General features: G+C 52.3%; 2 protein-coding genes across 6 annotated transcripts in view; both read right to left on the bottom strand.

Moving 5' to 3' along the window:
• Sema4a (semaphorin 4A) overlaps positions 1-18,167 on the bottom strand; it is a 25,978-nt gene extending 7,811 nt beyond the window's left edge. The window contains exons 1-10 of one of the 5 annotated variants that reach the window (XM_045138351.1): positions 18,116-18,167; positions 9,915-10,082; positions 7,204-7,361; positions 5,347-5,409; positions 5,019-5,117; positions 4,735-4,840; positions 3,709-3,825; positions 2,952-3,076; positions 2,653-2,825; positions 822-972 (exon numbers count right to left, since the gene is read on the bottom strand). In XM_045138351.1, coding sequence (XP_044994286.1) covers positions 822-972; positions 2,653-2,825; positions 2,952-3,076; positions 3,709-3,825; positions 4,735-4,840; positions 5,019-5,117; positions 5,347-5,409; positions 7,204-7,361; positions 9,915-10,053 — 1,131 coding nt within the window. In that variant the 5' untranslated portion in view covers positions 10,054-10,082; positions 18,116-18,167. Of the gene's footprint in view, positions 1-821; positions 973-2,652; positions 2,826-2,951; positions 3,077-3,708; positions 3,826-4,734; positions 4,841-5,018; positions 5,118-5,346; positions 5,410-7,203; positions 7,362-9,914; positions 10,083-11,135; positions 11,195-11,620; positions 11,683-13,821; positions 13,943-13,986; positions 14,047-18,115 lie in introns of those variants that run through there. The other 4 variants (XM_004667272.2, XM_045138352.1, XM_045138354.1 and 1 more) reach the window with 4 other exon arrangements.
• A 14,507-nt stretch (positions 18,168-32,674) lies between these two features.
• On the bottom strand, positions 32,675-59,090 carry Lmna (lamin A/C). The gene is made up of 12 exons (XM_045138138.1): positions 58,471-59,090; positions 41,503-41,659; positions 39,589-39,714; positions 39,126-39,296; positions 38,881-39,006; positions 36,914-37,134; positions 36,583-36,808; positions 35,545-35,652; positions 35,314-35,433; positions 34,875-34,964; positions 33,905-34,174; positions 32,675-33,657 (listed from the first exon to the last, which is right to left on the bottom strand). The coding sequence occupies exons 1-12, from the start codon at positions 58,824-58,826 to the stop codon at positions 33,631-33,633; spliced, it is 1,998 nt and encodes a 665-aa protein (XP_044994073.1). The 5' UTR covers positions 58,827-59,090; the 3' UTR covers positions 32,675-33,630.
• Between the last annotated feature and the right edge of the window lie 9,976 nt (positions 59,091-69,066).

Raw genomic sequence — 69,066 nt, 5'->3', positions numbered from 1 at the left:
CACCATCATGCCCATGCCTGGCCTATTTGATGCTTTAAATATGTACATATATAAGTCTGATTTTTAAAGAGTTACATAAGAAATGCCAGTGGAAAGCTAGGTGTGGTGGTGAACACCTGTTATCTCAGCACCTGGGAGATGGAGGCAAGAGAATCAGGAGTTAGAGCAAACTCAGGGAGTACAGAGACAGTCTCAAAGCAACAGCATGTGCTGAAGGTGTACAAAACTGTGGCTGGAATACACCCCATGTTCCCTTATTCTTCAGTGATATGTCCAGATATTTGGTGTGTACTTACCTTTACACAGGAGGGAGCTTGGTAACTGCTCTGGTTATAGGATATAATTGGGCACCTGTGGAATCTGGGCAGCTGGGCAGATGTGTGAGCATTTACAGTGATTTTTTTTTTCACTGTAGCTCAGGTGGACTTGGAATTCACTATGTAGTCTCAGAATGGCCTCAAACTCATAGCGCTCCTCCTACCTCTGCCTCCGGAGTGCTGGGATTAATGGCGTGAGCCACCACACCTGGCTATGATGGGTATTTTTTCTTTTAATTTTATTTATTTATTTGAGAGACAGAGACAGAGAGAGAAAGGGGGAGAGAATGGGCATGCCAGGGCCTCCAGCCACTGCAAATGAATTTCGGACGCATGTGCCACTTTGTGTAGCCGGTTTATGTGGGTCCTGGGGAATGGAACCTGGGTCCTTTGGCTTTGCAGGCAAACGCCTTAACCACCAAGCCATCCCTCCAGCCCTCTGACGGTACTTTTACATGCACATCATGAGAGGCTTTGGTTGGCGTGGCGCGGGGCAGTACTCACACTGCCTGGCCGAGGGCTGGTCTCAGGGCCCCTGTACGTGGTCCAGCGTGAACTTTCTTTGTTCATCTCCTTGAACTTCCCCTTAAAGACGCGTTCGATGTTGGCGAGGGAGAAAACACAAACTGCAGAGCTCCTGGTCCCGCCGACCTGCCTGAAAACAGCCAGAGGGGATGCTGTCTGTGGTTTCCTCTGCTTTTCCAGCTTGCTGTCCCTCCAGCCCTGCCCACCCTCTGTGCAACCCCAGGAGGCCAGGAGAGCGGAGGCCTAGCTGTGCTGATAAGGACCAAGAGAATCCCCTGGAATCCCCGATTCTGGCTCAGAACTGGCTGGAGGCCCATCTGAGGATGCGAGATGTGATTACTCTTAATGAGGATTAATTGCAGCACAGGCCCTCGGGTGGCTCCTGTCTGTCCTGCCTAGGCTGGCCTGTGCTCACAGGCGGGGCAGTATAACCAGCCTTCCAGGCGGGCTCCACAAAGAGACTTCTTTGGTTCTCTTAGATTCTTGGTCCTCAGAGAACCAACCACAGCCTACTTACTGCTGTTCCTTCTGCCCCGGTCTGTGGAGCCAGAAGGTCTCTTGTTTGTTTATTTAAGGTAGGCTCTCGCTCTAGCCCAGACTGACCTGAAATTCACTATGGAGTCTTAGGGTGGCCTCAAACTCACGGTGACCCTCCTACCTGTGCCTTCTGAGTGCTGGGATTAAAGGCATGTGCCATCACACCCGGCCTCTCCCAGTCTTTAACCCACCACGTTCTCAGTTTGCGATTCCCTGGAGAGCAGACCCAGAATGGACCAGTTTCTTTTGGTAACTGACTCATAGTTATTGGGTGCTACACCTGTAGAACCTTCCAGAAGTCAGCTAGCCTTTCTCGTCCTCTGAGCAGGGCTTCCAGGTTCCTCTAATGGCAGTGATGCCCCTTCTGTGCCCTAGCCATTGGGAAGCTGGGAGCTAAATCTGTGCTTGGCATCTAGAGACTGTACATCTTGTGACAAGAGTTTGTAATGTCCTGATTCTATCCCTAGTTTTTGGTAATCTCCCTTATTTCCATTTCCTTATCTGATCTATTCATTTTGCACATTTGTTTTGGCAGCTGACTTTGAATTCCTGCCACCACTTCCCAAGTGCTGGGATTACAGGCAAATGCCACAATACTAGCTTATTATTGTTATTATTATGTTACTGGTTTTTCCAGGTAAGGTTTGGCTACAGTGATCTTCCTACCTCTGCCTTTAGTATTATTATTTTGTTGCTTTTGAGGTAGGGTCTCATTCTAGTCTAGGCTGACCTGAAACTCTGTAGTCCCAGGCTGACCTCAAACTCACAGCAATCCTCCTACCTCTGCTTCCTGAGTGCTGAGATTAAAGGCATGCATCATCGTGCCCTGCTTATTATTATCATTATTATTTGGTTTTTCAAGGTAGGGTCTCACTCTAGTTCAGGCTGACCTAAAATTCACTATGTAGCCTCAGGCTGGCCTCCACCTCTTGTCGATTCTCCTATCTCTGCCCCCCAAGTGCTGAGATTAAAGGCGTGGGCCACCATGCCCGGCTCCACTTTTTATTAATTAATTTTTCAATGTCTGCCTTTTGTAAACATCTTCCTATCTTTTTTTTTTTTGGAACCGAGCAGACTATAAGCTCGTCAGAACAGCTCTGAGCTTGACTTTCCCCATATGCATGGAAGACAGAGTGCGATTCCAGGGAGGCGGAGGCACTCAGTCAGATGCCTTCCGATGTGAAGTCGGGCTCCATCTGCTCCTGCGCGCCTCGGGGAGCCGGTTAGGACGGGGCTTGGACGCCCAGCCCTCGGGTGCCCGCCCGCTGCTCACCACTGCGAGGTGAAGGCCGCGTAGATGCGGGCACCGGAAGGACCCTCCGAGGGCAGCAGGACGGCGTGGCGGATCACGTTGAACGGCAGCTGCCCGGGCTGGGCACACAGCAGCTGCGCTTTCAGGAAGGTGGTCCATTTCTTCTGCAGCAACTTCTCGCCGCCCACGTCGTTCTAGAAGCGCGGCGGGCATCACGGGGCGGGGCCTTGCCCGCGCGGCCACGCCCACCGGCCCACCTCTCCCCGCTCCCATTGGCTGCCCGGCGGCCAAGCCCCGCCCCGGGCCGACTGCGGAGCTACCTGGCAGACGCGAGCCACCCGCGAGGTGTGCAGCTTCTCGAAGAAGTCGAACTCGCTGGCTGTCTCCTCGAAGAAGAAGTAGACGAACTGCGTCGATGGGATGGCTGCCACGAAGGAGGCGTCCGCTGCGGCGGGGCACATGGGCTTAAGGGACTGAGCACCTCACCAGATGACCCTCGGTGGCGACCCTTGGGTGGGCCTGGATGCCAGGGTGCAGGTGGCCTCGCATCCCCTAGACTGCAGTGATGGGCGTGGCGTGGCGTGCGTGCGTGTGGCTTTCATTTAGGTGAAGTGGATTGCTTCTTCCCTGCTGGGCACATAGCGTGCCCCCACCCAAATGAAAGCTGAAGCCCGGCATAGGAGGATCGCCGTGAGTTCAAGGCCACCCTGAGACTACATAGTGAATTCCAGGTCAGCCTGGGCTACAGCGAGACCCTACCTCAAAAAAAAAAAAAAAAAAGAGAGAGAGAGAGAGAGAGAGAGAGAGAGCTGGAGGGATTGATTTAGTGGTTCAGGCACTGGTTTGCAAAGCCAAAGGACCCAGATTCGACTCCCCAGGCCCCATGTAAGCCAGCTGCACAAGGTGGCACGTTTCTGGAGTTCATTTGCAGGGGGCTGAAGGCCCTGGTATGCTCATTCTCTCTTTCTCTCTCTCTCAAATAAATCAAATATTATTAAAATTAAAAAAAAAGAAATCTGAGTACATTAAAGCAATTTACAAAGTCAGGGCTCTGGAAGGATGGAAAGGGAGCCTTACGGTGCAGCCAGCGCAGGAAGGTGTCGGTCTTGAGGACAGGCTGGGATCCCAACGTGCGCATCAGGATGGGCTCGCTGCCCAGGAAGTTGTTCATGGTACCCGAGTATAACATCCCGTCTAGGGCGGGGAGGAGGAGCGCAGGCGCTCATCAGGTGGAGGCTGCCATCCTCAGCTCTGTCTTCTGTCTCCAGCTCTTGACATGCTCTGCAGCCTCTAAAGCCCAGCTCCTGCAAAGCCTCCCCCCCCCACACCGGCCCCCTTCTCTCCACAGGAAATGGCTTGTGTGGTCTTCCGTGTTGGGCACTTTGCCAACCTCTCTGGCTCCTCCCTTATACAGCCATCCCAAAAGGTGCCTCTCTTATGCTTGCACACCTGAGGTTCCTTCTTTTCTCAGAACAGCTTGCCTACCTTTTTAAAAAATATATTTTATTTAATTATTTTCAAGAGAGAGAATGAGCGCACCAGGGCCTCCAGCCACTGCAAATGCACTCCAGAGGCATGCACCACCTTGTGTTTCTGGCTTTACATGGGTCCTGGGGAATTGAACCAGGGTGCCTTGGCTTTGCACGCAAGCGCCTTAATGGCTAATCCATCTCTCCAGCTCCCTACCTATCTTTTAAGTCCTGCTCAAAAGTTAAATGCCATCTCCAGGAAAGCGGGTAGGAAGCCTGTGGCGGTGTAAGTCCAGGCCATGATTTCTTCATTGTAGCCCCTTCTAGTACCCAACCTGGTACCCGGCACACCGAGGGGAGGTGTTCACGGGTCCACACATGGTTGAACACATGACTGAACCCCAGGTCTCACCTCTGCCTTGTGTGTTCCCTAGCCCCTCCCCCAGAAACATACCTCCTTTGGGACAGGAGGGGCTGGTGGCTGGGAAGCCTGAGTCTCCTCTGATCCTGTCCTCCCTCCAAGACTCCTGGTTTCCCTCAGTCCCATCTCTTAGGAAACTCCATCACATGTCATATTTCACAGAGTGACTGGAAAAGGCAGATATCGGGGTGGTCCAGGGAGCCTGATACTCACCTACCAAGACAGCTGTGTTCTTGTGAGCAGGGTCAAAGGGGCTTTGGCCTTTGCCCTCCAGGACTCTGTCCTCCAAGATGGGCACCAGGTTGGAATCTTGGAGTTCCTGGAGGGAGGTAGGGGGCTCCCTGAACACAAGGGTCTCACATCTGAGAAATGAGGGTTATGAAGGAGGAAGGGGTGTGGGGGTAGGATGCTCATGAGCGCCCCGAGGGACCCGGTGGGTGTGAGAAGGGGGTGGGGGCCAGGAAACCAGCTCGCTGGGTATGTATAGGACGACTCACAATGAAGGTACAAGCTGGGCTGAAAGCATAGGTTCCGCAGCTGTAGAGGTGGGTGGCGTTGAAGGAGACCAGGACGCGGATGAAATTGAGGCACTGAGTCTAGGGAAGACGGAGCATTCAGACCAGGCCATGGGGCCCCAGATTTCTGGGGCCCCCAAAAAGCTGTCCCCTTGCTTCCTAATGGAGAGAAGGGCTGGACAACCCTGGGACAGTAACTGAGCAGCATAATAGACCACAATGCAGGCTGTCCTTACGGGGAATGGCTGGCTGTGGTCAGTAATGGCCTGGGTACACCGGAGTCTCCAGGCCCCCACCTCTGCTTACTTACCTCATTGCTTTTCTTCTTAAAGGCACAGTCATTCTTCTTTCTCTCACTGGCTGGCCAGGGTATCTGGAAGTAGTTTTGTTTCTATTTTTATTTTTGTAGTATCCTGGTTGTAGTTAATGTCTGTTTTGGGGGGGGCGTGTGTGTGTGTGTGTGTGTGTGTGTATGTGTGTGTGATATGTGCATGCATGTGTATATGTGTGGGCACATGCTGTGGCCTCGAACTCTCAGTGATCCTCTGCCTCCCAAGTGCTGGGATTAAAGGCATGTGCCACTATGCCCTGTTCAAAGTAAATTTTTTTTGGGGGGGGTTCAAGGTAGGGTTTCATTCTAGCCCAGGCTGATCTGGAATTCACTATGTAGTCTCAGGGTGGCCTTGAACTCACCATAATCCTACCTCTGCCTCCTGAGTGCTAGGATTAAAGGCGTGCGCCACCACACCCAGTGTGTTTTTGTTTTTTTGAGGTAGAGTCTCACTCTAGCCCAGGCTGACCTGGAACTCTCTATGTAGTCTCAGGGTGGCCTCGAACTCACGGCGATCCTCCTACCTCTGCCCCCCGAGTGGTGTTAAGGGCGTGCGCCCCCACGTCCAGCCTACGTCACTAACCACCACACCCACTAGCGGCTTCAAACTAGAGCTGGAGAGAGGGAGGCTCACAGAAGAGCCCGACTCCCACTTCCCTTCTCCCCCTCCAGATTCCCCACTGCAGAACCCATCCTCCATCCCTCAGCGTGCTCGTGAGCTACCCACCCCCAGACCAGTTTTCCTCTGTCCCCTTCCCTTCCTGCCTCATGCCCCTCATTTCTCAGATGTGAGACTTTTGAAGTTCTGGGACCCCACTACATCCCCTCTAGGAAGGTGAATTCTAGGTCAGCCTGGGCTAGAGTGAGACGCTACCTCCAAAACAAAAAGGGAAAAGAAAATTACCTTGGAACTGCTAGGCCACATCAGAGCATAGCTACATGTTAGAATGTGACCTAAACACCCAGACAGAGCTGACTTCCTACCTAGGCTCTACCACCGACTGCACACTCTTGGTTTCCCAGGCTGCTGGTAGGCGCATCGGGCCTGGCAGCTATGGCCTACAGAAGCCATGGTCGTCAACCACACATTTCCTGGAGGGGCTGCTAACAGTCCGCTCCCGTATCCCACGTGAGAGAATCAGCAGTTTAGGAGGGAGCGCCGGTGAACAAACCCGGGGTCTTGGGCATGCTAAGCAAGTGCTCTACCGCTACATCCCAAGGCCAATTTTCTGGTTGACTTTTGCTTGTTTGTTTTTGTTTTGTTTTGTTTCTTGAGGTAGGGTCTCTCTCTAGTCCACTAGTCTCAGGCTGGCTTTGAACTCATGGCAGTCTTCCTACCTTCCTACCTTCCTTCCTACCTTAGCCTCACAGCGCTGGGATTAAAGGCGTTTACCACTACTCCTGACTAATAATCTGGATTTTAACCAGCATTTCATATGTGCAGGTGGCCGAGAGAGACCACACACTGAAGATGAATCATGGAACAGGCCAGTCATTGCTAGCACCCTGCAGGCCTTCCTTTCTTTGCACTTCTCAGTCCCTCCGGAAGCTCCCCTTATCAGGGTGTCGAGGTCACGAATAGCAGACGTTTCTACCAGTGCGTGGATATGAAACTACGGATACCCTTTGGGTCAGCGTTTACGTCCCGTGTCAGTGGTTTCCTTATCAGCCATTTAGCAACCGGTATTGTTCAAGCTGCATGCGTGCTTGCTGTCTGTGAACATGAGACCCCAGTAGTACTTCTTGCACATCACTGCGCAGCAGAGCCGCAGGTGGGCTGCTCCTAGGTTGGCAGCCCGGGTCCCAGCGGACGCCCCCTGTCCCCGACCTCCTCACCGTACTCCTCAGCCTTGGCACGCCTGGGTCTTGGATATTCAAGGCCAGGATGGTCTCTCGAGCCCCCACGTACAGCGTGTTGCCATCATCACTCAGGAGCAGAGTGTCAAAGTCCTGGAGGCCTTTCTGGTAGAAGCTGAGGGCCCTGCAGCTGTCCCCTGTTGGAGGCGGCGACAGGGAGGAGGTGAGGAGGCGCCCAGGCAGCAACTGGTTCACGAGGCTGGGGAGGGCAGGGCTGGCACAGCTCCCCAGTCGTGCCTCTTCCCTCCACGCAAATGGCAGCATTGAGCGCTCAGAGAAGAAACGTGCCAGAGACGGGGTGGGGGGGGGGGTGACAGCCTGCGCCTGGGGGAAGGGGCCCAGCACAGCGGAGTGGACACCCCCAGGCTGCCCGCCTCTGCCCCCCCGCAGTGAAGTAGGCCTGAGAGGGACCAGCAGGCCCGTAGACAGACAGGAGGGCGCTCACGGCCACAGGCAGGAGAGGTAGCTGCTGTCTGCTTCTGGGCCATTGTCAGTGTATCTCCGGGTTCTAAGGGTCCTTCCTGCCACCTCCACGACCACCCCCACTTCCTTTCCCTGGTCAGCGACAGGGAAACTTCCACCACTGGACACACCATGGACAGGAAGGAGTCTTTCTGTCCTTCTTTTCTGAGGTCTATCTGGGGGGCAGGCCTGATTGTCAATTGTACAGGCTAAGTCAGTTGATGACTAGGGCCTGTCCACTGCCCGGTGCCCTACTGACCCACCAACAGGGAGGTCGGAGCCCTTCAAATGCTCTCTCATGTTTCTTTTTTTTTTTTTAATTAAAAGGGTTTTTTGTTTATTTTATTTATTTATTTGAGAGCGACAGACACAGAGAGAAAGAGGCAGAGAGAGAGAAAGAAAAAAATGGGCACAACAGGGCCTCCAGCCAGTGCAAACGAACTTCAGACGCATGCACCCCCTTGTGCATCTGGCTTACATAGGGTCCTGGGGAATCGAGCCTTGAACCGGGGTCCTTAGGCTTCACAGGCAAGTGCTTAACTGCTAAGCCATCTCTCCAGCCCCTCATGAGTGCATTTTTCACTTGGGCCTTAGTCAGGGGACCCAGAGGCTCAGGAGTCTCAGGACCAAGAGGAGGACTTGGGAGGTACAATGTGGAAGGCTCTGCAAGCTCCCCGTCCCGAACTGTATGCAACTCACCCTGCAACACATTCATTCTGCCTCTCCTTGGGACCCAGTCTTGCCAGAGTTTGTGCCCCACATCCCACACAGAGGCCTCTCCTTCAGTGAGCAATGACATTTTCTTTATTCAGTCGCCTCAGAAAGGTGCTGAAACCACAGCTGTGCTCATGGGCAGCCGCCCTTCTCTCAAGGGACCCCTGTCCTCCCTAGGCCCTCCCCCAGAGCTAAGGGGCAGAAGTGCCCTCCCTCCCAGCCTCACTAAGCTAGCCAAGCTGTGCTTCAGGCTCCAGGCCACCCCCAAGTAGATCGCCCTGGGGACTCCTTCTCCAGTGTGGCTGGTTTGGAGTCACCACATCTACAGATGATCTAGCATAGACTTTGGCTTTGGGGCACCTGTGTTGTGAAAACAGTTGGAGGTTTAAAGTATCCAGTTTGGTGAACATGACATTTAAGAAAAAGGTTGAGGGCTGGTGAGATAGTTTAGTAGTTAAGGTGCTTGCCTGCAAAGCCAAAGGAGACAGGCTCAACTCTCCAGGACCCATGTAAACCAGATGCACCAGGGATGCATGTATCTGGAGTTCCTTTGCAGTGGCTGGAGGCTCTGACATGCCCATTCTCTATCTGCCTCTTTCTCTATCTCTCAAATAAATACGTAAAAATAAAAATAAAATTTTTTAATAAAAAGAAAAAGGTCGAAGGGCTGGAGGGATGGCTTACCATTTAAGGCGCTTGCCTGCAAAGCCAAAGGACCCAGGTTTGATTCCCCAGGACACACATAAGCCAGATGCACAAGGTGGCACATGCTTCTGGAGTTTGTTTGCAATGGCTGAAGGCCCTGGCACACCCATTCTCTCCCACTCTCTCTCTCTCTCTCTCAAATAAATAAGTAAAAGAAAAAAAGAAAGTCAGGCGTGGTGGCACACATCTTTAATCCCAGCACTTGGGAGGCAGAGGTAGGAGGATCACTGAGTTCAAGGCCATCCTGAGACTACATAGTGATTTCCAGGCCAGCCTGGGCTAGAGAGTGACTGAGACCGTACCTCAAAAAGCAAAAAAAAAAAAAAAGAAAAAAAAGAAAGAAAAAAGAAAAGAAAGAAAGAGAAAGAGGTCGAGGAGCAGTGACCTTTCTTGCCTTCCCTCAATTAGTGCAAGTCGTTCACCTCCTGTTCTCTCCTCTCTCTCTCCCTCCTCTGTCTTCTCTTTCTCTCCTCTCACTCTTCCCCTCTCTCTCCTGTCTCTCTCTCTTTCTGTCTCCCTCCTCTCTCTCCTGTCTCTCTCTTGCTTCCTCCTCTCTCTCTCTCCTCTCTTTCTCCCCCTCCTCTCTCTCCTATTTCTCTTTCTCTCCTCTCACTCTCCCTCCTCCCTCTCCTCTCTTTCTCTCTCTCCCTCCTCTCTCTCTCTCTCCTTTCCAAGGCCTTCTACTGCGCACTGGCGTCCCTATCATTCCATGTCTCTCTCCCCTCCCTTGGGAGCCTTTCTCTTCCGCAAACTCCTCATCCCTGCCATGCCATCCCCATACTTCCTGGCCCACCGACGCTTACGCTTACCTGAATGGTACTTGACCCTGGGCACAGGCCCCTGCCCATCAGCCCCGACGGCTGGCGGCAGTGACAGCAGCAGGAATAGATGGGAGCAAAGCAGGCCCAGGGGGCTCCAGGGGTCCAGGCCCAGGGCTGAGAGGGCCATGCTCGGCCGAGGGCTGTCACCAGACGTCTCTGGGGAAACAGGCACCGGGTGCTTTCTGGGTGAGCAGTCCTTACCACATCCCCCCTGAGGGCCAATCAGACAGCCCCAGGCAGCAGAAGTTCCCCATCTGGAAGGGCCCTGGGTCTCACTTCCATCCCACTCACAGCCTCACGGCGGTGGCCTCCCTTTGCCTCTTCAGTGGGGTGCCAGCGTGCCGGGGCCCACGCCCCTCGCCCCTTTCTGCCGCTCCCCTCACCCTCCAGGAGGCCTGCGCACGCTTGCCTCTTAGCCCCCCTGCTCCCATGGCCTGGAGCCCTGAGCTTGCCTGACCCTAGATAGGGGGTTTCTGGGGAGCAGTTCCTGTTAGCAAACTGTAGGTCCTCAGGCCATCCTGTCACTCAGCTCTGCTGATGTTCCGTGTCACTACACAGCCCAGGCAGGAAGTGGGAGCGGAGCCAGAAATCCCCCTTTCCCACGTTCTCCGGGACCGACACTCGCTCTCTTGCGTGGGCCTACCTGGCCCTTTTGTTCCAGGAGGTCGATGCCAGTCCATCCACCAGCTTAGCCATCTGTGTTTTCCGGGAGTGGCTTGGCAGGGGTGGCTGGCAGGCTCCCAGACTCTGCAACCCCCACCCTAGTACGCATGCCCCACACCCCCTCACCCCCCATCTCCATGCCCCTGCTGTCTGTCTCCCTGGAGCTCTGCATCATCCTCCCCTACGTCCACCAACCACAAGTCGCCCACCTCACCTCATACACCCTTGAACCAGCCACCATGGGAAGCCCTGTGTCCAGACCCCGGGGCAGAGTGCCATCCGAGGCAAAGAAGTGGGGTGAGGGTGGTCCCAGGCACCAGAGGCAGAGGACAGAAGGCTCAGCCTGGCTGGAATGGGAGTGCGGCCCTCCAGGTGCCCATCCTGCCAAAGCCAGTTCCAGCTCCAGGCCAGGGAAACCAGAATTTCTACCTCGAGTTATGACAGATCCTGGCTGAGGCGGAAACTGGTGGATCAGGAGGGAAAAATATGAGGCTTCCTCACAGGAGACACACCTCCCTCCCTCCCTCCCTCCCTCTCTCTGCTTACCTAGGTCTATCCAAAAAGTTTAAGAGGTCCTCCGGACCCCTCCAGCGAGGCCCCTGTCTTCCTCACACACCACTGCCAGTCTCACCAGCCTAGCTGTGGTTTCTCCTCTTGCTCAAGATTGTCCAGATTTAGGACCTGACACTGTTTTTCATATTCCTCTTTTCACTGACACCCCCCCCCCCACAAGCAGGATTTCACCACTCCTCCCTAATGAGAAGTCTTGCGCTGGTCTAACCTCAAACCTCCCAATTTCAGCAGTGGGACAACAATCCTTAAAAGATAAAAGAAGCCAGGCGTGGTGGCGCACGCCTTTAATCCCAGCACTGGGGAGGCAGAGGAAGGAGGATCGCAGAGAGTTCAAGTCCACCCTGAGACTACATGGTGAATTCCAGGTCAGCCTGGGCTAGAGTGAAACCCTATCTCGAAAAACCAAAATAAATAAATAATAATAATAAAACAGTTGTGTGTCAGTGTCAGGTTCTTACCTATGACTTGGCTGAGGTAGTCCCTCCTTGTGGACTAATCTCTCTCATGCTTAGGATGATAGGTGAAGCCCAGAAAATTCCCCATCTGCGCTCATGCTCCGTGGAGCACACTTGAGACGGAGTACCAGCCTCGACGGTGGCTGTTTATTCCTCTCCAAAGGCTCCAGGGGAGGGGCCTCATAATGCGGGGTTAATGAGGTATCAAGGGCTCCAAGACCTATAAATTGGGTAGACGCCTGCCCACACTCATCTAGGTCCACAGATGACCCAGGGCTGGTCTAACTTCAATCAGTAACCTCTGCTAAACGCACGTTCTTACTGCCAGAAAGTCCTTCTTAACCTCCATCCCTCCCGAAATATTCCTCGCCAGAGCCCACTCAGCTTTCCCATTGTTCCCTCTGCCATCACCTCCCGGTGCCCCGGGGCTGGGCTCAGACAGAGCCCTCTCCTGATAACTGTTTCTTTCAAGACTTGCTGAGACTCCCCCTAAACCCTGAGGCTGGTTGCCAACTTCCTGCCAGGTTCTCAGGACTGAGGGGGACTCCTGGTCTGCTGACACCAACCTTCTGAGTGCCCTTGGCGCCCAGCTCAGACTCAGGAAGCCGCCACCAAGGCTTCTGTGCTTATGTGGGTCAATGGGAGGAGAGGAAAGTGAGAGGGGTGGTTCTAGCACCATCTTCCCAGTCGGGTGCTCTATTCCTGCCCTTTGCCTCGCCCCAGGCCTCCGCCTGAGACCCAGTGCTCTCTCCCAGGCCCTCTGGCCCGGGCTATAGGCTCAGTCCTCCCAACAGCTTCAGCAGGCCGGCTGTACCGCAGTCCCATTGCACAGATGGGGAAAGTGGGAGCAGAGAGGCTCCACCACCCGGGGCCCACCCAACTCAGACCTGCCTCCTGCGGAAGCGAACTCCCGGCCTGCGTGGCCTGCGCGGAGCTGGCGCCCCCTGCTGCCACCTTCCACTCGGGGGACAGAGTAAGCAAGTGGAGGGGTGAAGATTGACAGCTCCCTCTTCTCTGGCAGAGACAGAAAAAAACAAAATCTCTCTGGGGTGATCCCTGACTCTGGGAAGAGGGGATCAGAAACCAGCCTAAAGACAGGGTATTGGATGCCTGAAGCCAACCTCAGCCCAGATGCTTCTCTGCCCCTGGGTGCCCCCCCTCTGCCTCCTCCAGCTCCAGGGACAGCCTGGGGCGGCGTGCCCCTTCCTCCTGAGCCTCTGGAACACGGTGGCAGTCCTAGGTTCAGCAGGCAGAGGGCAAAGCAGGAGCCAGATTCTCCCCTGTGACCACACTGCCCTCCGGGCCCCCACACTCCCAGAAGCCCACACTCGCGACAACCTGAAAGTTGCCAACCTGAAAGTCTTAATCATCTGTAAACCAGGGGCCCCGCATTTCCGGCTACCACAGGGCCACACAAACTGTGTTGCAGGTTCTGCCCCAGCACTCCCTCCCCACTCCCCCACCATGCCCAAATGTGGGGACTAAGGCTAGGCACAGGAAACACCTGGCCCACGGTTGGCATCAGGCAGCGTGGCAGGTACAGGGGCCGTGGGGTGAGATGTTTAGGGACCAGGGGCCATGGTCACTGCTCCGCCCCCCCCCCCCACGTTCTCCCATAAGCCCCGGAGCCCATCCTAGGGTCCTGGTGGACCACCAGCCCTGAACCTCAACGTCCCCTGGCCGGGGCCCAGCTCTCCGGGGCAGCGGCCCCTGCTGCGGGCTTGCTCACCCCCAGTATGGATGGCACCAGGAGGCAGAGGTGGGAGGACCCTGCTCCCGGGGATTCCCGTCCCTGCCCCTGCCTGGCCCTTCCCACCAAGCCCGCTGTCTCTGTCTCCTCGGAGCCCGTGTCGCGAGGATGCCTCACTGAAGGAGCCCGAGCAGAAGCCACCTCTGGCCACCAGTGACCCCGAGGGTCCCGTTTCTCTGGCCGCTTCCTACCCCCCGCCCAGAAGAGCCGAGTTGTGGGGAACATCGACTTCCTGCTTCCTTCCCTAACCCATGCCTGTCCCCTTCATCTAATTAGAAGCCAGTCAAATCAACTTCAGCAGACGGAGCGCACTCATCCAATCGTACAGGGGCTGAGAGGCGCTGAGGATGTCCCCCGCCTCTGTGACCCCCCAGGATCCCTCCACTTCCTACCATCCCTTCTGCCTCCAGTCTCGTGCCCCCCCCACCCGGCCTCATCCCTCCTAACCCCTTACCCGCTGCCTCCCGGGTCTCCTCTCCCAGGCTGGTGAGTGCTGGAAGCGCTGAGTGTCACACACAATGGTCTGACCCCTCTGTCTGCCCTCTTCGGGGCAGAGCAGTCGCCAGACAATGGCCCGCCCCTCTGCTCTGCACCGGCTGCCAGCCCTCCCGCTCCCTACCTGGCGCTCTGAGATTCCGTGGGTGCCTCTACGTTTCCCTCCCCCTGGAATGCGGGCGGCTTTCTGGTCTTCTAGTGCCTGGTTCCCGCCACCCCACCCCCACCCCCAACCCCATCCCACCTCACTGGTCCTTAGTCACCATGGCGACCGCATCTCTAAGTGGGAGGGACCAGAATCTCCCCATATTCTTCCTCCTCCTCTTCAGTCCCACTGTGTCCCACCTTCCGTGGCTCCTGGATCCACATGTATGGAGAAGAGATTCCAGATGTGGGAGGAAGGAAAGGCCCGCTAACCACTGGGTCCCTGCTCAGCCCCCCTGTCTACCCTCGCAGGCGGGCACCGCTGTGGAGACGTGTCCCCGCTGGGTTCAGGGAATCTAATGGAACAATTAGCCTTATGACCAGCCCTTTCTTTTCTTTTCTAGGTATTGTAAACATGTAGGGAAGACATACCTGGATGCCGGCCTTTCCCCAAGCACATGGAGTTTACCACTGAGTATGAAAATAAACACACAAATAAATATATATATATATATATATATGTATATATATATACACATACATACATACATATACATACATACATATATATACATATGTATATGTACATACATATGTATATATATGTATGTATGTATGTATGTATGTGTATATATATATACATATACAAATATATATACATATATTTGTGTGTTTATATATATGTACATATATATGTACATATACATATGTATATGTACATATGTATATATACATATGTATATATATACACATACATACATATACATATATATATACACATATATATATATGCAAATATATCAAGGGATAGGGTTCTGTCAAGAAGCGTAGAACGTGGCTCAACTGGTAACAGTGCTTGCTGAGCAAGCACGAGGCCCTGAGTTCTAGCCTCAGAACCCACATAAAAAAGAAGTCATAGGGCTGGAGAGATGCTTCGTGGTTAAGCTTTTGCCTGTGGAGCCTAAGGACCCCGGTTCGAGGCTCAGTTCCCCAGTACTCACGTAAGCCAGATGCACAAGGTGGTGCATGCATCTGGAGTTTGTTTGCAGTGGCTGGAGGCCCTGATGTGCCCATTCTCTCTCTTTCACTCTGCCCCTCTTTCTCTCTCTCTCTGTTGCTATCAAATAAATAAATAAATAAATAAATAAATTCTTTTAAAGAAAAAGCCAGTCATGGGCTGGAGAGATGGCTTAGCGTTTAAGACACTTGCCTGCAAAACCTAAGGACCCAGGTTGAATTCCCCAGAACCCACATAAGCCAGATGCACATGGTGGCTCATGCATCTGGAGTTCATTTGCAATGTCTGGAGGACCTGGTGCACCCATTCTCTCTCTCTCTCTTTCTCTTTCTATCTCATAACTACTTTTGAAATATATTTATTTATTTATTTATTTGACAGAGAAAGAGGGAGAGAATGGGCATGCCAGGGCCTCCAGCCACTGTAAACGGACTCCAGATGCATGCGTCCCCTTGTGCATCTGGCTAACGTGGGTGCTGGAGATTTGAACCTGGGTCCTTTGGCTTTGCAGGCAAATGCCTTAACCGTTAAGCCATCTCTCCAGCCCATAAATTTTTTTTTTTTTTTCTTTTCGAGGTAGGGTCTCACTCTGGTCCAGGCTGACCTGGAATTCACTATGTAGTCTCAGGGTGGCCTTGAACTCACGGCAATCCTCCTACCTCTGCCTCCCGAGTTCTGGGATTAAAGGCGTGCGCCACCACGCCCGGCTCCATAAATATTTTTTTTAAAAAGCTGTTATTTAAAAAAATAAAAGCCAGTCATGGCCATTCACTCCTGTAACCTCAGTGCCAAGGGGGCAGAGACAGGAAGACCACTAGAACTTGCCAGTTTACCAGTCTAACCAAAAACCGTGTGAGGGCTAGGGAGATGGCTCAGCAGTTAAGTACACTGCTTGCAAAGCCTGGAGGCCCAGGTTCTATCCCCTAATGCCCACATAAAGCTAGATGTACAAAGTGACACATGTATCTGGAGTTTGTCCACAGTGGCAAGAGGTCCTGATGTGTCCATTCTCTCTCTCTTTCTGTTTGTAAGTAAATAATAAAATTAATTTTTTAAAATTATATTTTACAAAAGGTATCAGCTTCAAGTTCACTTAAAGATTCTGCCTTGGGTGGGGGGACTGGAGAGAGGGCTCAGTGGTTAAAGTGCTTGCCTGCTAAGCCTAAGGACCCAGGTTCAATTCCCAGTGCCCACGTAAAGCCAGATACACAAAGTGGCACATGTGTCTGGAGTTTGTTTGCACTAGCTGGAGACCCTGGCATGCCCATTCTCTCTGTCTCTCTTCTCCCTATGTGGAGGATCCACAGAGGAAGACAGCTGATGTCTGCCTGTGGCCTCTACCACGAATGTGCCTCATGAGGCATGGGCGTCTTGTGAGTACACACACACACACACACACACACACACACGCACACACACACCAATCTCGGGTTCAGGTTCTGCCTTCCTTTTCAGAAATAAGTTGCTGTCTTACAAAGAAAGTGTCTCCCCCAGAAGCCCTCGCTGACCAACATCCCCTGAGATGTGGTAAGAGGGAGATAGCAGACTTCAGAAAGAAGTTTCCAGAAAGTTAACAGTAACAGTACTAAGGACAGACAATTAGAGACAAGACGGCTGAATCCTTTCTCATCTGAGACAGCACAGAGAAGCAGAGGTTTAGATGGAGCCTTTTTTTTTTTTTCAGGTAGGATCTCAGTCTAGTCCAGGCTGACCTGGAATTCATTATGTAGTCTCAGGGTGGCCTCGAACTCATGGTCAGCCTCTTACCTCTGCCCGCCCCCCACCCCAGTGCTGGGATTAAAGGCGTGTGCTACCTGCCCGGCTTTTTCAGGCCTCTACTTCTTTACTGCTATGGAAGGACTGGAGGAAGCCCCTTCCAGGCTGGCCTCCCCAAAGCGTGGACTGAGCACCTGGGCCTAAAGACCAAGAGCTCTGGGTGCACACCTGGCTGCCTGTCATTTGCTGCGTGACCCCAGACCTGCCCTTGTCCTCTCTGGCCTGGCTCCTCCGCTGCGTGCCGTGTACTGAAAGTGCCAGTGGGCCCCGCTCCCCGACCCTCCGTCCTGCCCGCCCCAGTGGGCGCTCAGGCCTGGGACCCCCGTGCCTGTTTGCCCAGTCTGCGCTGCCCTGGAGCGGAGATCAAAAAATGGCAGGAAGTGGTGGCAACTGGGCCAGCACTGTATGAGGAGGGCGGCTGGGCGCGGACGGACTGAATTCCCGCTGAGGTCCTTGGGTCCCTGCCCCCATCGCCACTATTGCTGGGGGACCTGGGCCCAGTCTGTGAGACAGGGTTAGGACTACCTTCGGAAATGATCCAAGGAAAAGGGAGGGGGACCTATGGGTCTCCCAGGCTCCACAACATGCCAGACTCCCTAGCTTGACCCCAGGGGACCTTGCATGACATATTGAAAAAACAAACTTCCAGGGGCTGGAGAGATGGCTTAGCGGTTAAGGCTTTTGCCTGCAAAGCCAAAGGACCTAGGTTCAATTCCCCAGGTCCCACATAAGGCAGATGCACAAGGTGGAGCATGTGTCTGGATTCGTTTGCAGTGGCTGAAGCCCCGGTGCACCCGTTCTCTCCCTCCCCCATCTGTGTGTGTCTGCCTCTCTCTCACACTGTCAAATAAATTAAATAAAAAACTTCCAAAAAGGAACCAAATTGCTCTGATGAGAGTATGGGGTCCAGTCCTGGACACCCAGCTCTCCTGTCCCCAGCTGGGGGATGGAGAGGAGAAAGAGCTATGCAGTAGTCTGGCCTCCATGGCTCTTTCTAGCCTCAGTTTTCCCAACTGTGGGACTGCGAGGTGGCCTGTGTCTTTGAGTGTAGAAGGGGCAGGAGGTTAGCAAATTTCCCCAGAGAAAATGCGGTAAGGAAGACATGAGAGCCGGGTGTGCTGCTGCTGAGGAGTAACCCTCAAGGTCCCGGGGTGCCCTGCCGCCAGGCTGAGGTCACGGGGCCGGCCGTCCCCTAACCCACCATCATCCACAAAGTCAACACACTCCACGTCCACAGTCAAGAATCTGGCATCCGACCCTCCAGCCCCCACCCCAGGGACCAGAGTTCCCCTTCCCCACCGCTGTCACACCTTACCCCCAGCCCAGCAGTGCAGACCCTAACCCAGGCTTCTGAGACTTCCAGCGGTCCGCACTGGGCAGGGGCGGAGCAAGACCAGGCATGGTAGGGGACAGGGCCTGCCAGCCCCCTCCAGTGCCCCAGTTCCCAGGCAGCTCTTAAAGAGACCAGGAAGAATTAGCCAGGGCAGCTTAAGGGGTGAGGGCAGAGGAAAGGAGATGGAGGGGGCAGTTCTGGAACGGCCAGGGCCCGGGGAGCCAAGTAGGAGCCTGGCACTGGCCCGCTTCCCCTGGAAGCCCCAGGTTCCCTCCACCTGGCCAGAGCCTTGTCCCATGAGACTGCTGTCCTGGACACCCCGCTCTGACCACCACCTCTCACCTCCCAGCCCCTGCCCCCTTTGGGCATCTGCCCACTTCTCTCCCTCTATATTCGTGCCACCTTAGTCTGTTAAGGGCTGCCAGCTGGCACTGACTGGTATGAGGCACAAAGAGTAAGTCCGAGAAGTGGAAAGGCCCGAGGCCTGAACGCAGGGAGGGGCTCTCCCCTCAGACTCAACCTGGGACGGAGGCAGCAGGCACGTCCATGCCAACAACCTCCCCGACTCCTTTCCACTGGGCCTCTGGAGATAGAACCAGAGGGGGCTCTGGAGAAGCTGGGAGACAGAGAACCCAGCTCACTGCCTCCCTCTCCAACTTCTGATAGGCCATCAGGGTTGTCACATAAAAAGAGAAAATAAGGGCTGGAGAGATGGCTCAGTGGAGTTCCTTTGCAGTGGCAGGAGGCCCTGGAATGCTCTCTCCCTCCCTGAAAATAAGTAAAATAAAAAAATTATAAATGAAATGCTTTATAAATACCTAGCTATTTTTTAAGTTAAATTAAATATTTTTATATAGCCAGGCATAGTGGTGCACGCCTTTAATCCCTGCCCTTGGGAGGCAGAGGTAGGAGGATCACTGTGAGTTCAAGGCCACCCTGAGACTCCATAGTGAATTCCAGGTCAGCCTGGGCTAGAGTGAGACCCTCTCTTGAAAAAACAACAGCAACATAATAATAATAATGTAATAAAAAGAAAGAAAGAAAAAAACCAAAAAATAAAAAAAGGGGAAACAAAATTAGGCTGAGTATGAGGGCTGGAGAGATAGCTTAGCGGTTAAGCACTTGCCTGTGAAGCTTAAGGACCCCAGTTCAAGGCTCGATTCCCCAGGACCCACATTAGCCGGATACACAAGGGAGCACAAGCGTCTGGAGTTTGTTTGCAGTGGCTGGAGGCCCTGGTGTGCCCATTCTCTCTCTCTCTCTCTCTCTCTCTCTCTCTCTCTCTCTCTCTCTCTGCCTGTCACTTTCAAATAAATAAATAAAATAAAATAAAAGCTGAGTGTGGCTGAATGGGAAGAGTGTTGTTTGCCTAGCACGCATGAAGCCCTGGAGTTTGATCCCAGGCGCCATATGAACACAAGACTGGTAAGTAAAGGGGGAGGCAGAAGTTCAAAGCTACACTGGAGTGAGACCCCACCTGTAAAACAAAAACAAAAGAGAGAAAGAAAGCCAGGCATTGTGGTGCACGCCTTTTATCCTAGCACTGGCAGAGGTAGGAGGATTGCCATGAGTTCGAGGCCAGCCTGAGACTACATAGTGAATTTCAGGTTAGCGTAGACTAGAGTGAGACCCTACCTCAAAAAATAAGCAAGAGGGAGGGGGGTGGAGAATGAGAATCTGAGAATGAAAAATCAAGAGAGAGAGACTTAACTTGGAATTGATAGCCAGAGGGTCAGGCAGGGGAGCTGAAAAACCTATGAGAGAGAGAGAAAGTGGGCACAGATAAAAGACAAAGACAAACAGCAGACAACGTTATTTCTCATTTCTGCCTCTTCTCGGGTGGTGAGTTCTCTTGGAATGAGTTTCACATTCCCACATGCTGGAAGGCCAAATCCCAACCCAGACCCATCTGGCCCTCGCCTTCCCCCAGGTCTGCCTCCTCTTGACGTGGGCGTCTCCCTTCCAGCCCTCTCTCTGCAAAGCCCCCGGGGTAGGCAGCGCGCAGAGCTCAGCTGCCACTGCGTTTTCTAGGCGCCAGAGAAGTCCTGCCCCTGCGTGGTCAAAGGGAGCGGTAACAGCCTGCCCCCTCGTGGTGACAGTGAGAACTGTCCTGTCCCTTCAGAGGTAATCTAGCAATAGGCTCTGTGAAGGTGCTTGTGTCAGGTCAGCTGCTTATTCATTAATTTTTTTTTTAATCTTTTGTTTTTTTGAGGTAGGGTTTCACTCTAGCTCAGGCTGTCCTGGAACTCACTATGTAGTCTCAGGGCGGCCACAAACTCACGGCGACCCTCCTACCTCTGCCTCCCAAGTGCTGGAATTAAAGGCGTGCACCATCACGCCCGGCCCTCAGTTGTATGTTATTTAGAGAGAAGACAGAAAGTGAGTAAAACCCAACAGGAATATGTCTGGTGGTGGAGGAAAATAAAGCAGGGAGGGCTGGAGAGATGGCTTAGTGGTTAAGGCACTTGCCTGCAAAGCCAAAGGACCCAGGTTCGATTCCCCAGGACCCAACACAAGCCAGATGCACAAGGTGGTGCATGCATCCAGAGTTCATTTGCCGTGGCTGGATGCCCTGGCATGCCCATTCTCTCTATCTGCCTTTCTCTCTTTCTCAAATAAATAAAAAATATTTTTTTAATTGAAGGGTTAACAACAAAAGCCAGGCGTGGTGGTGAACATCTTTAATCCCAGCACTCAGGAGGCAGAGGTAGGAGGATCACTGTGAGTTCGAGGCCAGCTTGAGACTACATAGTGAATTCCAGGTCAGCCTGGGCTACAGTGAGACCCTACCTTGAACCACTCCCCCCAAAAAATAATTGAGTATGGTCACATATGCCTGTACCCCCAGTCTTGTGGGGGGGAGTAGTAAAGACAAGAGAAGCCCTGGAGCTCACAGCTCAGTCAGTGTGACTGAAAAAGGGCAGCTCCAGATTTGGTGAGGGGGACTCCATCTCAAGGGAAGAACTCGGAAGAGTGACAGAGATGGGCACCCGAGTTTCTTCTCTGACCCCACACCCACCCGTGTGCATGGGGCAAACACATCCGCAAGCACACACACGCACACACACACACACACACACACACACACACATACACACAATTTTTTCCCTTTTATTATTTGAGAGGCAGCGAGAGACACAGACAGGAAGAGAGAGTGGGTATGCCAGGGCCTTTAGCCACTGTAAACAAACTCCAGACACATGTGCCACTTTGTGCATCTGTCTTACGCAGCTCCTGGGGAATAGAGCCTGGGTCCTTTGGCTTCAAAAGCAAATGCTTTGACCATTAAGCAATCATTCCAGCCTAATTTTTTGTTTTTGTTTTTGTTTTGTTTTGTTTTGAGGTGGGTCTCCCTCTAGCCCAGGCTAACCTGGAATTCACTGTGTAGTCTCAGGGTGGCCTTGAACTCATGGCATTCCTCCTAACTCTGCCTCCCGAGTGCTTGAACTTTTCAGGTATCCAAGGCTGGCCTTGATCCACCTCCCTAATCACTTGGGTGTGTACCACTATGCCCACAGGTCAGTGACATTTGAACCGAAACTAGAAGCAAATAACGGAATAGGACACGGGAATGCTGCATGGGAAAAGTGGGGGAGGGGCACGACACGGAACTGATGTGTTTGGAGGCAGGTGCTTGGGATCTTCCAGGCACACCTGGACAGTGGCTGCAGAGTTATCAGGGCGTAACTGGCACCAGGTTTTTGTGTCTGGCCTTGTAAGTATGTGTGAGCCATTGGGAGATTTTTTTTTAATTTTATTTTTTCTTTACTTAGTTGTTTAACATGTAGAGAGAGAATGGGTACACCAGGGCCTCTAGCCACTGCAAATGATTTCCAGACGCACGTGCCACCATGTGCATCTGACTTACACGGGTCCTGGGGAGTCAAACCTGGGTCTTTTGGCATCTCAGGGAAGTACGTTAACCACTAGGCAAGCTCTCCAGCTCAGGACTGTGGTTTTATACTGTGTGCTTTGGGAAGATTCTTGGGGTTCTGAGCAGAGCAATAAACTAAACTAATAAAAGATCCCTGTGTTGCTCAGTGAAAAACACTGCAGGGGGAGGCCAGGGAAGCTGCATGAAATGGAGGCTGTAATCCAGGCAGGACACAATGGGGACAGGCCAGCGGCAATGTGGTAGATGCAGTTTTATTTTATTTATTTGAAAGAGAGAGGAAGAGGAAGCTATGTAGAGAGAACAGCCACACAGGGTCTCTAGCCATATGTGCCACCTTGTGCATCTGGCTTACGTGGGTACCGGAGAATCGAACCTGGATTCTTAGGCTTCACAAGCAAGTGCCTTAGTTGCTAAGCCATCTCTCCAGCCCAGGTATTTTATTAAAATTGAATTTACAGAGCCGGGTGTGGTGGCGCACACCTTTAATCCCAGCACTCGGGAGGCAGAGGTAGGAGGATTGCCATGAGTTCAAGGTCACCCTGAGATGACAGAGTTAATTCCAGGTCAGCCTGGACCAGAGTGAGACCCTACCTCAAAAAACCAAAAAAAAAAAAAAAATTTAATTTACAGCTGGGCATGGTGGCGCACGCCTTTAATCCCAGCACTCGGGAGGCCGAGGTAGGAGGATCGCCGTGAGTTCAGTTTGAGGCCACCCTGAGACTCCACAGCGAATTCCAGGTCAGCCAGGGCCAGAGACTAGCAGGCAGAGCCCAGCTGCCGAGGGCGTGTCACTGGGTGGCTCTCCAGTTCTGCCCTAAGGAGTGTGGAGAGCAGTTTGGAGCTCTGCCTGTTGTGATTTTTGGTGTTTGCTGGGTGTTTGCTGGTGCCTCTCTGCTTGGATCCACAGAAGGGAGCTGGCTGCTTCTGCCATTCATGGTGTTCCCCTGGAATTTCTAAGCCTGAAATAACCCTCTCCTCCGATAAGCTGCTTTTGGTCCAGTGTTTGTCCAACAACTTGAAGCTGACTGCAACAGGCGAGAACGGACAGGGCTCCAGATGGATCTGAAAGCTCGGAGCTGGGCCCGGTGACATACAATAAAAGTTCCTGCTACTCAGGTTGAGGTGAAAGGGTCTGTTGAGCCCAGATCAGACCAAGTAGCAGAAAGGAACCAAATCAGAAAGAGAGAAAAGAAAGAGAAGAGGGAAAAAGGAAGAGAGAGAGAGAGAGAGAGAGAGAGAGAGAGAGAGGATCAGGGCATGCACCTTTAATTCCAGCACTTGGGAGGCAAAGGTAGGAGGATGGCCATGAGTTCAAGGCCATCTTGAGACTACATAGTGAATTCCGGGACAGCCAGGGGTAAAGTGAGACCCTACGTCAAAAAACAGAGGCGAGAGAGAGGGAGAGAGAGAAAAAGAGAAATAAAGGAAACAGAAAGAAAGAAAAGAAAGTCAGGCATGGTGGTTCACGCCTTTAATCCCAGCCCTCAGGAGACAGAGGTAGGAGGATCGCCGTGAGTTCCAGGCCACCCTGTGACTCCATAGTGAATTCCAGGTCAGCCTGGGCTAGAGTGAGACCCTATCTCGAAAAAACAAAACAAAACAAAACCAAAAAAAAAAAAAAAAAGAAAGAAAGAAAGAAAAGAAAGGAAGGGTAAATCCTTGGTCAAATACTTTCCTAGTATTTAAGAGCCCCTAGATTCATTTCCCAGCACAGGAAAGACATAATTTTTAAAATTTAAAGGAAATTGAAATCCACAGCAGGCATGGTGGTGCCCCCTATAATCCAGGCACTTGGCAGGCTAAGGCAAGCCTGGACTGCTTAGTGAGTTCCAGGCCAGAATGAGCTGCAGAGAAAGACGATGTGTCCACAAAGCAACACAAATCCCAGTGGGCTTTGCTAATGGGCTGTTGTGGGGTATGAGAGACTGGACATAATCAAAGATGACCTCAGGGATTGGACCTGAGTGATTGGAAACACCAGCTTAGACAGAAGAAGCTGGGAAACCTGGCTCTGTCTTGGTTTTGTTTTGTTTTGTTGGGACCAGGTCTCATGTAGTTTCAGACTTACTATGTAGCCCAAGAATTACCTTGAATTCCTAAGCTTCCTGTCTCCACTTCCCAAGTGCAGGTGGGAGCTACCACGTCCAGCTTGGTTACATTAACTTTGTTCGTTCATTCAGAGAGAGCACACCAGGGCCTCTAGCCACTGCAAACGAACTCCAGACACATATGCTACTTGTGCATCTGGCTTACGTGGGTCCTGGGGAATCTGACCTGGGTCCTTTGACTTTGCAGGAAAGCACCTAACGACTAAACCGTCACTCCAGCCCATATACATATATGAGAGCAACACACAGAGAGAGAAGGACGCAGAGAGAGCCTCCAGCCACTGCAAACGAACTCCACATGCATGTGCCACCTTGCACATTTGGCTAATGTGAGTACAGGGAAATTGAGCCTTGAACTGGAGTCCTTAGGCTTCACAGGCAAGCACTTAACCACTAAGCCATCTCTCCATCCCCTACCTTTTTTTTTTTTTTTTTTTTTAAGGTAGAGTTTCACTCTATCTCAGGCTCACTTAGACCTAGAATTCATCATGTAGTCTCAGGGTGGCCTCAAACTCCCTACCTCCTACCTCTGCCTACCAAGTGCTGGAATTAAAGGCATGCGCCACCACGTCCAGGTAACTTTTTTAAAAGACATATATATAGTCTATTTATTTATTTGCAAGCAGAGATAATAAGAGAGGTAGAGAAGACTATTGCCACTGTGAACAAACTCCAGATGTATGTGCCACCTCGTGCATGTAGATTTCCATAAGTACTGGGGAATTGAACCGGTGCTGGTAGGCTTTGCAGGCAAGCACCTTTAACTGCTGAGCCATCTCCCTAGCCCTACATTAACACTGAAATGCCATTTGACCTTCAAACGGGGATGCAGGTGTCCAGTGGGGATCAGGGCAAAGGAGCAGGCTGAAGGTATGAACTGGGGAGTCAGCAAATGCAAGCATGGTAGTTAGAACCAGGAGCTTGGAAGAAACCTCTTGAGTCAGAGTTGCCTGCACCCCATGAGCTGAGCCCTGGACACCTGGGTGCAGATGGGCCACAGAGAGAGGAAGAAAAGCTGGAAAAGGTGGATCACCCAGGACAGAGTCGAGGAAATTGAGGACTGAGAAGTGGTCATTGGGTAAAGGATGTTCAGGGAGGGCTGGAGAGATGGCTTAGTGGTAAGGTGCTTGCCTGAGAAACCTAAGGAGCCAGGTTTGATTCCCTAGGACCCACATAAGCCAGAAGCATAGGTGGCGCATGGGTCTGAAGTTCGTTTGCTGTGACTGGAGGACTGATGTGCCTGTTCTCTCTCTCTCAAATAAAAAAGTAAAAAAAAAAGCCAGGTGGGATGGTACAAACTTTTAATCCCAGCACTCGGGAGGCAGAGGTAGGAGGATTGCTGAGAGTTCTAGGCCACCCTGAGACTACATAGTGAATTCCAGGTCAGCCTGGGCTACAGTGAGACCCTACCTTGAAAAAAAGAAAGAAAGAAGGGAAGGAGGGAGGGAGGGAGGGAAGAAAGGAGAAAGGAAGGAAGGAAGGAAGGAAGGAAGGAAGGAAGGAAGGAGGGAGGGAGGGAGGGAGGGAGGGAGGGAGGGAGGGAGGGAAGGAAGGAAGGAAGGAAGGAAGGAAGGAAGGAAGGAAGGAAGGAAGGAAGGAAGGAAGGAAGGAAGGAGAATATTCCTGTCTGGCTTTGAACTTATTATGCATCCCAGGCTGGCCTCAAATGCTCAAATATCCTCCTGCCTCAGCCTCCCAAGTGATGATATTACAGATGTGAGCCACTGAACCGGAAAGATAAGATCTTAGGTGTGCCTTGTATTAATAATAAGTGAAGCTGGGTGTGGTTTTTAATCCCAGCATTTGGGAGAGGTAGGAGGCTCTCCATGAGTTCAAGGCCTGCCTGGGACTACAGAGTGAGTTCCAGGTCAGCCTGGTCTAGAGTGAGGTCCTTCTTCAAAAAAAAAAAAAAAAAACTAAAATTAAAAAATAGGGGGCTGGGGAGATGGCTTAGTGGTTCAAGCACTTGCCTATGAAGCCCAAGGACCAATATTCAATCTCTCCAGATCCCACTTAAGCCAGATGCATGAAAGTGAGGCAAACGCAAGGTCACACATGCCCACTAGGGGGAGCAAGCATCTGGGGTTTCTTTTCAGCAGCTGAGGCCCTGGCACACCAGTTCTCTCTTTCTATGTCTCTCCCTCTCTCTCTAAAATAAAAGAAAAAAATTAAAGCCAGGTGTTAGCGGCACATGCCTTTAATCCCTGCACTCAGGAGGCAGAGGCAGGAGCATTATTGTGAGATCGAGATCACCTTGAGAATATATAGTGAATTCCAGGTCAGCCTGGACTAGAGTGAGACCCTGTTTCAAAAAGCCAAAAAAAGGGCTGGAGAGATGGCTTAGCAGTTAAGCGCTTGCCTGTGAAGCCTAAGGATCCCAGTTCGAGGCTCGGTTCCCCAGGTCCCACGTTAGCCAGATGCACAAGGGGGCGCATGCATATGGAGTTTGTTTGCAGTGGCTGGAAGCCCTGGCGCACCCATTCTCTCCCTCTATCTGTCTTTCTCTCTGTGTCTGTCACCCTCAAATAAATAAAAAATTTAGAAAAAAAACCAAAAAAAAGTTCATAACTTTCATAACTAGTATAGCCATAGTTCTTTTTTAATTTTTTAAAAAATTCATTAATTCATTTAATTATTATTATTATTATTTTGGTTCTTCGAGGTAGGGTCTCTGGCTCAGGCTGACCTGGAATTCACTATGTCGTCTCAGGCTGGCCTTGAACTCAAGGCAATCCTCCTACCTCTGCCTCCTGAATGCTGGGATTAAAGGCCTGTGCCACCATGCCCCACTGTCTGGTAGTTTTTAGTTCAGCTAGTCACAGAGCCTCTCCTTTCTCAGCAATTTTTATTGCTTATATAACCTCAGGAAGAGGCCTTGTGAACTCACAAATTTCAGGAATGTTCTGAGCTTTAAGTCCTATTTATTTCATGAGCCTTGTAAGTTTCATTTACTTCAGAAGGCAATATTTCTTTTTGTTTTTTGGTTTTTTTTAAATTATTTTTATTTTTATTTATTTATTTGAGAGCGACAGAAAGAGGGAGGGAGGGAGAGAGAGAGAGAATGAGAATGGGTGTGCCAGGGCCTCCAGCCACTGCAAACGAACTCCAGATGCATGTGCCTCCTTGTGCATCTGGCTAACGTGGGTCTTGGGGAATCGAGCCTCGCACCAGTGTCCTTAGGCTTAACAGGCAAGCACTTAACCGCTAAGCCATCTCTCCAGCCCTCTTTTTGTTTTTTAATAAATTTATTTATTTATATGAGAGAGAGATTTACGTGGGTCCTGGGGAATCAAACCTGAGTCCTTTGGCTTTGCAGGCAAATGCTTTAGCTACTAAACCATCTCTCCAGCCCAGGAATAATGTGTGTGTGTGTGTGTGTGTGTGTGTGTGTGTGTGTGTGTGTATTTTTTTTTTCTTTTCAAGGTAGGGTCTCACTCTAGCCTGGGCTGACCTGGAATTCACTATGTAGTTTCAGGGTGGCCTCGAACTCACTGTGCACAGTGATCCTCCTACCTCTGCCTCCCAAGTGCTGGGATTAAAGGCATGCACCACCATACCCAGCTGAATATTTTTTTTATTTTTTATTTTTTTGGTTTTTCAAGGTAGGGTCTCACTCTAGCCCAGGCTGACCTGGAGCTCACTTTGTAGTCCAAGGCTGGCCTTGAACTCACAAGGATCCACCTACCCTGTGTCTGAGTGCTGGGATTAAAGATGGGCACCACCATGCCCAACTATCCCTCCTTTAAAAAAAATATTTATTTATTTATTTATTTAAGAGAGAGATAGGGCCAGGTGTGGCTTGGCACATGCCTTTAATCCCACCACTTGGGAGGCAAGAGGTAGGAGGATTGCTGTGAGTCCGAGGCCACCCAGAGAAGACATAGTGAAATCCAGGTCAGCCTGGGCTAGAGTGAGACCCTACCTTGAAAAAGGGAACAAACAAAAGAGAGAGACAGACAGACAATGATTGTGACAGGGCCTCTTGCTGCTGCAAATGTACCTCAGATACATGTGCTACTTTGTGTATCTGGCTTTACATAGGTGTTGGGGAGTTGAACTTAGGCAAGCAGGCTTTGCTAAGAAGTGCCTTTAACCACTGAGCCATCTCCCTACTTCCCTGAGAATATTTCAATGCAGAGGAAATAGCTACAACCCACTTCCCCCAGCTCTCAAATTCTTGTCACCCTCTCTTCTGCCATCTGCCATGTTTCCAGAGCTTTGACGGGGGTGATAACATAGCTATTGTTGATGATGATGATTGGTAAAGACTCTTGCTTGCAAAGCCTGAGGGTCCAGGTTTGATTTCCCCAGTGACCACATAAAGCCAGATGCACAAAGTGGTGCATGCGTCTGGGGTTCCTACTCACTGTCTTTCTGTCTCTCTCTCTCAAATAAATAAAACTACTTTAAATATATATGTCTGTGATGGCTGTGGTGGCACATGCCTTTAATCCCAGCACTCAGGAGACAGAGGTAAGAGGATCACTGTGAGTTCCAGGCCATCCTGGGACTGCAGAATGAGATCCAGGTCAGCCTGGGTTAGAATGAGAGCCCACCTCAAAGCCCCATTCCCCCCAGCAATATATGTGTGTGTGTGTGTGTGTGTGTGTGTGTGTGTGTGTGTGTGTGTGTGTGTGTGTGTGTGTTCTCAGCTTTACTCTAGGTAGTACAGTAGAAAAACAAGAATATGTTGTCAAGTGTTCCCCCGTGGCCTGCTGCACGCTGAGCCGCGCAGAGCATCTCGCGAGGGAGGAGCCCGGTGCGGAGGCTGTCGCTGTAAATTCTGCCGCAGGCCACTTTGCGGCAGGTTGCGCACTTGTCTCCAAAGCCGTGGGCCCTCGTCCTCAGAGCAGGGGACCTGGCCTGCGGGGCTCGGTGTCCCCAGCCCGCAAAGCCCCCGCAGGCCGGCCCCGGCCCGGCCCTCCCGGGCTGCTCGGACCCCACGCCCAGCAGCCTGGAGCGTCGTGGTGGGGTGCTGGCGCCCCCAGGTGCCCGGCTCAGGAAACGCAGGCAGGGTACATCCTGGCTCTGGGGACGCGGGACGTTGCTCCTGCCCAAGACAGCAGATGCCAGGCCTTGCTGCCTAGGCTGGCAGCGGAAAGGTTTTCTTCTTGGAAGCCGCCCACCTGGGCTCCATTCCCCACAGCACTTTCCTCTGACATCCCTTCCCCTGAGAACTCGTGGCGTCTAGGGCGAGGAGATCTCAAGGGGTTCTTGCATGATTTCAGAGGTTTTTCTCTGATCATTAATTTCATTTTTTCCCCCCAATCTGTTTTCCTACAATTAAAAAAAATGCATTCTGGGCTGGAGAGATGGCTTAGCGGTTAAGCGCTTGCCTGTGAAGCCTAAGCACCCCGGTTCGAGGCTTGATTCCCCAGGACCCACGGTAGCCAGATGCACAAGGGGGCGCATGCGTCGCGTCTGGAGTTCATTTGCAGAGGTTGGAGGCCCTAGTGCACCCATTCTCTCTCTCTCTCTCTCTCTCCATATATATACACACACACACACACACACACACACACATATATATATATATATATATATATATATGTCTCTGTCTGTCGCTCTCAAATAAAAATAAACAACAAAAAATGCCTGTTAGGCGGGGCATGGTGGGGCACACCTTTAATCTCAGCATTTGGGAGGCAGAGATAGGTGGATCTCCATGAGTTTGAGGCCACCCTGAGACTACATAGTTAATTCCAGGTCTGCCTGGACCAGAGAGAGACCCTACCTCAAAAAACAAACAAACAAAAAAGCCTTTTATCACTTGCCTGCAAAGTTAAAGGACCCAGGCCTTTCATTCCCCAGTACCTACCCAAAGCCAGATGCATAGTAATGCATGCATCTGGAGTTCAGTTGGAGGCCCAGCATACCCATTCTGTCTCTCGTCTATCTCTCTGCTTACAAATAAATAAATATATTTTATTTATTTATTTATGGATGCGTGTGAGAGAGAAAGAATGGGCATGCCAGGGCTCCAGATACTACAAATGTCCAGACACATGTGCCATCTTGTGCATCTGGCTTATGTGGGCACTGAGGAATCAAACCTGGCTCCTTAGGTTTCACAGGCAAGCGTCATAACCGCTAAGCCATCTCTCCAGCCCAAATACATATCTATTTTAAAACCTTTTCTGCCCGGCATGGTGGCACAAACCTTTAATCCCAGCACTCAGAAGGCAGAGGCAGGAGGATCACCATGAATTTGAGGCCACCCTGAGACTACATAGTGAATTCCAGGTCAGCCTGGGCTAGAGTAAAACCTACCTCAAAAAAAAAAAGGGGGGGGGGGAGGCTGGAGAGATGGCTTAGCGGTTAAGCGCTTGCCTGTCAAGCTTAAGGACCCTGGTTCGAGGCTCGGTTCCCCAGGTCCCACGTTAGTCAGATGCACAAGGGGGCGCACGTGTCTGGAGTTCCTTTGCAGTGGCTGGAAGCCCTGGCGCGCCCATTCTCTCCCTCTCCATCTGTCTTTTTCTCTGTGTCTGTCGCTCTCAAATAAATAAATAAATAATGAACAAAATATTCTTTAAAAAAAAGGCTTTTTCTTTCTTTTTTTCTAGTCTCACACACTGTAGTCCAACTTACCTGGAACTCACTCCGCTACCTAGGTAGGCCGACCTCAAGCTCATAGTGAGCCTCTTGTTTCAGACCCCAAGTGCTGGGATTAGAGGCATAAACCACTACATTCTGCTGTTTTCAGTACCGAGGCAAGACCCAGGGTCTCCATCACGTGACAAGTGCTCTGCAGCTGAGCCACACCTTTAGCCCACAGCGGTGCCTGACTACAGGTTCAGACCTCCTGTGCAGAAAACACCCACATATTTTATCACCCGCATTTAAAAAAATATTTTATTTAGAGCCAGGCATGGTGGTGCATGCCTTTAGTTCCAGCACTTGGGAGGCAGAGGTAGGAGGATCGCCATGAGTTCGAGGCTACCCTGGATCTACAGAGTGAATTCCAGGTCAGCCTGGGCAAGAGTGAGACCCTACCTCGAAAAACAAAACAAATAATATTTTATTTACTTAAGAGAGAGAGAGAGAAGCTGGGCGTGGTGGCGCACGCCTTTAATCCCAGCACTTGGAAGGCAGAGGTAGGAGGATTGCCATGAGTTTGAGGCCACCCTGAGACTCCATAGTGAATTCCAGGTCAGCCTGGGCTAGAGTGAGACCCTACCTCAAAAAATCAAAAAAAAAGAGAGGGAGAGAGAAAGAGAGAGAGAGAGAGAGAGAGAGAGAGAGAGAGAGGAGAGAGGGAGAGAGGGAGAGAAAGCAGTAGATAATGGGCATGCCAGGGCTTCCAGCCACTGCAAATAAACTCCAGAAGCAGAAATCACCTTGTGCATCTGGCTTTACATGGGTACTGCGGAATAGAACCTGGGTCCTTAGGCTTTGCTGCAAGCACTTTAACTGCTGAGCCAGCCCTTGATTATATATATATATATAGTTTGTTTGTTTGATTGTTTGTTTTTGGAGGTAGGGTCTCACTCTAGCCCAGGCCGACCTGGAATTCACTATGTAGTCTCATGTTGGCCTCAAACTCATGGAGATCCTCGTTTCTCTGCCTCCTGAGTGCTGGGATTAAAGGCATGCACCACCATGCCTGGCTGATTATTTATTTATTAGAGAGAGAGAGAGAGAGGGAGAGAGAGAAAATGGACACGCCAGGGTCTCCAGCCACTGCAAATGAACTCCAGATGCACATGCCTCCTTGTGCATCTGGCTTACGTGGGTCCTGGAGAATTGAACTGGGATCCTTTGGCTTTGCAGGCAAGCACCTTAACTGCTAAGCCATCTCTCCAGCCCCTGATTATTATTCTTTAAAAGTATTTTTTATTTGAGAGAAAGAAGCAGATAGAGAATGGACATGCCAGGACCTAGTCACTGAAAATGAACTGCAGACACACACAACACCTTATACATCTGGCTTTTTACGTGGGTACTGGGGACTTGAACCTGGATCCTTTGGCTTTGCAGGCAAGTGCCTTAATGACTAAGCCTTCTCTCCAGCCCTATTTTTTTTCTCCAGTCCTATTTTTTATTTACTTACTTTTGTTTGTTTGTTAGTATGAAAGTCTCACTCTAGCCCAGGCTGACCTGAAACTCACGCTGTAGTCTCAGGGTGGCCTCGAACTCACAGCGATCCTCCCACCTCTGCCTCCCGAGTGCTGGGATTAAAGGCGTGCGCCACCACGCCCGGCTTGTGCTTTTTGAAAGGTAAGTTCCTGCGCTCCCATCCACCCTGTCTGTCAATGCCCGTGTCAGGTTCACCACGGGGCACCACCGCTCACAAGGTGCCTGATCGCTGTGGGGTGGATGAAGGGGAGGAAGGAAACGCCTCCCCTTTGCTATACCTCCTCAGGACACCCCGACTCCTACATCAGTCCTGTCCGTCACCCCGAAGTTGCTCTTCAAGCTTTATATCTTTGTTTCCTGAGGTCGGGGGAGGCAGTGACCACAGGGCCCCTGTGTGTGCATGCACCTGCCCCTCAGAACACACGGCGACACCCAACAAAGAGACACCACGGCAGCCACGGGTGGAAATAACTAGTGTATTGATCTGGGGAGGTGCAGATGGGAAACAGAGGGTGAGGGGCTTAGTGTTTGCCAGGAACTACGGTCGGTCACCCCCTCTGTCCCTCTCACCTTCTTTCTTTCCAGTGGGCCCCTCCCAGCAGGCTCTCACCCCCTCCAGCAGCCTCTTTTTTCCTTTCCTCACTGTACCCGACTTGACCGTGACCTTCAGTGACTGGCCAGGACCCACTCTCAGACTGACTTCCGTCCCTCCTCCCTGTTCTTCCTCCACCTCATCCCCATCTCTTGTCAACATAAAATCCACTAAAAGCAAGCGCAGGTGGGGGGGGGGGTCCTAGGAGAGTCCACTCACCCGGGCTAGGGAAGGGGCAGGATGAGGGCAGGGCAGGCACAGGAGCCTCAGCCGTGTGGAGGAGAGCCAGGAAGTCCAGACCTAGGGCCCAGGCTCAGCCTCCCCTTCTCTTCCCTTCTCCCTCTCTCTCCCTCTGTGTCTCTCTGTCTCTCTCTCTCTCTCTCTCTGGCTGGCTTGGCAGTGGGCCAGCTGTCATCAGGAGGCTGGTGGAAGGCTCCAGCCTGCCTCTCAGGCACCATGTCACAGGGTCCCGGGCTCAGGGGCAGCAGGGCGGTCAGCGAGGCAGAAAGTAGGCTGCGTAAGAGTAGCCTTTTCCCTGGGCTTCTCAGAGCCGTCTTACTCAAGGAAAGGAAGCGAGAGGAATTAGGATTGGAATAAAGGCTAGTTTTTTTGTTTGTTTCTTTGTTTGGCTTGTGATTTTTCCTTCAGTATAAAACCACTATAGAAAATAACTTCTCTTAGAAAAAAAAATATAGAAGTAAAAAACCAAAGGGGCTATTTTTCTTTGGCTTCAGGCCTGCTCCCATGAGGTTCAGGGCACAGGTGGGCATGAGGTGAGGAGGAAGCAGGAGGTTTCCACCCCATCCCTTGCCTGGCCGGTCCCACATTACATGATGCGGCAGTTCTGGGGGTTCTAAGAGAGAAGAGAGGGCAGAGGTGTGAGGGGCAGTGGCTGGGCCCTTCCTTCTCCCTCCTGTCTTCCCCCATCCCTCACAATGTCACCCCAGCCCTGGCCTCAAGTCTGGGGCTCAGACAGGAGGAGCAGGGTACAAGAGGAGCGACCTGGGACGGCTTACAGGAGGGAAGGGCCCCCCCCCCCCCACCAGCTCTTAGTGACCAGGGCTGCTCCTGTAGGGGTGGAGGCCAAAGGATGAACTCACCTGGGTCCGGGGACTGGAGTTGCCCAGGAGGTAGGAGCGGGTGACCAGGCTGTCCCCGAAGCTGCCACCCCCACTGCCCCCCACACTGCGGTAGCTGCGGGTCACTGTGACACTGGAGGCTGAGGAACCAGAGGAGACGGATCCGCCCACCTGGGCGCCCGAGCCAGCGGCAGACGCCTTGTCAGCAGGCTGCCCGCAGGTCCCGCACAGCACGGTGCGCGAGCGCAGGTTGTACTCGGCGGGGTCCCCCGAGCTGCTGCAGTGGGAGCCCTGGGGAGGGAGACAGAGTCTGGGACTGACTGCTCAGGGATCCTGGGGGCTCTTCCCCACCAGGCAGGAAGTGGGCTTCCATGCCCAGAGAGCCAGAGGGAATAAGGGCTTGGGAAGCTGGGGGTGAGTGGGTGGGTGCGGGGAGCTGGGAGGAAGGACACCAAGAGACATCAGCCCAGAACACTCGGGGACAGAGAGGCATGTGTTCGCCCTGTCCTAAATCCTCTAAACTTAGGAGGGGGAGGCAGCTGCGGGTAGAGAAAATCAACCTGGGACGTGGACAGAAACGAGGGAAAGCACTGTTGTCTTTAAGATGAGGGAAATGAGAGGACAGGCATGCACCAGGACCAGAGACGGGACCAGCAAGGGGAAAACGCATGCAAGTGGATCTGAAGGGAGCAGGCTGGGGCCTCCCACCTCCTATCCACAAGGCCAACCCAGACCCTCGTCCACAGCTGCTGCGCCCTGCACCACAGCACCGGCGAGTGCCCACTGCCTTCCTCGCCAGAGCAGGGCACCCGAAAACCTGGGTTCCCCGATCAGGGGTTGGGGAGGAGAGAGAAGAAAGGCCAGGGCAGCAAGTGAAGTTCCAAAACGTTCTTTAATGAGAAGACTTTGGCATGGGAGCTGGGGAGAGGCTGCCTCGGGCCTGGGATCGCTACCCAGGGTGGGCCGGGTCTCAGCGGCGGCTGCCACTCACGTGGTGGTGATGAAGCAGGTCGTCGCCATCCTCGTCTTCATCGTCCTCCACCATGGTCACTGAGCGCACCAGCTTGCGCATGGCCACCTCCTGAGGGGACACCCACCGGCCCCGGCTTGAGGGTTGGGGTGAGGCAGGGAGGGCTGCACACCAGGGACCTCCCCTTGTCTAGCTGCCCGTTCTGTCCTCTTGTGCCGCAGCTGAGGAACTCCCTTCTACCGAGGGACGCGGCCAAGCTCAAGACCTTCAGGTCAGAGCGTGGCCCTACTTCAAACAACCCTATCAGTTCACTTTTACCAGGCTTGCCACTGGAAGGGCTTTTGGTGGGCACATTGAGTGGGCACTTGAGTCTGCGCGGGAAGTGACCCTAGAGTGACCGGGCTGCCTTGGCCAGCAGAGGGAGCCTTGTCCAGCAATGGGCGGTCCGCAGTGTACTCACTTCCCCAGTGGAGTTGATGAGGGCTGTGCGAAGGCTGTTCCCGCAGCCCCAAGTGTTCTGCGCCTTCCACACCAGGTCGGTGGGGGGGCTGTGGGTGGCCCCAGCTCCCGCAGCCCAGATCTGGGGAAAGAGGATTTGAGGAGCGCGGTCACTCCAGGGCTCCTGTCTCACACCAATCCACCGTCACCACAGGCCACCCCACTCCCGAGTCCTGAGCACCCCACCACTCACCGTCACCACCTGCCCGGCCTTCAGGGTGAACTTTGGCGGGAACCGGTAGGTCAGCAAGGGGTCCTCTCCGTTCTGGCGTTTGATCTGCCAGTTGCCCATGGACTGGTCCTGCCAGGGAGGAGGGAGAGGGTACTTAGCCTGACTCAGGCAGGCCGGGCGGTGGGGCGGTGTGCACCTGCAGTTCTAGCTACTGAGGAGGCCCAGGCCCGAGAATAGCCCAATTCCAGGAGATCAAGGAAAACAGAGCCAGGGCTTGGGAAGGTGGCTCAGCAGTCAAAGGCACTTGCTTGTAAAGCCTGCTGGCCTAGGTTACATTCCCCAGGAGCCATGCAAAGCCAGGTGCACAAAGTGACCATATATCCGGAGTTCGTTTGCAGTGGCAAGAGGCCCTGATGTGCCCATACTCTCCCTCTCTCTCTCTCTCCCCTTCTCTCTCTGAAGTACATTTTGTTTTTATCAAGTAAACAGTTTTTGTTTTTTTTTTTTTTTTGGTTTTTTGAGGTAGGGTCTTGCTGACTGGAATTTACTATGTAGTCTCAGGGTGGCCTCGAACTCACAGCCATCCTCCTACCTCTGCCTAAATTAGGCCGGGTGTGGTGGCGCACGTCTTTAATCTCAGCACTGGGGAGGCTGAGATAGGAGGATCGCCGTGAGTTCGAGGACACCCTGCGATTACATAGTGAATTCCAGGTCAGCCTGGGTTAGAGTGAACCCTACCTCAAAAACCAAACAAAAAACAAAAAAAGAGAGAGAGACAGACAGACAGACACCAGGCAGGCTTGTCACCTTCCACATACAGAGGCCTTTCCTCTCCTCCCATTGACCCACCCTACCCCACCCCCTCAATAAGCACAGCTGTCCTGTGTGAACGTGCGTGCTCTGTCATGCGCACTGATATGGTCCCACCAACTGATGACGTAGGGACCGCTACTCATCGCCAGCCCCCAGATGCGGGAGCAGAGGAGCTGCAGCCCCTGAGGCCGGCAGCCAGGGCTGGAGCTCACACCTGTGTCCCGAGACCCGGGGCCCCGGGCCTACCTCGCTGGACTTGTTGCGCAGCCGCACGAACTTGCCCTCCTCGTCCACCTCCTCCACCGCCACGCGGCCGCTGGTGCGCGCGTGCTGCGAGAAGCTGCTGCGGCTCTCGGCGGACTCCAGCTTGCGCTTCTTGGTGACACTGCCGCTGCCGCCTTGCGACTGAGATGAGTGGGAGGAGGCTCGCCCGCGGCCGCGCTGCGAGGTGGGGCTTGGGGACAGGCGCAACCTGGGAACAGCGGTAAGGAAGGGGCTTAATCAAGGGCAATCACAGGCTGGGGATTCCCTCCCCCCCCCCACCCCCGCCAGCATTTCCCAATCCCTCCCAGCTCACCTCTCCTCCTCCCCCTCCAGCAGCTTGCGGTAGGCGTGGATCTCCATGTCCAAGGCCAGCTTGATGTCCAGCAGCTCCTGGTACTCGTCCAGCTGCTGCTGCATCCTTGCCCGCATGTCAGCCATCTCCCGCTCCTTCTCGGCCAGCAGCCGCCGGCTGGTGTCCCGCTCACGGGCCAGAGAGTCCTCCAGGTCCCGAAGCTTCGCCTCCTTGGCTGCCAGCTGCAGTAGAGCAAGCAGGGATCTGGTGAGCTCCCAAGGGTCCCAAATAATGGACAGGGAGGGACACAGATAGGCACAGGGCACCCAGGACCCTTTCCAGATTGCTGGGCTCTCACCAGAGTTCACGGCAAGCTCTAACGCGGCCTCGGCCAGTAACCAGGAAGCCCTTCCCAGTCTAACTGAAATCTCTCATTCTGGCGTTAGACCCACTTCCCCCATCACAAGTAGCCCAAGCAGGCAGAATCACATCGATGCATTTTTCCCCCAAGCAGCAAACATACAAAAGGGGGTGAGGATGTGTACAAGAGAGCAGTGAGCAACTTGAGTCAGAATACTCAAGAGCAACACCAATGCTTTTAAACGTTCACACTGCAGGGCTGGAGAGACGGCTTAGTGGTGAAGGCGCTTGCCTGCAAAGCCACAGGACACAGGTTCAATTCCCCAGGACCCACGTAAACCAAATGTACAAGGAGACGCATGTGTCTGAAGTTCATCTGCAGTGGCTGAAGACCCTAGTGCACCCATCCTGTCTCTCTACCTCTCTCTGAAATAAGTAAAATGAAGTAAAAAAACATTTAAAATTTCGCACTATGGAATGTTAGGACAGATCTGTGAGTCAAGGAAGATGAGGATGCTTTCCACTTTCAAATGGGAAAGTGAGGTTGGGAGATGTAGCTCAGTGGTAGAGCCCTTGTCTAGTGTGTAAAAGGCCTTGGATTCAAAGCAAGCCGAAAAACACTTCTTCCTCAAATAGAAAAACAAAGGCTGGAGGATGAAGGAATACTGGAACACTAGACGCAAGACTAGTCTGTGGTCCTAGAGCCTTTTCTCCCCTTTTCTTGATTTTTGTTTTTATTTTTTGTGTTGTTGTTCATTTTTATTTATTTATTTGAGAGCAACAGACAGAGAAAGAGGAAGATATATATATAGAAAGAATGGGCGCACCAGGGCCTCCAACCACTGAAACAAACTCCAGATGCGTGTGCCCCCTGGTACGTCTGACTAATGTGGGTCCTGGGGAACCGAGTCTTGAACCGAGGTCCTTAGGCTTCACGGGAAAGTGCTTAACCAAAAAGGCATCTCTCTAGCCCTCTTTCCTTTTCTTTTCTTTTCTGTTTTTTTTGACATAGGGTCTCACTCTACCCCAGGCTGATCTGGAATTCACTATGTAAACTCAGGCTGTCCTCAGGCTGCACTCACAGTGATCCTCCTGCCTCTGACTCCCGAGTGCTGGTATTAAAGGCATGCACCACCATGCCTGGCTCTTTTTTATTTATTTATTTATTTATTTAAGAGCGACAGACAGAGAGAAAGACAGATAGAGGGAGAGAGAGAGAATGGGCGCGCCAGGGCTTCCAGCCTCTGCAAACGAACTCCAGACGCGTGTGCCCCCTTGTGCATCTGGCTAATGTGGGACCTGGGGAACTGAGCCTCGAACCGGGGTCCTTAGGCTTCACAGGCAAGTGCTTAACCGCTAAGCCATCTCTCCAGCCCTCTTTTTTTTTTTTTTTTTGTAAAGGTAGGGTCTCACTCTGGCCCAGGCCGACCTGGAATTCACTCTAGTCTCAGGCTGGCCTTGAACTCATGGCGATCCTCTTACCTCTGCCTCCGGAGGGCTGAGATGAAAGGCGTGCGCCACCGCCACGCCCGGCCTCTTTTCCCCTTTGTCCCCCCTCTTCTCCTCGGCCAGCTTCTACCTGTGCCCACACCAGTGCCCTGGCGGAAGGCCGTGAGCTGGCGCCTCACCTGCTTCTGCAGCTGGCTGAGCTGCGCCGACAGGCTGTCGATCCGGATGCGGGACTGCTGCAGCTCCTCGTGGGCCGCCCCCACCAGGTTGCTGTTCCTCTCGGCAGACTGCCTGGCATTGTCCAGCTGCGGGGCGCACGGGGGGGGGGGGGCGAGGGAGGGGTGTGAGGAGGACATCCCACCACCATCCTCAACCTGCCCCCCTTGGCGGAGGGCGGGGAGGCGGGGCGGGGAGGGGCGGGCACCTTGGCAGAGTAGGTCTTCTCCAGCTCCTTCTTGTACTGCTCCACCTGGTCCTCGTGCTGGGCCCGCAGCTCCTGCAGCGCGTCGGCCAGCCGGCTCTCGAACTCGCGCTGCTTCCCGTTGTCAATCTCCACGAGGCGGGTCTCGTGGCGCCTCTTGGTCTCACGCAGCTCCTGGCAGGGGTGGAAAGAGGGTGACCCAGGGACCAAAATCGGGGCTGGTTCCTGGAAACCTGGCTGCACTGCCCTCCCTGCCCAGCCCCAGCCCCAGCCCCAGCCCCAGCCCCAGCCCGCGGGCGGTCCCTCCCTTTGCTAAGCGGGGAGCTGGGTGCCTGCCACCACTTTCTGTGCACTGGTCTAAGGCCTCGGGCAGGTGAGCTCTGCACACAGTGGAAACCGGGCCCCAAGCTCGGTGTGCACCTGCCCCCGAAGCCCAGCTCTCAGGCCTGCCAAGGGCGGTCCTCACCTCACTGTAGATGTTCTTCTGGAAGTCCAGTTCCTCCTTCAGGGTCTGCAGCCTGTTCTCAGCGTCCACCCTCCGCAGCATCTCGTCCTGAAGTTGCTTCTTGGCCTCACCCAGGGCGGCCTCAAGCTGAGAGGGAAGAAGCTGTGTTCAGGGTCGGGGTGCTCCGAGCATGCGCTGCAAGGAGGCTGAGTGGCGGCTGTCCGCAGAGGGCACAGGTCTGGGTGAACTGATGCCCATGAAGACAGCGACGTCCACTTGTTAGTAATCACCCTGGGGAGCCATGGTACTAAGAAATCAAGGAGAGGCCAGGTGTGGTGGCGCACGCCTTTAATCCCAGCACTTGGGAGGCAGAGGTAGGAGGATTGCCCTGAGTTTGAGGCCACCCTGAGATAACATAGTGAATTCCAGGTCAGCCTGGGCTAGAGTGAGACTACCTCGAAAAACCAAAAAGAAAAAGATTTAGCGGTTAAGGCACTTGCCTGCAAAGCCAAAGGAACCAGGTTCAATTCCCCAGGACCCACGTAAGCCAGATGTACAAGGGTCACATGTGTCTGGAGTTCATTTGCAGTGGCTTGAGGCCCTGGCGTGCCCATTCTCTCTCTATCTGTCTCTTGTCGCTCTATCTCTCTCTGCTTGCAAATAAATAAATGAAACTAAATAATAAAAATCTTTTTTAAAAAAACTAAAAGAACCAAGGATAAAACCCTCCTCCACTCAGGGCCTCCTTTTCCTGGCACAGCAAGGCCGTTGCTAGGAAGGAGGCCTGTCTGTGTACAGAAGGGACAGGAGGCAGGAAGGAAGAAAGGTATGGTGGGGAGGGGGCTGCAAAGGGCTCAAGAGGCCAAGACCCAAGGGGTGGCCTCGTGGGCTCTGGGGAGGGACAGTGTGATGGCTTCAGGGGCACAGACGCATGTGCAAGAGCACAGAAGCAGGAAGGACACGTGTCATTCGAGCTTTCGGGAAGATGACCAGTGTCAGCACCTGAAGTTGGGTGCTGGGCTTGGCGGCACACGCCTTTAATCCCAGCACCCGGGAGGCAGAGGTAGGAGGAGGATCACAGTGAGTTCGAGGCCAGCCTGACACTACATAGTTAATAACTAAATAAATAAATAAAACCTGAAGCTGGGGAGAAGCGATGGGAGAGCAGACAGGACCAGTAGAGAGCAGCTGGAAGATGAAGACAAGCCTTCATCTGCCCCGGAGAAAGCTCCAGAGAAAGCTGAGCTGGGAGCACGGTGGCGCTGGGGCATTCACGGTGGCGAGCACAATGTGCTCGGGGCAAGCGGGAAGGCCTGGGGAGGGCGGAGCTGGAGGCGCCCAGCCTGGCTTTGAAGTCACCCTGCTGGCTTCTCCCATCTCTCTACCGTGTGCTGCAGGGCGGGGCCTGGGAAGGGAGCTTGCCCAAGGACTGACCAAGTTGGCAGGCAAAGCCACACAGCTGGCAGTAAGCCGGCCTCCTCAGTTCCCTTGCTCGTAACGTGAGACATTAGAGGTGAGAAGAGGGCAGCGTTTTGGACGTGAAGGTCGCCACGTGCATGCATAGTTATTAACTTATGTCCCATAGGTAAGGGGGGAGCCATCAGCTCCCCAGTATGACAACAGTGGACGGGGGTTACTACGCTTCTTTCTCCAGAGGTTGAAGCTGTCTGGGAGGCCCAGGAGAGCAGGGACCTGGGGCCAGGAATAGCTCATTGCTCAGTTAAGACAGAAGTGGGTTGAGGATTACTTTAAATTCACTGTGCTGGATTCCCTAGTGGCCAAAGAAAGATGAGATGAGGTCTGGATGAGCGAATGATCTCAGGACAGGTGAATGGCCGTGGGACTGAGTGACAGGTCGGGACCAGGGTAGAAGAGTCGGTGCGCCCCACCAAGCGTGGTCACTGGGATGGAGGGAGAACCCGGAGGGTGGCCTACCTTGGCCACCTGTCCCCGCAGGTCATGCAGCTCGCCCTCTAGTGTGCGCTTCTCACTGAGCGCCGTGCTCAGGGCTGCCTCCTTGGAGTTGAGCAGAGCCTCCAGGTCCTTGAGACGCGCCTGGGCGGCCAGCAAGTCGCCCTCTTTCTTGGTATTGCTAAAGAAGACAAGAAGGAAGAGTGTTTTCTTTCTCTCTCTCTGTCTCTCCCTCTCTCTCTCTCTCTCTCTCTCTCTTTCTTTCTTTTTGGTTTTTCAAGGTAGTGTTTCACTCTAGTCCAGGCTGACATGGAATTCCCTATGTAGTCTCAGGATGGCCTTGAACTCACGGTGATCCTCCTACCTCTGTCTCCTGAGTGCTGGGATTAAAGGTGTGCACCACCAGGCCCAGTTCTGAGTGTTTTTTTTTAAACTTAAATTTTATTTTATTTTTATTTCAAGAGTTGGTTTTAAAGTAACCCACGTTTTGAGAAAGAGGGTCAGCCACATGAGTTGGCTCTGCCAATCTTCCAACTGCCAGGAGAGGGCATCATTGTGCTAGGTTTGTTGACATGCCCTTGCCTCTGGGATTGGACTCCCACCTTCCTCAAGATTCCCCCCAAACCCCTTTCTGCTTCCCTACCCTTCCATGACTCAGGACTCAGGAACGCGCCCGGGGCCCAGAGCAGAGCTAGATCCCGTGACATGAATGCTTTCTCTCAGCTCCCCACCCATCCCTCCAAAGCACACAGGGGCACCTTTGTCTCCATCCCCTTCCTACACAAGGCCTGAACCTTCCCCTCCCCAACTCCACCCATTTCTCATTCAGCCACCCCGAGCAGCCACAAGTCCCCAGACCTTTCAGTTTGAGCCCCCAAAGCGCCGATTCCCTGCTCTGGGTCCCTGTGGCACGTGTAGGACTGCAGAGAAGGAGAGTCGGGCTAGGGGGGCTTGGGGCAAGGACAAGGAGACATGGTACGACCTTTCCCTCTCTCGAGACCCAGTCTAGGACCCCTGATCAAGGCAGAGCAGAGGGCCTGCTTCCATTAGAGAGCCTTTGTCCACTTCCCAAGCGACTTCAGGCCTCCAGAGCCAGCCTGGAGCTGCCCTCCATCCCTGGCTCCTCAACGCAGGCACAGCTTTAGCAATACCCAGCACTGTGGGGTGTCTCTGCCTCCCTTGTTCTAACGCCTTCTGTGAGCGAACGAGAGAAACAAAGAGGTCTCGTTTTCTTAACAGTCTCTAGAATCATGGCATGTTTTCTATATGTACAGAAGTTATCAACTACTAAAGAGTGGGAGCTGGCGAGATGGCTCAGTGGTTAAGGCACTTGTCTACAGAGCCTAACAACCCAGGTTCAATTTCCCAGTACCCATGTAAAGCCACATGCTCAAAGTGGCTGTTGCATCTGGAATTCCTTTCCAGTGGCTAGAGGCTCTGGTGCCTCCATATCCTGCCCTTCCTCTGTCTCTTCTCTCTGTGCCTTTCTCTGCTTGCAAATAAATAAATAAAAATATTTTAGCTGGGCGTGGGTGGCACACACCTTTAATCCTAGCACTTGCTGTGAGTTTAAGGCCACCGTGAGACTATATTGTAAATTCCAGGTCAGCCTAGGCTAGAGCCAGACCCTACCTTGAAAAACCAGGGCTTAAAAAAAAAAAAAAAAGGCTTGGGGGCTAGAAAGATTGTTTAGTGGTTAAAGTGCTTGCCTGCAAAGGCTAAGAACCTAGGGTTGATTCCCCAGTACCCACTTAAGCCAGATGCACAAGGTGGCACATGTTTCTGGAGTTCATTTACAGTGGCTGAATGCTTTGGCAAACCCATTCTGCCTATCTACCTCTTCCCTCTCTCTCTCAAATAAATAAATACATACTTTTGTTTTTGTTTTTTTTTTTTTTGAGGTAGGGTCTCACTCTAGCCTAGGCTGACCTGGAATTCATTATGTTTTTTTAAAATTTATTTATTTATTTATTTATTTATTTGAGAGTGACAGAGAGAGAGAGAAAGAGACAGAGAGAGAGAGATTGAGAATGGGCGCACCAGGGCTTCCAGCCACTGCAAACAAACTCCAGACACCTGCGCCCCCTTGTGCATCTGGCTAACGTGGATCCTGGGGAACCGAGCCTCGAACTGGGGTCCTTAGGCTTCACAGGCAAGCACTTAACCGCTAAGCCGTCTCTCCAGCCCTGGAATTCATTATGTAGAATCAGGGTGGCCTCGAACTCACAGTGATCCTCCTACCTCTGCCTCTCAGTGTTGGGATTAAAGGTGTGTAACACCAGGCTTAGCAATAAAATATGTTTTTAAAAGGCTGGGCATGAGAGCACACAACTTTGATTCCAGGACTTGGCATTCAGAGGCAGGAAGATCGCCGAGTTGGAGGCCAGTCTAGGACAACAGAGCGAGACTATACCTTGCGGGGGGGGGGGTGTTATAGGCATGCTGGTGAGGGCTTCTAGTCCCTGCATTTCAGAAGTTGAGGTGAGAGGACTGCTGTTGAGTTCCAGGCCAGCCTGGGCTAGAGTGAGACCCTTCCTCATAATAACGAAGTCTTCTTGAAAAGCCTCAGGACATCGCTGGAGTGATGGCTCAGCAGCTAAGGTGCCTGCCTGCAAAACCTAACAACCTGGGTTACCCACGTACAGCCAGTTGCACAAAGTGGCACATGTATATGGAGTTCATAGGGCTGGAGAGTTGGCTTAGCAGTTAAGGAATTTGCCTGGAGTTCATTTGCAGTGGCTGGAGGCCCTGGCATGCACAATCTCTCTTCTTTCTATCTCACTCTGCTTGTAAGTAAATAAATAAAAGTTTTAAAAGAAAGGAAGAAGGAAGGAGAGAGAGAGAGGGAGGAAGGAAGGAAGAAAAGAAGGAAGGAAGGGAGGAAGAAAGACAGGCAGGCTTCTGGATGGGGCTGGTTGGTGGGTGGCCTGGCATGCACAAAGCCCAGGAGTTATACGGACTCTTCTCAGGAGAAGCTGAGAAGCACTCGCTCCCCAGGCAGGGCCGTCCTGACAGACTGAGGGCCGATTCCGCTCAAGTTGACCTCAGGGAGCCACTATGTCCATTGGGCTTTATGGCAGCGTGGGTAAGGGATTATTCCCTGGTGTGCTGAGACCTCAGAACAGCCACATTGAAAGGTCTCATCCCAACATGGATAACAATCTCTCCATGGCTGGACAGATAGGGAGCTTCTTCAGCATGTTATGGAAAATAAAAATAAAATAAAATAAAATAAAAAGAAAGAAAGAAAAAATCTTTGGAGAGCCTGAGAACTTGTCCAGACATTATAGTTCCTTCACAAATAGGTGGCACACACCTTTAATCCCAGCGCTTGGGAGGCAGAGGTAGGAGGGTTGCCATGAGTTTGAGGCCACCCTCAGACTACATAGTGAATTCCAGGTCAGCCTGGGTTAAAGTGAGACCTTACCTGGAAAAACAAAAACAAACAAAGAAAGAAAAATAGGGGATGAAGGAAGGCAGCAAAACTAGGCAGTGGCAGGAAAGAGCCACGGGCCTGGTCCTAGCGCAGTCTGTGAAGAATCAGTCCACGATCTTGAGCCCACCACAGCCGATGGCAAAAAAGAAAAGCCCACCACAGGAAGAAGAGCGACCCTGCCACACCACTCCAGGCAACAGTTCTCCCTGGATGAACCAGGAGAGAGGAGGCTTGCAGAATCTCTGCTCTGCAGGGAAGACATGCTGGGGAGGTTTCCAACAAGGGGTCCTCCCCTCCACAAGGGCTCCACTCGGCTGGGAGGGTGACTAAGGGCCCATGTGCTCCCCCCATGCACGCCTCAGAACAATTTGCTTAATGCTGCGATAGCGTCTTCCTCCCGCAAAGAGGCCCTTCCAGAACCAGAAGCTATCTCTCCTCCTCCGTCTCAGCCTGAAAAGCTAAAAATAAAGTCAAAAACCCAGCTCAGGTCTTGGCTGCCAGCCGGCCTGGCCCTGGCTAGAAGCGCAGCCCCAACTTTCCATGACTTCAGAACTTTTCCAAAGCTACGGCAGCTGCACTGCACGGGAGGAGAGAGCTGAAGGGAAAAAGTAAGGCCCAGGGTAGTGTCGACTCTGAGCCCCTTGGACCCGCTCCAAGGCTGGCAGGGGCTTCCTAGAGGGGCTCTCCACCCTGAAGACCACCATCTGGGCTGCAGCTGCCTTGTCTGGCTGGGGAGACTCAGAATAAAGAGAACTGGCTCAGAGTTGGCAACCCACCACCCAACCTTCTCCTTTTACAGATGAGGAAACTGAGGCACAGAGGAGGGTGGATGGCACAGAACCAAGTATGGCAAACCGATGCAGGGACAGTCCTCCAGGCTACTTGGCAAACTGGGGTCGGACTCCTCTGCCTTCGCCTTCGCCTTCCTAAACCACAGGTCTACAGAGGATGCCCACAGAGGCCAGGGCAAGAGAGCCGGCCTGCCGAAGGAGGAGAGGCCGCATAAAGCGGCAAACGACTTCCGACCACGTCTCACGGGCAGGGCAGCTCACTAGTCCTGCCTCCCTGGATCCCAGAGGGGGAGTTCCCAGGATTCTCCCTAGCCTTGGCAGGGCTGGGATAAGATGCCCAGACCCCGTCTTCCAGGACCATAGTCTGTGACATGCAAGGGGTAGGGTTTTGGTTTTGGGTTTGTTTTTTTTTCCACTCTAACCACATACTTCCTATTGCTCTCAAAGATAGTGGCGGCAGTACTGACAGTAACACACAGTCATGCACCACTCGACAACGGGAGTTACACTGTAAAATGGGAGCTTAGTGGATTTTGTCAGTGCATCAACATCACAGTGTTTGTACAAGCTGTTGTCACCGGACAACAGACATAATTTTATGGACCCCTTTTCATTCATGTGGTCTGCCCCTGACAGGAAGGTTGTTATGTGGAGCATGACTGTAATAGGAAACAGTCCTATAGAGCTCATTATGTGCCAGGTGCTGCTCTATTACAGCACCAATTCATTTAATCTTTACAGAGGGTCACAGAAACCAGAGTGCTCCGGCCAGTTCTGCGCAAGTAGGCAGCAGAGCCTGAGGCCTCCGCCCATGCCATGATGCGCCTCCAGTGAATCAAGGGGTTTCCCTCTCCTTCCTCCCTGTACCTGAGAGAGGTGATTAAAGGCCCAAGACACACCCTGGAGCTGAGGGAAACCTGGAGCAGAGCAGAGGCAGGAAGAGCCTTTGTGGTTTTCCTCACAGCCTGACTGTGGGGAGGAGGCCGGCCCCCCTCACCATCCATGGGCTCATGACTCAGCCTAGGGGAGCTCTGCGGCCTGGAAGCCACAAGCACACCCCAAGAATGGGTGTGCGGAGGGGAGGGGGATGAGGCAGGAGCCCATCCTCTCCTCCCTCTTCCCCAGTCCTGCCTGTCCTCCACGGAAAGCCAGAGGGCTTCGGGCCTGGGCCTAGCAGGCCAGGCGCTAACCTAGCCGGGGATGGGCTCCGGCCCGGGCCACGAGGGTGGACATGGAAGGGCTGGACACGTGCGGGGCTGGCAGGGAGGGCAGGGTGGGGCAGGGAAGGGACGGGAGCCCAACCCCCGCAGTGACTCATGCTCAGGTGGACAATAGCCGGGCAGGGGTGGGGAAGTCCACCCGTGTTCCCAGGGGCTAAGAGACCCCGCGGCTGGCCAGAGCCCTGCCCCCGGCCTGGTGCCATGCGTGTCCGCCAGGGTCCCCAAACCCCGAAGCGAATGCATGGGCGATGCCTCTAGAGGCAAGAAGGGCTGGGCATCCTGTTTTAACGGGTACCAATGTCCCCCGCCTGCCAGGCTGGCGGCGGGGAGAGGGGGAGAGAGGAAAGGGGCTGGGGTCGCTGGGCTGCTTTAGGAGGCGGGGGTGGGGGGTGGGGAGGAGGCCACCAGGCAGCAAAATGGCCGGGTGGGCAGCAGGCCAGGCGCTGACCCGCCCACTGAGTCATCCTCCCATCGCGCCAGATATGGAGCTCGCGAACCGCCTGTTGGGCCTGGCTGCCGGAGCTCCGGGCCAGCCTGAGGGGAGCGGCCTGCACTTCCTCCCTCCCGGCCGGGAGACTCCAGACGGCGCTAAAAATAAGCAGGAGGGGAGGACCCGCCAGGGAGGAGGAGGAGGAGGAGGAGGAGGAGGAGGAGGAGGAGGAGCGCAGGCCGGCCTCACCGGCTCCCCGCCGTCCCCATGTCGCGGCTTCCTGCCCCGGGAGAGAGCGCCCCCCTGCGGCCGGGCCGGCGCCCCGAGTCCCCGCTGAGCCCGGCTGCTCTCCCGGCAGCGCCCTTCCGGCTCCGCACCTCGCCCTTTCATTCATTCATTCATTCACTCATTCAAACATGCATGCAACCATTTATTCATTTGCTACCTCAGCCTGACCTCCAGCTGGCTATGTACCTGAAGATGACTTTTTTTTCTTTTTCTTTCTTTCTTTCTTTCTTTCTTTCTTTCTTTCTTTCTTTCTTTCTTTCTTTCTTTTTTATTTTAATGGCCTGGAGAGATGGCTTAGCAGTTAAGGCGTCTGCCTGCAAAGCCAAAGGATCCTGGCTCAACTCTCCAGGACCCACGTAAGCCACATGCATAAAGGGGCGCATGCCTCTGGAGTTCTGTTTGCAGTGGCTGGAGGCCCTGGCACGCCCATTCTCTCTCTCTCTCTGCCTCTTTCTCTCTCAATAAATAAATAAATAATATATTTTTAAAAATAAAATAAAATGATTTTTTTTTTTTTTGAGGTAGGGTTTCACTGTAGCTCAGGCTGACCTGGAATTCGCTATGTAGTCTCAGGGAGGCCTTGGAGAAACTAAGGCCTGGAGAAGACTACGTTTAAGCACTAAAATCTTGCCCACCAGGTCAGTTGGGGGCATTCACAGCACAGCAGGCAGGCAGGGGCACAGCACAGCAAATAGCATGATTCCAAGGGCGGAAGTGTACCTCCATATCTGGCACCCAACCCCAGAAGAGAAGGGAAGAGAAGAACCGGGCAGGGAGCCAGGCAAGTGCGGGGTAAGCCTGCCTGGGACGCTGAGGCAGGAGGAGCATTAAGATCATTCAGCCTTCTCAAAAATAAATAAATAAAAACAAAGAGCTGGGTGTAGGGATGCACATCTTTAGTCCTAGCACTGGGGAGTGAGTTCCTCAGGTCTGGGGTGACAGTGAGACCCTACCTCAAAACAAGAAGGAAGGAAGGAAGGAAAGAAGATGTCACAACGCAAGCAGGCTACAGAAAGTGACAGGGAGAAAAAGAGGACCCTAGAGGCAACAACCTCTTCCTTGCTAGGATAGGAGACCCTGGTCGGGACAAAGAACCAGTGAATCTACCACCCCCGTACCTTCAAACATCATACTTGGGGCTGCAGAGATGGCTCAGCAGTTAAGGCCCTTGCCTGCAAAGCCTAAGGACCCAGGTTCAATTCCCTATTACCTACATAAGCCAGATGCATAAGGTGGCACGTGCATCTGGAGCTCGCTCATGCGCTCTCTCCCTCCTTCTTTCTGTCTCTCAAATAAATAAAAAAAATATTTTTTAAAAAGTCACACTTGCGGGCTGGAGAGATGGCTTAGAGGTTAAGCGCTTGCCTGTGAAGCCTAAGGACCCCGGTTCAAGGTTCAATTCTCCAGGACCCATGTTATCCAGATGTGCAAGGGGGTGCACGCATCTGGAGTTTGTTTGCAGTGGCTGGAGGCCCTGGCACGCCCATTCTTTCTCTCTCTATCTGCCTCTTTCTCTGTCTGTCACTTTCAAATAAATAAAAATAAGCAAAAAAAAAAAATTTTAAATAAAGTCACACTTGCCAGGCTTTAATCCCAACACACACTCGGGAGGCAGAGGTAAGATGAAAACCATGAGTTCAAGGCCAGTCTGTGACTCCATAGTGAATTCCAGGTCAGCCTGGGCTAGAGTGAGACCCTGCTTCAAAAAACAAAACTAATAACCACCAAGTCACACTTATCCCCCAACTGTGTGCAGCCACCCAAGATAACCATTGCCCAGAAGTAACCTCTGTTTTCGTGGCTGGTCTGAGGGTCTGTAACCATTTTCGGGGAAGGGCAAAATGTGGGTAGCCCCACCCTTGCATTCTAGGATATGGCCTTCTCTAGAAAAGAGAACTTGAAAGGGCGGAGGGAGGTGTTTTATAGACTGAAAAGCTCTGGATGTTTTCCAGTCGAAAAGAACATGGTAGGTTCCCCAGAACAAACCAACCCTGGCCTCCACACACGCACATGTGCCCACAGCTGGCACAACTCAGCTTCTGCACTCTGGTGGGTAAAACACCCATCAAACTGGCCGAGGGTCTGAGGCCTCTCGGATCCCCTTCCAGAGCATCCCAGCTCCCAGCTGTCCCTCCCCAGGACAAGGCTGGGACTTTAAGAGGGGGGAGGGACTTGAGTTGGGGGGGGTCTGGTGCCCAGAGGGTGCTAGGAGGCATGTTGACATGTTCCGACTCCACTCCAGCAGAGGCACTGGGCCTGGCTGGCAAGGGGCCAGGCCTGAGTCACAGCTGCTGGGTGTACCAACGCACATATGGAAGAGAAGCCTGCGGCCAGAGGCTCAGACACCAGGGTCTTAGACACCAGGCAACTGGATTCCTCACCAACTAACTCCTGTAAAGCTCCCTGCCAAAGTCCACGTTTCATCTTACTGACCTGTCCCTCCAGAAGCCAGGCCTGTGTTGTCACAGAAACAGAAGGGTGGGGACAGAACAAATAAGCGAGAGGGAGAGAGGGATGGACTAATTATGTGGAGTGACCTGAGGGCTGGAAGGGTGGGACATTTGGGGGACCCTCACAAAGGCTGGGATGTGATGTGGGACCAGCCTCCGTAGCTCAGCAGCCTTTGCTGTCCTTGTGCCGACACTGACCACGGCCTCTGTGAACTTGAGCGTCACCCCCGCGCCCCCTTTCTTCTCTGGGCCACCTAAGGCACCCCAATTTGTACTGAGCAGGGTCTTCTTAGCCCTCCTTCTAGCTATTAACCCTGAGTGCTCCAGGACAGAGCTGGAGCCCCACCCCGTCAGCAGAGGAAGCGAGGGAGGGCCTGGACCTTCTGGTCCCACAGCATTCCAGCTAAGCCTGGGAAGATGCAATGCGCTCTGTCGGCTGGGAGGGGGCGGCAGGACCGTGTCTGGGAGAAGGGGAGCTTTTCCAGCTCCAGAAACTTCCTCACCCAGCCCAGAGCCCTACCCCTTAAAGAGCCTCTAGCCTTTCTGAGCCCTAACGAGACTCCGTGTACCCCCTATCGAATGAAGACCATTGCTCCTCTCACTGCGACTTGAACGTAATTCTCAAGGGAGGACTACCTGGAGGCCTCTTCCCTGGCTGGACCAGCACTGGGGCTCCTGTCCACTCTCCAACCTGCCCTCCAGCATGACTCAGCTCCCCAGCCAGACAGAGGATCCCAGCCAGAATTATTGCCGGCAGGATTCCGGCTTCCTCTCCTCCTCCAGCTGAACAGTGGGGTCAGAGAGACTTCACTTCCTAAAAGCTGTCGCTCTTCTTCTTCTTTCCTCCTCCTCCTTCTTCTCTTTTTCTTTTTCTTTTCTTTTCTTTTCTTTTTTTTTTTTTTTCGAGGGAGGGTCTCACTCTAGCCCAGGCTGACCTGGAATTCACTATGGAGTCTCAGGGTGGCCTCGAACTCATGGCGATCCTCCCACCTCTGCCTCCTCAGGCTCCAACTGCTGGGATTAAAGGTGTGCGCTACCATACCCGGCCTGTCCCCTTTGTCAAGGGACTTGTAAGGGAAGACCTCCTCGCAGCCCACCTTAGGCTGTGACAGTACAGGAGGCAGGGGCCAGATCAAGGTCACAACGCACCTCCCTCTGACTCCGCGCACGTGCTGTTTGCTGTCTAATCCTGACAGCTGGAGGTGACGATCCTGCCTTCCTGGAGTCCTCCTTCCAGCCTCCATCACTGTCAGACCTTGGTGGCCACCTCTCCGGTCTTGCTACATGATAGGTCCCTTCCATTGCTCAGAAGTGAGAGGCACTGAAGACAATTGTCCTTTCCTCCAGCAGTGGAAACACAAAGCCAGCAGGGTAATGCCACAGTAATTAACCATTTCAAGAAAACTATCTTTGGCAACCAAAGAGAAGTGGTTTTGATTCCACTGCTGTGGGGAAATGCTTTGAGAGAATAGCACTGGGTATTAATTATACCCACATTGATTATATTTGTTTTTACTACTTCTCGTGTGTTTGTTTCTGGTTGTTTCCCACCTCCACCCCCAAGTAGGGTCTCACTTTAGCCCAGACTGACCTGGAATTCACTCTACAGTCCCATGCTGGCCTCAAACTCATGGTAATCCTCCTGCCTCAACCATGCTCCACCACGCCTGGCTTTCATGTGGTGTTTTAGAGACTCTTTTTGTTGTTTTTGCTGGTTTTTTTTTTTTGGGGGGGGGTGTTGAGGTAGGGTCTCACTCTAGCCCTGGCTGACCTGGAATTCACTATGTAGTCTCAGGGTGGCCTCGAACTCACTGTGATCCTCCTACCTCTGCCTCCCAAGTGCTGGGATTAAAGGTGTGCGCCTCCACACTGGGCTTAGAGGACTCTCTTCTCACTTTGTGGGCCATTTTACTACTACAGAATTTAAGGGATCTCTAGAGACCTGCTTGGATGCTCTTTCTCTCATAGATAAGGAAATCCAGAGAGGGGTGATGATTAACTCAAGGTCACACAGCAATTTAGAGGTGAGGCGGAGGGACAAGGCTGCTTCTATTACCTCAAACTGCCGGTGGTAGACCACCTTACTCCTCACTAAGGGACAGCAGATCCGGTGACTTCCCCAGATGTCTCCAAGAACGCCAGAGCTTGCCCCTTGCCACCTTCAGTACACTACTGCCTGCCTGCCCGGGAAGACGATGGGAGGAGCGCTCCCTGGTATCTGGGCCTCCCAGACAGCCTCGCTCCAGGCCGGTGCAGCTGCCGCAGCTGCTGGGGCTGATGAGGGCTGTGGAGGAGGGAGGTGTCCGAGGGGAGAGCAGAGCGTTTTGATGACAGGTGACGACATCTCCCAGCAGTTGTCATCACAGCTGTCTCTGACTTCAGCCCTGACACTGGACGACTGAATTGCTGGGAGGGGGCCATGAGCAACTGGTGTCCCGTGAAGGACAAACCTACAACGCTGCAGGAGGTCAAGGGCAGGCCCTGCAGGACCCTAGTGAGAAAGACCCCTTGTTTATTTATGAGAGAGAGAGAGAGAAATGGGCACACCAAGGCCTCTAGCCACTGCAAACCCTAACCCTAACTCCAAACGCCATCTGGCTTACGTGGGTTCTGAGTAATCGAACCTGCATCCTTTGGTTTCACAGGCAAGGACCTTAACCGCTAGGTCATCTCTCTAGCCCTCCTTAAGCACTTGTTTTTCAGCTCCTGGGTTTAGCTGTACCTCTTTTCCCTTTCAGTCAGGATGTGGATGGACCAAAACAAAACAACAAACAACAACAAAAAGGCAGGGTGTGGTGGAGCACGCCTTTAATCCCAGCACTTGGGAGGCAGAGGTAGGAGGATCACCGAGAGTTCGAGGCCATCCTAAGACTACATAGTGAATTCCAGGTCAGCCTGAACTACAGTGAGACCCTACCTTGAAAAACCAAAAAAGAAGAATGTGGATGGAGGGTACCTAGGGCCCAGATACCTCCCAAGGCCCTCATCTTCATCAGTCTAATGATGCTGCCGAAGGGCACAGCCTGTCCCGACCCAGGGAGCCAGTTCCCACGGCGTGTTTCAGGACATGATCTCCAGCCTCTCCCAGAGCCTGACTGTCTCACGAGCTACAGACAGGACCTCCAGGCTGCAGGAACGAGCCTCAGCCGGATTTCTATGTGCCGCCCGTGCTAGGGAAGTGAGGCTCAGGGCTCCTCTGGGCCACAGAGGGTAAGGCAGGCTGGCAATCCAGGAAGTAATTCAGCACCAAAGATTCAGGAGCTGGGGGAGAACTGCTTCTGCTTTGTGGACCTGAGATCTGAGGCACAATCTCACTTAGCACAGGCCGACCTAAAGCTCACTCTGTAGCCCAGGCTGGCCCCCAAAATCACAGTGATCCTCCTGAGTACATGAGCCATCATACCCAGCTCAATTTTTTTTTTTTTTTTCAGGTAGGGTCTCGCTCTAGCCCAGACTAACCTGGAATTCACTATGTAATCTCAGGGTGATCTCAAATTCATGGCAATTCTCCTCCCTCTGCCTACCAAGTGCTAGGACTAAAGACATGGACCACCATGCCCTGCTTGTTTTTTTTGTTTTTGTTTTTTTGGTTTTTTAAATATTTTTTGTTCATTTTTATTTATTCATTTGAGAGTGACAGAGAGAGGGAGAGAGAGAGACAGATAGAGAGAGAATGGGCGCGCCAGGGCTTCCAGCCACTGTAAACGAACTCCAGACGCGTGCGCCCCCTTGTGCATCTGGCTAACGTGGGTCCTGGGGAATCGAGCCTCGAACCGGGATCCTTAGGCTTCACAGGCAAGTGCTTAACCACTAAGCCATCTCTCCAGCCCTGTTTTTGTTTTTGTTTTTTAAAGATAGCAGTTTACTATGTAGTGCAGGCTAACCTTAATATCCCCACAATCCTGAGCTGGAGAGATGGCTTAGTGAAGGTGCTTGCCTACAAAACCCAAGGATCTAGGTGTGGCTTCCCAGAATCCATATAAGCCAGATGCACACGGCAGCACATGCGTCTGGAGTTCATTTGTAGTGGCTAGAGGCCCAGGAATACTCATTTTGTCTCTCATAAATAAATAAAAATATTTAAAAATAAATAAAAATCCCCACAATACTTCCGTCGCACTCTCCCAACTTCTGAGGGTGATAAATTTGCACCACCAGGTCCAATTTGCACTAGGGATTGAATTCGGGCCTCAGGCACTCTAGGCAAGCACTCTACCACAGAGCTGTACGTCCAGCCCAATATATGAAATTTATTTTTTCTGAGGCCTGGGGATTGGAAACCCTCAGCCTTGTGTACCCTAGGCAGGCACTCTACCACTGACCATGCCCCAGGCCCCCAGTGTAATTACTATGCAGGGTCTGTGCAGAACACTGGTTCCAGATTCCAGAGGGTCTTTTTGTTTTGGAAGAATAGTTTACTGAGTACACGACAAGGGAACAATGAGCTGTGCTAGGGTACAGCCTGCATTTTTGAAGATAGTTTATTTACTTATTACAGTCAGAGAGAGAGAGAGAATGGGCATGCCAGGTCTTCCAGCCACTGCAAACGAACTCCAGACGCGTGCGCCACTATGAGTATCTGACTTATGTGGGACCTGGAGAATCGAACCTGGGTCCTTAGGCTTCACAGGTAGGGACCTTAACCAGTAAGTCATGTCTCTAGTCCCCAGTCTGTATTTTGTTTTTGCATGTATATGTATGTGTAGTGCATTCACATGTGCAGTGCATGCATGTTCATATGTGTGGGTGCACATCTATGACCTGCAGAAGTTAATGTCAGCAACCTTGCTAAATCACTTTCTACTTAACCTTTTTTTTTTTTCTCTCCTTGAGAGGTTCTCGCTATAGCCCAGGCTGACCTGGAAGTCACTATGTAGTATCAGGCTGGCCTAAAACTCACAACAATCCTCCTACTTCAGCCTCCCAAGTACTGAGATTAAAGGTGGGCGCCACCACGTCCTCTATTTTTATGTTGTCTTTTATTTTATTTTTTGAGGCAGTGTCTAACACAAGTTGACCTGGAACTCACTCTATAGCCCAGGCTGGCCTAGAATTTATGGCAAACCTCCTACCTTACTACTGGGATTATAGTTTTGAGTTACCACCTCGGTCTTTCTGTCTTTAATCCTTTTTTTTTTTTTTTTTAAATTTTAGACATTATTAAGAGAAAGAAAGAGGAGAGAGGAGAAAGTATGAAGAGCTCCTGCCCAAGGGGTAAAGCCCAGATGTCCTGTGTGTGTCCTGTGTGTCTCTTTCAAGGTAGGGTGTTACTCTACCCCAGAGGCTGTCCAGGAACTCCCTCTGAAGGACCTGGCTGGCCTTGAACTCATGGCAATCCTCCTACCTCTGCCAATAGTTGTTTTTATTATTGTTGTTGTTGTTGTTTGCTTGCTTTGAGTCAGGATCTTGCTATGTAGTCCCAGCCTAGGGACTCACAATATAGCCCCAGCCTTCAAACTGAGGTTCACCCTCCTGCCTCTGCCACCTGAGGGCGGGGATTATCAGCAGACTTTCCAAGGAAGATGCAGAAAAGGGGCCCCAGGATCCAGCGGGGAAAGGGCAGAAGGCATAGGCATTCAGGCCTCACTCCCTCCCCGACAAGACTAGCCTCACCCTGTCTCCCAAGGTCTCTTGTAAAGCCACCAGGGTGTGTGGGGTGGGGGGGCGACATCTGAGTCATCCACCCAGCTGTCCTGCCTGGGGTGGGGCCCAGCTCTTACTCCGTACCCCAAGGGCTTGCCCTAGTGCTTCCAACTTTAGCATTCTCCTGCACTTTGTCTAGGACACAGAGGTAAGGGAGGGAAAGAGATGGAGGGAGAAGGGGAGAGCAAGAAGGAGGGAGTATGGAGAATATGAGAAACAGAGAGAAAGATCTGTTTTCTTTTCCTGGAACCAATAAACCAGGTGGAAGAGAAGAGGCCCTTGGGTGTGGTCAAGAGATCCAGCCTGGGCCAAGGCTTGCCACAGGGTCTCACTGACAGCTCTGCATCCCAACTCCAAGTCAGGCCCTGAACTCTGAACTTGAATTAAACATTAAACCAGTCACTACCTTCTTTCCAGGTGGGAGGGATCAGATAATACCTTTCTTTCTACCCCCCAAACTCCATTCTGGCCCTTTCTCCACACCAGCCTGAGCTTAGCAGATAAAAAAAGATCAGGCAGTCCTGGTTCTTCCTACCACAGACACAGAAGGGGACAGACATGTCAGTCAGTCTGTCCCGTTTGTCTCCACAAGCCCGACATCTAGGTGTGCACACCACCCCCTTTTTCCGGAAGCACAGCCTCCCCAGTTAGGATCCGTGGGGGGGAACAGAGGCAGGTGGCCAAATATAACCAGTATGCACATTCTCCCTCCATTCCACGTGTGTACACGCTGCCTGGGGCTCCAGGGCTGGACAGCTGCTCCAGGAGGCAGAGAAGACAGGGTGGTGTGACCAGATGAGCAGGAGGTGACGGACTCTGCTGGCCCCCTTCCTCATTAGTGTTGACTGCAGAGCTGCTCGGCAAGGCCCGCTTCGCAAAGGGCTTTTGGCAGCTGCGTTGAGTAATTTAGATCTAACTACTTAACTCACTGGTGCTTCCCTGCCTGGCCTCCTATCTAAGTCGTTCATAGCGCTGATGGAGAAAAACAGGTGAGCAGGATGTGGGGGCGCACTCAGGAGGCAGAGGTAGGAGTTTGAGGCCAGCATAATATAATAGTGAATTCCAGGTCAGCCTGGGCTAGAGTGAGACCCTACCTCAAAAAAAAAAAAAAAAAAGGACAGGTGGTCTCTTTCTATGGAAGTAAAGATTGGACCCATCTGCCCTCACAACTTCCACCTACCCTGCAGAGGGCTGCTGGTTCTGTCACACCCACCACCTGGGGCTGGAAGCCAGGCGAGAGCAGAATGCCCCAAAACAGAGAGTTATGGGCAGAGCATGAGGCTGGAGAAGATAATACAAAAGAAGAGGGGGGGGGCAATGCTACCAGCTCCTTAGGGATCTACAAGGTCCTTCAGTGCTTTCTGGCTTGGGTTTACACAGAAGAAAAGGGTGCAGGGGCTGGAGAGATGGCTCAGCAGTTAGACACGTGTTTGCAAAACCTGCCGACCAGGTTGGATTCCCCAGAACCCACATAAAGCCAAATACACAAAGCGGCAAATGCATCTGGAGTCTGTTTGCAGGGACAGGAGGCCCTACAGTGCCCGTTTGTTCTCTTGTTCCTTCTCTCTCCTTGAAAATAAATAAATAAAATATTTCTAATCCTTTTTAAGAAAAGGGAGCAAAGAGAAAGAAGCCAGAAGCAGAAGCCTAAACCTCCAAGCTCAGGAAGGCCAGTTTAGAGAAAAAGGTGGAGTCAAGCAGGGTGGGGCAGGGATGGGTAAACCGGGAGTGGCCTGTAGCTCCCAACGGCTGGATTTCAAAAATGTCACTGTATTCCAGCAGTTTAATAAGGCTAAGATCAAGACGTCAGGAGCAGAGAGGACGGGCCAGAGGGGAGACAGCTCTGGCTTGGCAGAGAAAATAAAAGGGAGGGAGGGAGGGAAGGAGGGAGAGACGGGGAGCAGAGGTGGGGAGAGAGCCCCCAACCCTTCGAGTCCCAGGGCAAAGAGTAAAAGGAGGGATGCCACAGGCCCGGGCATAGCATAACTTCCTGAGCTGTAAGTCTCTGCCCTCAGTTTCCCTCCCCCTCCTTGCATTCCACGGCCAGACCCACCAAGTGCCCTAGGAGTTGGCTGTGGGAGCTAGCTGCCAGGGAGCCAGTCTCCTGGCTGGAGAGTTCAATAAAGGTCCTAGACATGCAGGGGGTGAAGAAGGGCTCCCCAAATCCTAGAGAGAACCAGAAAGAGGTCATGCCAATGCCACCATGGGAGGGGGCAGCTCTGTTTTGCCTTAGTGACCCCCTCTTCCAGCACCACTGAACATATGCCAGCTTGGGAGTCCTTAGAGGATACCATGTGTTCACAGCCACCCTGGGCAAAGTTGGCACGGTGCCAAGCCTGCCAAGAAAGTTTCAAATCTAAGAGAAGCCTTTCACCCATTCCAATTCCAGTGTCCAGAGTTCCAAGACCCGGCAGGGCCAGTTCTGCCTTGCTTAAGCCCGTCCCCTAGGCTCGGAACGGCTGTTAAATGCTGAACGCCACCCTGACAGAACACGGGGACCGTACCCCCATACACACTCCCAGCCCCATGCTCCCCACCGCTCCTTCTGTCCCTCACCCTCTCCCAAGAGACCCCACCCTTCTCTGTCCTATCTTGACAATTCCCCTTGGCACTGCCAGTCACCCGTGGGTGGCAGTTCCGGGGAGGGAGGGGACTAGATGTCCAGTTACCCGCCGCCAGGGAGGGCCTCGGGCCGCCTTCCCGGAACGAGGACGCCCGCCCGGCCTCGACTCACCGGGCTTTGAGCTCCTTGAACTCCTCGCGCACTTTGCTGAGCTCCAGCTGCAGGCGCGCGCGCTCCTTGGCCACCGAGTCGAGGGTCTTGCGGGCGTCCCCCAGCTCGGCCTCGTAGGCCGCCTTGATGCCGGACACCTCGCGGCTGACCACCTCCTCGGACTCGGTGATGCGGAGGCGCAGCCCGGCGTTCTCCGTCTCCAGGGAGCGCACGCGATCGATGTAGACGGCCAGGCGGTCATTGAGCTCCTGCAGGTCCTCCTTCTCCTGCAGCCGGGTGATGCGGGTGGGCGACAGCGGGGTCGAGCTGGCCTGCGCCCCGCTGCGGGTGGCGCGCCGCTGGGACGGGGTCTCCATGGCCGGCAGGGTGGCAGCGCTGCCCTCGGAGGAGGGGGTCAGTTGTCCCAGGGACTGAAGGGCACGACCACCGCCGAAGGGCAGAGGGCTGCGGAGTTGGAGGAGTGTGCCTGGCGCTCGGGCGCACTCCTGGCAGGGCCGGTGGCAGAAGCTGGGCCGGGCGGGCGGGCGCCTGTCGCACCTCGGGATCGGGATCGGGGTTGGCTGGTGTCGGTGCTGCGCTCGGCTCCCGCGAACACTCTGAGTCACCGGTGCCGGCCCGAGACTCTAATAGGTCCTCCTCGCCAGGGGCGGATCTGCGGGCTCTTAAAGGGGCAGTCCCATCCCGGGGGTGTGGGGGTGGCACCGGGAGCCAACCGAGGCTGAGTCAAGCTCCACCCTCTCCCAGACACCTCTCCAGCCCCGGGCTTCCCTGTCTAGGTTCCTGGCGGTTCATCGATGTCATCAGCTCCAGGCTTTTCCCCCACTGCCTTTGGCCTTCTGAGTTAGAGGGCAGAGTCGTGACATGAGAGTGGGTAGGCAAAGGGCAGAGGTGAGGGACAAGGCAAGTAGGTGCAAAGTGAGGGAAGGGACCAGGCAAGGCCAGGGACCGCGACTGTGTGTGTGTGTGTGTGTGTGTGTGTGTGTGTGTGTGTAAGATGGAAAGTAGGTGCAAGGCAGAGGTAGGAGGATGGCTGTCAGTTCGAGGCCACCCTGAGACTACATCGTGAATTCCAGGTCAGCCTGGGCTAGAGTGAGACACTACCTCCAAAAAAAATAAAACAGAAAGAAAAAATGAGAGAGAAAGAAAGGGCTGGAGGAATGGCTTAGCAGTTAAGGCGTTTGCCTGCAAAGCCAAAGGACCCAGGTTTGATTCCCCAGGACCCATGTAAGCCAGATGCACAAGGGGGCACATGCATCTGGCGTTCGTTTAGTGATTGGAGGCCCTGGTGTGCCCAATTTCTTTCTCTCTATCTCTGTCTCACCCCTTTCTCTGTCAAATAAATAAATAAAAATAAAAATATTGAAAAAAAAAAAGAAACAAAAGAAAGAAAGAAAGGGGCCAGGCAAAGCCAGGGAACAAGAAGGGGGGCGATGGCTGCTGAGGCTGGTGCCCATCAGTGACTCACCCTTCTTCCACCACTGGCTCCCCTTCCCTCCCAGGCGCAATAATGAGTCACCTCTCCCCCCACACACATGGCCCACCCATTCAAAGCAGGAGTGGGAAGAGGAAGGAATGTCTGCGTTCATGAGGAGACTATGAGACTATTCTGCAACCCAAGCTGCCTTATGCCCTCAAGTTTGAGGCAGGAGTCAGAGACCTAGAATCCCCCTTTTTCCCCTGTGCTCTTCCCCTACATCTCTACCTTCAAAACCAAGAACTAGGGGCTGGAGAGATTGCTTTGCAGTTAAGGCACTTGCCTGTAAAGCCAAAAGACCCAGGTTCAATTCTTCAGGATCCACGTAAGCCCCATGCACAAGGTGGCACATGCGCTTGGAGTTCATTTGCAGTAGCTAGAGGCCCTGGCACACCCATTCTCTCCTTCCCTCTCTCTCCCTCTCTCTCTCTCTCTGTCCCTGCCTCTTTCTCTCTCTCAAATAAATAAATAAAAAATTTGAGCCAGGCCGGGTGGCACATGCCTTTAATCACAACACTTGGGAGGCAGAAGTAGGAGGTTCGCTGTGAGTTCAAGGCCACTCTGAGACTACATAGTGTTTCCAGGTCAGCCTGGGCTAGAGTGAGACCCTAGCTTGAAATAAATAAATAAATAAATAAATAAATAAATACAATAAAAGGAAAAAAATATTAAAAACTTTTAGGATGGCTTAGCAGTTAAGGCATTTGCCTGCAAAGCCAAAGGACCTAGGTTCAATTCCCCAGGACCCATGTAGGCCAGCTGCACAAGGTGGCACATGCGTCTGGAGTTCATTTGCACTGGCTGGAGGCCCTGGTGCACCCATTCTCTCCATCTCTCTCTCCTTCTCTCTCCCTCTGTCTCTCTCAAATAAATAAATTAAAATAATAATTAAAAAAAATCCTAAGAATTGGATCTTAGACTCAAGCAACAGGCCTCAGTCCCCCAGAGAAAACCAGGAATAGAAGCCAGGAGCTGCCCCTCCCACCTCCTGCGCCTTTCTTTTGAACCCAGGCAGTTGGAAAAAGAGGCTGCCAAGGCCCCTCCCCTGCAGTCCCGTTCTGCCGCTCACCCCACCCGGCCAACCCCAAGACTGTACTTATTTTCCAGGGCTGTACTTATTCTAATGGATAATTCAAAGCAGACACGGGGCCGTGCGTGCAATCATCACACTGCTAGGACACCAGGTCCTGGATTTTTACGGTTCCAAGAAAGGCCTGAAAGGGGGAATGGCGGGGAGTGGGGGAGAAACGGAGGTTGGGAATCTAACATCAACGTAGCCTAAAGGGGTACAGCAAAGCCAGGAAAAGCCAAGCCCCCACTTCTGCCAGTGCCCAGACAGCAGCACGCTGTGCACATTCCTCTGGCCAGGTCTGCTTTGTGGTCTGTCCTGGGAGGGAGCCAGGCCAGGCCATCTCCCAAAATAGTCACCCCAGGTTTCCTTGTCCCAGCCTCATTAGCCTCCATCCTCTGGCCTCACCAAAGGCCCCTTTGATCGCCTGCTATTCCTTTCCCATAATCCTGGCCTAGACTCCACTGGTCCTGCACCTTCTCTAAGAGGCGACAGGGTCGGTCAGCCCCGTATCCTGCCTCAGAGACGCCCCTGGCCTGTTCTCTGAGGAGGAATCAGTTAGGTTGCCACCTCGTGTCGCTCCAGGCCATCAGGGCTTCTCTCATACACAGAGCTGGACAGGTTCCGGGTTCAGGGTCAGGACTCCAAGTAGGCCAGAGGGTTTGTGATGGATCAGGGCAAGGACTCTGGAAGGTTCTCATTTCTGTGAAGGTGGCTTAGCAGTGGGAGACTCAGGTTGCCTCCAAGTGCAGGGACCCAGGCCCTGATATCCTAGAACTGCTGACAACCTAATCAATGCCCCAGGGTCCAGAGAATAAGCAGGGAAGACATTGAGGCAGAGTGAAGAGACATCATGTCACCACTTAAAGAGCATACAGGTTTGGGGGCTGGAGAGATGGCTTAGTGGTTAAGGTGCTTCCTGCAAAGCCAAAGGACCCAGGTTTGATTCCCTAAGATCCACATAAGCCAGATGCACAAGGTGGCATATGCGTCTGGAGTTCGTTTGCAGCAGCTGGAGGCCCTGGCATGCCCATTCTTTCTCTCTCAAATAAATAAATAAAATATTAAGACAAAAAAAAAAAAAAAAAAGAGGGGGCTGGAGAGATTGCTTAGTGGCTAAGGCACTTGCCCACAAGGCCAAAGGATCCATGTAAGCCAGATACACAAGGTGGTGCATGTATCTGGAGTTCGTTTGCAGTGGCTGGAAGGCCCTGGTGCACCCATTCTTTCTCTTCCTCTCTCTCAAATAAATAAATACTTTTTTTAATCTTAAAAAAAGAAAAAGAAAAAGAAAAAAGAGCTAAGCATGGTGGCTCACACCTTTAATCCCAGCACTTGGGAGGCAGAGGTAGGAGGGTCACCATGAGTTCAAGGCCACCTAAGACTAGTGAGTTGCAGGTCAGCCTGGGCTAGATTGAGACCCTGCCTTGAAAAACCACAAGGAAAAAAGAGAGAGAGAGAAAGAAAAGAAAAAGAAAAAAGAGGGCTGAAGAGATGGCTTAGCAGTTAAGGCACTTGCCTGTGAAGCCTAAAGACCCAGGTATAGTTCTCCAGGACCCACATAAGCCAGATGCACAAGGTGACACCTGTGTCTGGAGTTCATTGGCAGTGGCTGGATGCCCTGGTGTTTCCCATTCTCTCTCTCTCTCTCTATCTGCTTCCTTTTTTATATCTTAAGTAATAAACAAAAAAGAAGAAAAAAAATACTTAAATCTTATTTTAAAAGCAGAGGATACAGGCTTCCTCTCCCTGCAGCCCAGACCACCTCTCACCTTCCCAGACAAAGCCAGGAGCCTCGTTCTACTTCTATCCTTCTCTTCCCCAAACCAGAGGCAGCAGTGGGTGGGTGAGCCTGTGCAACCCAAGCTATTCCTGTTGTTCTGTTGGCTCCGCCCCCCGCTTTACCCCCACCCTCCTGGCATGGTAACAAAACCATCTTTAAGGGCGGTTGAGATGGCTTAATGGTTAAGGCACTCGCCTACAAAGCCAAAGGACCCAGATTCAATTCCCCAGGCCCCACATAAGTCAGATGCACAAGGTGGAGCATGCGTCTGGAGTGTTTGTTTGCAGTGGCTCCAAGGCCCTAGTGTGCCCATTCTCTCTCGATCTGCCCCCCTCTCTCTGTCTGTCACTCTCAAACAAAACAAATTAAAAGTTAAAAAACAAAACAAAACAACTTTAGCCCCTGTTTTAGACATCTCCATTTGGGGGGAAAAATGTGAAGGAAAAGAATGAGGGATTTCACCCCAAATTTCACTCTGAGCACTTTCCAAAGGATCTCTACTACTACGACGACCAAGGTGGTCTCCAGCCTATCTCGGAACTTTAGACGTGGTCTCCATCCGAATTCCGGACCTTCTATCCTCCACACAAGAACACAGATTACAATGCCTGAAGCAACAGGAGAGAGTAGGGGAAGCCAAGTCCAATGGAGCGGCGAGCAGCCTCCAGCCCTGCCCCTCATTTGACATGTGAGGGCAGATCTTCAACTGCCTTCTCTGGATCGGAATTTGCTCATCCATGACAGAGCAGAATGGTTACCAGAGGTATGAACTCTGGGCTCCCACAGTAGTCCTCTGCGCCCCATGGCACGGAGTACAGGCACTGCTGTGCTCAATCTCAGAGCAAGTCGCTGGCAAAGAGGAGCAAAATCAAGGGGTACTCACGGTTACGGGGGGCTGGGGACTTAGCTCAGTGGAAGGGCAGAACCCCGGGTTCAGTCCTCAGCACAGGGCAAAGAAGTCAAGCCAGGCACAGTGCACACGCCTTTAACCCCAGCACTTAGGAGGCTGAGGTAGGAGGAACATCATGAGTTTGAGGCCAACCTGGGCTACACAATGAGTTCCAGGTCAGCTTAGGCCAGAGTAGGACCTTTCCTCAAAAATAAAAAAAAAAAAAAAAAAAAAAGAGAACACCAAATAAAAAATCAAAACAAAGGACAGCGTAAAATGCAAAACTGGGTAATGAATTGCAAATGAAACCCAGAAGCCTGGGAGCTGGAGCATTAACCAGAGGTCAAGTTTAAGGGATGGTTCGGCACTTGTCAAAAATGACCTTAAGGAGCTGGAGAGATGGTTTAGTGGTTAAGCACTTGCCTGTGAAGCCTAAGGACCCTGGTTTGAGACTCAATTCCCCAGGACCCACGTAAGCCAGATGCACAAGGTGGTGCATGCATCTGGAGTTTGTTTGCATTGGCTGGAGGCCCTGATGCATCCATTCTCTCTCTCTCTCACTTTCTCTCTCTATCGCTCTCAAATAAATAAATAAAAATAAATGACCTTAAGGTGTTGGAGGGATGGCTGGGAGGTTAAGGTGCTTGCCTGCAAAGCTAAAGGACCCAGGTTTGATTCCCCAGGACCCACATAAGCCAGACACACAAGGTTGCCACAGGTATGGAGTTCGTTTGCAGTGGCTGGAGGCCCTGGTGCACCCATTCTCTCTCTCTCATAAATAAATAGAAAAAAAATGTCCTTGCCAGGCATGGCACACGCCTTTAATCCCAGTGCTCAGGAGGCAGAGGTAGGAAGACTGCCAGGAGTTCAAGGCCAGCCTGAGACTACATAGTGAATTCTAGGTTAGCTTGAGCTAGAGTAAGACCCTACTTCAAAAAAATAAAAAACAAACAAGGGCTGGAGAGATGGCTTAGCAGTTAAGGCTCTTGCCTGCAAAGCCAAAGGATCTAGGTTCAACTCTCCAGGACCCACATAAACCAGATGCACAAGGGTGCGCATGTATCTGGAGTTCGTTTGCAGTGGCTGGAGGCCCTGGCCTGCCCATTCTCTCCCCCCCTCTCTCTGTCTGCCTCTTTCTCTCTCTCAAATAAATAAAACGCTTTAACCGCAAGTGCCTTAACCACTAAGCAATCTCCCTAGCCCTGCTGCTCTGTGTTCTTATAACACCCTAGGCCTCCCACAATAACTCCTCCTCCTCCTCCTGAAGCTGCTATGAGGACATAAGAGACCAAAGTCTTGGTAATCTGTGTCTCAACCAACCAGCCTACCGCCCGGCACGCAAGAAGTGCTCAATGCCTTTTTCTTTCCCCCTTTCTTTCTTTCTCTCTCTCTCTCTCTCTCTCTCTCTCTCTCTCTCTCTTTCCTTCCTTCCTTCCTTTCTTCCTTCTTTCTCTCTTTCTTTCTTCCTCCATCCCTCCCTTCCTTCCCTCCTTCCTTCCTTTCTCTTTTTTTTTTAAATTTTATTTATTTATTTATTTATTTGAGAGCGACAGACACAGAGAGAAAGACAGGTAGAGGGGGAGAGAGAGAATGGGTGCACCAGGGCTTCCAGCCTCTGCAAACGGACTCCAGACGCATGCGCCCCCTTGTGCATCTGGCTAACGTGGGACCTGGGGAACCAAGCCTCGAACCAGGGTCCTTAGGCTTCACAGGCAAGTGCTTAACTGCTACGCCATCTCTCCAGCCCTCTTTCTCTTTTTTTTTGAGTTAGGGTCTCACTCTAGCCCAGGCTGACGACCTAGAACTCATGTTATAGCCCCAGGCTGGCTTCAAACTCACAGTGATCTTCCTACCTCTGCCTCCCGAGTGTTAGGATAAAGGCGTGTACCACCACGCCCAGCTTTCCAACATATTTTGAGAAGCAAAGGCATTTGGCTCTGCCACTTATAGGTGAGTGATTCTGGGGTAAGTTATTTCATCTCTTCTAGCCTCAGTTTCTTCATCTGTGTATATATATATATATGGCGTGCACGCGCATACACACACACACACACACACACACACACACACACACACCAGGGCTGGAGAGATGGCTTAGCAATTAAGGCACTTGTCTGTGAAGCCAGGTTCAATTCCCAAGAAGCCACGTTAGCCAGATGCACATAGTGACGCATGTCTGGAGATCATTTGCAGTGGCTAGAGGCCCTAAAACACACATTTTCTATCTCTCATAAATAATTTTAAAATTATATAATAAAAAAAATTTAAGCATGAAAGCAAGGTAGGGACTAGTGGGGAAAACAAGGGTATTAGTGAGAGGGAAATTGTAGACAATAAGATCAAAATACATTATGAACAAATATGCCAGTATTAAAAAAGCAAACATTTTTAGAAAATTAGCTGGGCGTGGCGGCACACACCTTTAATCCCAGCACTCAGGAGGCAGAGGTAGGAGGATCACAGTGAGTTCAAGGCCACCCTGAGAATACAGAGTGAATTCCAGTTCAGCTTGGGCTAGAGTGAGACCCTACCTTGAAAAACCAAAAAAAAAAAAAAGAAAAAAAAGAAAATTAATTTGCTATAAGGTAATAAATGCAATGAGAATAAAAGCAGGACAATGCTTAAATAGTGAATAACTTCTACTGTTGGTTTTTTTTTTTGTTTTTTTTTTGAGACCGGGTCTCATGTAGCCCAGGCTGGTCTCAAACTCCCTATGCAGCTGGATGACTTTGAACTTCTGAAACTCTTGCCTCCATCTCCTAAGTACTGGGAGTGGATTGCTAGAGCCTGCTGCTAGGCAAGTACTCTACCAAGTTAGAGCTTTTTTTGGTTTTTCGAGGTAGGGTCTCACTCTGTCCCAGGCTGACCTGGAATTCACTACCGTACTCTCAGGGTGGCCTCAAACTCACGGCGATCCTCCTACCTCTGCCTCCCGAGTGCTGGGGTTAAAGGCCTGCACCACCACGCCCGGCTCTGAGTTATATCGTAACCCCACTTCCATGATCTGTGTTTTCATATACATTCCCCAGGTGGTTCCCGTGGGAGTCATTTTTCCCAAACCATAGCAGGAGCTCAGGAGTTGGACCCACAGCCTAGTGCAGACTCCGGGCAGCCTTCAGTAGTGTCTGACTCTGGTCAGTGGGAGGGACGGGTGCCAGCGGAAGTCTGGGCAGAGGTCTGCAGTGGGAAAGAGCTGAGTGTGCAGCCGGACCTGTTGGACAGGAGATGGGGAAGAAGTGGGAAGTGATGCCTGGCGCTGGATTGAGTTGTAAGGAGGCGGGTTCTCACTGCTTGATGGGGCTCGAGCGAGGTTGAGAGGAGAAAGCATAGAGTCCTGCAAGGAAAGAGGCAGAGGCAGGAGTATGGGGAAGGCCTGTCCTTGTAGCTTCTCAGGATGCTAAGGCAGGAGGATGCCTTGAGCCCAGTTCAAGACCAGTCTGCATAACACAGTAAGACCTCATCTCAAAATAAACAAGAGGGGCTGGAGACATGGCTCGGTGGTTAAGGTACTTGCCTGGGAAGCCTAAGGACTCGGGTTCAATTCCCCAAGACCCCACGTAAAGCCAGATGCACAAAGTGGTGAAAATATGGTGGCGCACACCTTTAATCCCAGCACTCGGGAGGCAGAGGTAGAAGGATTGGTGTGAGTTCAAGGCCAACCTGAGACTACAGAGTGAATTCCAGGTCAGCCTGGGTTAGAGCAAGAAAGACCCTACCTTGAAGAACCAAAACAGATAAATAAAAAATAAATGAGAATCAGAGGCACTGGCCTTGGCAGGAGATAAGCCCAACTGGCTGCGCGGGAGGGTACAAGCAGGAGAGCTCCGGAGGCACACAAAGCCTAATGGAGGGCGTATTGCAGACGCCCACTGACACGGGGCGCTAAGTGTTTGCCCTGTCTTGTTGGACATCTAAGATAGCTGGACAAGGTAGATATTACTTTCATCTATTTGCACGTGTGTGTATGGGTGTGCCAGGGTCTCTTGCTGCTGCAAATGAATGGTCATGAGCCTTACGTGGGTGGCTGAGGTATTGAATCCAGGCCCACAGGCCTTGCAAGCAAATGCCTTTAATCCCTTCTGAACCATCTCCCTAGCTCCTTTTCTTCTGATTTTTCTGTTTCTTTGCCTTTTTCTTTCTTTCTTTTTTGGTCTTTTTGAGGCAGGGTCTCACTCTAGCCCTAGCCAAGGATGTCCTGGAACTGACTTTGTAGCCCAGACTGGCCTTGAGCTCAGAGACTCTCAAGTGCTTGGATTGAAGACATGAGTCATGGGCTGGAGAGATGGCTTAGTGATTGAAGACACTTGCCTGAAAAGTCTGACATGTGTCTGGAGTTCCTTATAAGTGGCAAGATGCCCTGGCATGCCCATTTCCTCTCGCTTTCTCTCTCTCTGCTTGCAAATCATATATATATGTTTAAGGGCCAGGTGTGGTAACCTTTAATCCCAGCACTTGGGAAGCAGAGATAGGAAGATCACTGTGAATTCAAGGCCAGTCTAAGACTACATAGTGAATTCCAGGTCAGCCTGGACTAGAGTGAGACCCTATAAAAAGACATGAGCACCATTCCCTGACTAAGGTAGACACAAATACTAGCTCTATCTTACAGAAAAGGAAACTAAAACCCAGAAAGAACCTGGTGTGGTGGCACCTGACTTTAATCCCAATACTCAGGAGGCAGAGGTAGGAGGATCACTGTGAGTTCAAGGCCACCCTGAGACTACATGGTGAATTCCAGGTCAGCCTGGGCTAGAGTGAGACCCTACCTACTTCTAAAAACTAAAACCAGAGAGGCTAAGTTATTAGCATTAGGCAGAGCTTTCTATCCCTGGAAATATAGTGACTTCTAGCTATGGCTGTGAGGGAGCTTTTGTGCTCTGTTCTGTGAGATATTTGCTGCTATTTTGAGGGAGTGTGTGTGTGTGTGTGTGTGTGTGTGTGTGTGTGTGTGTGTATCTTGGTTTTTCAAGGTAGGGTCTCACTCTAGCCCAGGCTGACCTGGAATTCACTATGTAGTCTCAAAGCAGCCTCGAACTCACAGCGATCCTCCTACCTCTCTGCCGCCTGAGCGCTGGGATTAAAGGTGTGTGCCACCATGCCGAGTTTTAAGCTTTATCTTTCCCTTTAAAAAATATTTTCTTTATTTATTTGCAAAGGGAAGAGAAAGAGAGAAAGTGGGCACGACAAGGCCTCTAGCCACTGCAAATGAGCTCTAGATGCATGCACCACCATGTGTATCTGGCTTATGTGGGTTCTGGGGAATCAAACCTGGGTCCTTAGGCTTTGCAGACAAGCACCTTAACCACTAAGCCATCTCTCCAGCCCTATTTCCCCTTTCTTGCTGTCTAGTTATCCTCATGGGTTTTCCACTTCTTGGTGTC

The sequence above is a fragment of the Jaculus jaculus genome, chromosome 19 (genome assembly GCF_020740685.1).
Source record: "Jaculus jaculus isolate mJacJac1 chromosome 19, mJacJac1.mat.Y.cur, whole genome shotgun sequence".
Taxonomy (NCBI): Eukaryota; Metazoa; Chordata; class Mammalia; order Rodentia; family Dipodidae; genus Jaculus; species Jaculus jaculus.
The sequence above is the reverse complement of the archived record's forward strand: the minus strand, read 5'-3'. Positions and strand labels throughout refer to the sequence as shown.

Excerpts from the sequence above, each read along its gene's own strand:
- Lmna (XM_045138138.1), bottom strand. The coding sequence starts at position 58,826 with ATGGAGACCCCGTCCCAGCGGCGCGCCACCCGCAGCGGGGCGCAGGCC. Across the intron at positions 37,135-38,880 it reads TCAGCCAGCTGCAGAAGCAG|CTGGCAGCCAAGGAGGCGAA; the intron begins GTGAGGCGCCAG and ends GCTCTACTGCAG. Across the intron at positions 36,809-36,913 it reads CTGGAGGGGGAGGAGGAGAG|GTTGCGCCTGTCCCCAAGCC; the intron begins GTGAGCTGGGAG and ends CGCTGTTCCCAG.